Here is a 67,007-nt window from a genome sequence, read left to right on the forward strand (position 1 = left end):
TGTCTTTTTTTTTTCGCTTCACCATAAGCATAATAGACATCAATTCTACACTTTGTATGTATCAAGTACATAAACATTTAAGCTGGTACACTGTATTACCTTAATCTAGAGTGAATTAAAATCCAACACCCCCATCCTGTGTTTGTTTCTGAGACCTGAACAAAGAGCCCTGACCTAAAGATTGCTACTTAATGTGGCTTATTTTTTTTCTCTCTCTGTGTGGAATTAATTCACAAACAACAACTCTCTCAGCTGTTCTGGAATCACAAATGTATCAAATTCAGTGAGTATTTGCTCCTATAGCTTGAATAAACTCATCATTCTTCAATAAGTCACAACCAGCATAAAGATGAAAAAGAAAAAGAAGAAGAAGAAAAAAAATGAACCCTTCAAGCAATTCTGGTCTTGGAAGTTACCATGAAACCATGACCAAAAAAAAAAAAAAAAAAAAAAAAAAGGAGCACAAAAAAAAAAAAAAAAGACAGACAAGCTTTATCACCAAGTCATAAACCTGTATTTGCTGAACATTCTGCGACATTTCTTCTCGTCTTCACAATGATTACATGAAGAGAATAAGCCAATTTTCTCATTTCCATATAAGTAGAGAAGAGAGAATATATAGACAAAAAACATCTTCATTACAATGATGAAACAGCAATCATTACTTTCTGCACACAGGTCAAACTAACACATATATATTTTTTTTTCCATTTTTCATTTTTTTTTTTGTTATCTAAAACAAACATTGTGTAATGTCGTACATGTTCCCAAGTACAATTTCAACTTTCGTCCAACACACTTGAGCTTCGTATTCAATGGATACTGTTATGCTGCGGCAAATTTGAGGAATTGTTTTGAGAGAGAGAGAGAAAAAACAAACTAGAACACACCACTAAAGGAAGTGTTCCATTGTATTTTTTCCCATTTTGGTAGGCATATTTGTATATCATCACAAACCATAGATCGGACTAAGCACTTAGGAAATTGAATTCATACAACAATGTACCTTGCAAATTCCTTCATTATGCTTATGCTGTGTTTGATTGCGCCATTACAACATAATATGTCTATATAAAACACTAAAATCCACATTCCTGGACAGGACCACACGCATAAAGAGCATGAACCAGTACACCATTTGTGCTAATATCAAACTTTTGATTATTTCATATAGCAAACTAACTTTCTGTCTGCAGGAACAATAGCTTGGTCTGGTGTGTATTTGTTGCTTTCTAAACCACACAATAAGTATCTCTGATAATTCTGCTTATTTCCCTCCAGCCTCCACTCTTTGCGTACATTGAATTTTTACAGCTTTTCTGTATTTTTTTTTTTTTTCTCTCAGCTCACCGGAGACGTCTGCCAGCCAGCGGCTCAAATATACATGCCAGCTCTTTCTATTTGAGAGTGTGAGCATGTGTGTGTGGGAATATAATGTATATGTTACCATACACCTACTGCATTAAGTCAATACAACGCAAGCATTCAGTTCATCTTCTTTTTTTTTCTATTATTTTAATAGAATGATTGACAGGATATTCCCAGCCACTCTGTTTTTTTTTCTAAAGACATCAAGCTTATTAAAGAATAACAAAATTTGTAATCTTCCACTTGCACTATCTATTCACAAATATCTTCATGGATAGTTTCACAGCTCTTTCTCTTCATTTACAAGGGGTGGAAGGTGGGGGGTGGAAGGTGGGGGGTGGGGGGGGGAGGAGGGGAACAGTGCATACCAAAAACATTCTGGGAACCATCTTGTGTCAAGATGTGAAGCAAATAAATGCACTTTAGTTTTTGCATTCTTGTGTAACATACGTAAAACGTCACAGTCACCCGATATCTACAATGACAGCATTTATGTTGAAGTGCAGAATCAACAAAACAAAAAAAGTAACTAAAAGTCCTTAAAATATCACATTATTCACAGAAGCTTGATTTCATTAAAAGAATGCAAAAAAAAAAAAAATCAACTGGCACTTATGAGTGTGGAATCGAGTGAAACTGGTGCAAAAAGTTCCAACTGGGGGGCGGTCAAATTCACAGAATCACGTGGCATTTGTAGTCTCGGCTCATCGGAGACGCACACCGGTCACGGCTCAAAGATACACGCCAGATTTGAAAGAAAGCTTTACACAACAAATTCAACACGGGTTGAGTCCCAACTCGCTTGACATCATCTCTCCCCAGTGACACAAAAAAACAATGGAAACGCATACAAAACAGAGAGAGAGAGAGAAGATACAATACTTCCGCATTGACAAAGCTAGACTAGCCGTTTCAATACTAGCGCAATAGAAGCATAGGCGAGAACAGATGGAACAGCTGATTAATGAGACTAAATATATACACAGTCTTTTTTTTTTCTTTTTTTTTTGGCTTTTTTTTTTTTGTCTAAATGTTGCTTTTGCTCTGCCTAACAGGTTTATACGAAGCTCAAAAAAGTTACAATATCTTACACAATATATGTATACATTAAGTTTCAAGTGGATATATCACACAATCATAGACGTCTATTATCTTATGATGACTATAGTGCATGGCGAAGTATCTCTTCCTTGATGTTTTATTATAAATATGTGCTGTTTTGACAACTTGGTTCTCTGAACATCTACCACTAATAATCCACACAACACTCAATAAATTATTTCATTTCTACCGATAAAACCTAAACAAGTGCATTTTAGCCATTTTTTTTTTCCTTGCATGTCTTTATTTTATCTTTCGTGACGTTCTTTTGTGTTTTAAGAGTGAGAATATTAAAATGAAGTGTGCCGATACACAGAAAGGAGGTAAAAATAATGAAGTTGATTAGTAGTATGATAGTGAAACAAGAAACACACAACTGCACTGTAACATGTCCCTTCTATCTGTGCCAGGTTGGATCTGAGGAGCGATCCTGAACCCTCCACCGTTGATTAAGAAGCCTCCTGCCCCTGTTCTTCCAGGTCCTCTACCTCTGGCTCTGCTTTGTCATCCTTATTTGATTCTAGATGCAACACAGAAGGGACAAGGGCAAAGGATTAATTCAGGGATGCCAACCTTGCAAACAGCACTGTAGCATTCCAAGGGTTGAAAAGGCACATTCTCACTGACAACGGTATTTTTACCTTTCTAGCAACAGACATGTGTAGTACTACAATTTGGGGAAAAACAGTATTTTCCATGAAATCTGCAGTATATTCAACAACAACAAAAAAAAAAACCAAAACAAAACAAAACAAAAACAGCATAAAATACTGCAAAAAGTAACAATAAGCACCTCGTTTCGTTTCTTCATTAACTCACAGGGCTGCTGAACATATTATATAAAAGTCAGGACAACTATCCATCTCAGCCAACAAAAACAGGTGACGATGGTTCCATGACATTTGCTCCTGCAACAATTGCTCTCAGGAAATATCTGCACGCAAAGCCAAACATAAATTCTACCCACAAACATAACCTCATTTTAAAAAACCCTAATTCTAGTCCTCACATTAAACTGAACCTAAAGCCCTATCAACACCCTACCCTAACTCTGAAGTACTTGGAGAAAATTAGACACAAGGAAATGTCGCAGGAGCAAATGTCATATCAGCATTGACAACGACTCCAAAATCAGGGTGGTTTCCATTTGCCCTCTTCACAATGAGCAGGAATACTTCATTTTTTAGGTAGCCTCTTACAGAATCAGTGAGGCTTGGTACTAATGGTAGGTCAATATCCAGACACTGGAAAAGGCTCTCATAGTTCTGCCCCTTTCTCTACCACTTTTTTTACTGCATTCCTTACCACTTTCTCTGCCACTTCTGTGTCTCCCTGTGAAACTAATTGGGCGGGCATGTATCCCCATAAAATATATCGACTTGGGTATTGGCAGTATCTCTTCAACTCAAGTACAAGCGGTTCATTCAAAAGTGCAATTCAACTCCACATTCAAATTGGCCCAAATAGGTACAGTAACATCATATTGACAGACTAGTTTACGTTTCTTTAGACTTCTGGGATTTGAAAATTCTACTTGCTTTCACAAAATAGTGATAAGAGTTGCAGTCAGTTGTAAATCAGTTGATGTGATGTCAGTGTCTTCACAATCTTTTTCAGTTAAGAAAATAAATCAACAAATTTCCTTCTTTAAAAAAAAATACCAACTTGAATTTCCTTCATATTAAAATAATGTTGCAATTGCCTAACAATGACAACATTTCAAGCATGATGTAGACTTCTAAATCATCAATGAAGAACATTATTGAAATATTCCTGTGTGTACAATGGGCGAGCTGTGAAGTGCTGACATCATTGTTTTATCTAATCAGCATATATGCAGCTACAACTAACATCACGGCTCCATGAAAGCACAAAATATTTCACATTTCGTAGCAACCTCAGCTCAAGCAAAGACATGAAGAAACAAGGCACATCCACACACTATATAAGCACCCTACACTTGCTAGTTTACTCACGCATATCAGATGTCCACAGCGTCAGATTGTCCCTCAGAAGCTGCATGATTAGCGTAGAGTCCTTGTAGCTATCTTCGCTCAGGTTGTCGAGTTCAGCAATGGCATCATCGAAGGCTGCCTTGGCCAGGCGGCAGGCACGGTCGGGCGAGGACAGGATCTCGTAGTAGAACACGCTGAAGTTCAGTGCCAGGCCCAACCTGAAGGCACATGAACGTGGTCACACAGAAAATATTACAACACCTCATGCAAAGTGATTACTACTCAAGAGGGAAAATATATCTGATTTTACATTATCTGCATAATTTTCAATGCTCAATAAAGGTCTAAATTGTCACTTTTATAATAGGGGACTTAATAATGGTCTACAGTGAATCGCTGGTCACCAACCTCTTATATTCACGAGAACAGTATTGAATATTCATATGAGCCTTCCTTTCTTACTTCTGATTGGTTATTGAAGAAGAAAGGATGAAAATTTAGATGCCACATGAATATGCAATCAGGACTGCTGTAAACAAACTTTTTTGGATAAATAATTGCGCATGCGCATGCCATCATGGCGACTCTACGTAAACTGAGAGAGCACAAGTACGTGTGATACTATGAATGCCTGTAGACTCCATCCCCATCCTTTTCACTTTGACAATCTGCACACCTGATTGGGTGAGTAGGCTGCAGTTCTAATGAAGCGATCTCATTGGCCTTCTTGTATGCACCTAAACTGCTGTCAGAAGCAGTCTTGCGTGCATCAGACTTGGAAAATTCAGCCAAGTAGCGATGGTAGTCTCCCATCCTGCAGAAGGGGTAAAGACAAGAAACAACAGACAAAAACAAAAAGATGGTAAAAAGAAAGACACACACACATTACAGTGGTTGACAAGACAGTTGTAGATTTATTATGCAGTGTGCAGAGTGTGGATATGCTCTGCTGTTGTTTCTTTATTCTTTTTTTTTTTCAGTGATAAATATTCTGCAGCCCAGCCTCACAAACAAGAGCTACAGTCTCTGTTCCAAGAGGATCCTAATGTCGAACGAAACATGCAGTGTGCAGTAATGGAGTGGATCAGTTCAACCTTCTAAACATTCTAAGAATCTGGTCAATGACACCCCACTCTGAACAACCTTCCTCTAGTCAATAAAAAAAGAGACTACACTTGAAAGTCATCCCTTTCAAGCTAATAAAAGATTAAAAAAAAAAAAATCTTTTTAAAGGGACGGTACAGTACTGGTTGAGGTGGGGATTCATGTTTTGAACATTCCTAAAGTGAGATAATGAGAAACCTCTTATGAAATATGAAAGAGCATGTAATTTTAAGAAGGATTCAACGTGACTCAAAAAGGGACAATAATAAAAGGCAACAGGCCACGCCTTTTATTAGGATCTCTTTGTTTCACCTTGTTTTTGGATATCTCAGCCATTCCAAAACCGATTTTCATCAAATAAACTTTTGATACCCCTAAGAATTGCATGCTCTTTGACATCTCATAGAGTGGTTTCTGAATATCTCGCAAAAAGTTAAATGCTAAATCCTCACCTTGACCAGAACTGTACACCCTTTTAAGGGGACTTTGAAACTTAGCTTTTCACTGCTGAATATCTGCAGCCCTTGCAATGACTGAGGTATATTCTTTATGTCTTATTCAATGGTGGGGAGGGATGTCCACAAGTGACTTACTTCTAAGACCCCGTTTACAGTGCGACGCTCGGCCGCGGCCAAGCCCGCCTTCATTTCAGTGTAAACGCGCAAAAGGCCAAATGCGGGGCCAAAATTGGCCCCGCATTCGGCCACGCTCTGGAGGTGGTCTCGGCCGCGGCCGAGCCCGGCCTTTTCTCAGTGTAAATGCACACTGGGCCAAATGCGCGGCCAATTTTAATCTGGCTTCCAAACCCTCTGCTCGTACTAATTCGTTATTCAGGACATAAACCCCCTCAACATCGAAAACTAGTATAGTTTAAGGTGGTTTTGTCGTGCAAAGGATTTTTCCTTCGGCAAAGGCCTTTGCCCGAACGGTGACTTCGTCGCCATGGAATCCAGTTGGCAAAGGGTCTGAAAACCAGACTATACCAAATTGCGTTTGTTTACAAGCAGAGCGCCACTACGACAAAATATTGAAAGGTTTGAATGAAAAGCCAGGGCCGAGCCCTGCACTGTACAAATGGACAGAATTGCGGGGCTCGGCCCCGCAATTGAGGCCGGGCTCGGCCGTGGCTCAGTCCAGCCCCGCACTGTAATGGGGTCTTACATTACCCTGAACTCAAGATTTAATATGAAAACAGTTTATGTAGTACTGGTAAGTGACCCTGCTGACTACATTGTAATGTTCCCTCCATCTACCTTCTGGTCATTCATGCAAACTATTCAAGTAGGACGAACCTCTTTTACCACTCTGGGCATACACTGATAGGGGCAGTGATTTTCCGTTTCAAAAAATTGCCTTTTCCGTTTCACAAAATCATGAATTCCGTTTCAAAATGGTGAAAAAACGGAAATTCCGTTTTCCCATATGAATTGTACATACAAAAAATGCAAATTCCGTTTACATGTATTTGCATGCAAAAATGAACAAAAATTAAAAGATTGCTATTTGAAGTTTGTGTGCCTGTGTAATCGTGTATACATTCATACATGTTATGCATAGTGTATACAAGTGTACCTGATGATTTCCAACCTCTGTACATACCACACACCCATGAAGACAAATGAAATGAAACATCAGTACGACAATTTATTTATTTCGACTGTCAAAACATGCACAGGGCTGTCACTTAACTTTTTTCCTTGGTTGCCAGCCGGGCAACCTATAGAGTTTTTTAGATTGCCAAATGGCGGTTTAACAAATAGGTTGCCACAGTGATAATGTTCGAAGAGTATTGCATAATGTGTAAATCTGCAAGGTTAATTATGGCGATGATAAAGAGGGCTGTTTACACTGCTGTTTACACTGCTGTCTACAAATTAGAAAAAAAAAATATACAAAGTAAAATAAGTCTCTGAGTCTCAGCTAGTGACTTTATGCTAGTCAAGTGTTTTTATTCCTTTGATTAGAAGCTGCAAACAGAATACATGATAATCAGTTTAATAAGCAGTGTTGATAAAAACTTCAGCACTAAAAGAACGATCAATCTACCTGAATCTTTCTTCAGTCAATACATTGTAATCCAGTTAATCATGCCGTGGGACAGTACATATTTGTGTATCACTATCAAAGCCTGGCCTGCAGTATCAACAACTATCATTATGAATGTCCTCTTTCTTGACTTGCTAGTCAAGTGACTTACAGTGTACTACTGTCTAGTCAAGTCTTTATATTCCTTCATAAGGTCTAAACAGATGAAAAATTTCAGCACTAAAGGAACAATCAATTTATCTTTCTTCAGTCAATAATCCAGACAAGAAACTAGCACTCATCTCACTCTGATCTTTCCCCATTCTGGCCTCAGTCCCCGCCCCCCCCCCCCCCCAAAAAAAAACAAAAAAACAAAAAACAAAAAAAAACGAGGAAAACACACACACATTGCAACACAACAAAAACCTCTCCCCTACACCTTCCCGATTTCCGTGTTTCTGTCAGGTGAAACGACATGTTCAAATACAAAAATAAAACAGCAGTAGATATTGATTGAAACTCAACACCCATTCATGCCAGCCAGGCCAGGCTGCCATAAACTTCAAAGCACATTCCGACAGCTGGCTGGTTGGCAGAAGAATTTGCGCGCGCGTGTCAATTTCTTGACTGGAGAGAGGGCCTGGGAACAGCCCCTTTCCCTGTTCATCTCCAACACCCCAGACAGTTCATGACCTCCAAGAATGCGCCAGTACGCGCGGTTTCTTCTGTTGATTGGTCTCTCTCTCTCTCTCCACCCCACCCATGCCAGTCTGGCATGGCACCTTGGCATCGTGGGATTTTTCTTTTTTCTGCGTGAACTTGGAGTTTGATCACTCTTCTCTCCTGAAATTGTGCGCTGTGCTCTACACACGACATAGCAGGCTAGGCTAGGCAGGCATAGCTACATAGCAAGTCACCACTCCACTCACCTGCTGACAGCTTACCGCGAGCAGATAACAGTTAGACAGTTAGACAGTTTCTTCTGTTGCCGCTACTTTTACTGCCAAAATACTGGCTTTATCATCACACATTATTCGGCGAGACACAAGTTGTGTTTTGGAATATAAATGGACTTTCTTCTATGGTTATGATTGTTGGTGTTGGATCAAACTGAGTAAGTGTTCAACAGTTATTGAAATCGTGACATCGCTAGATCTAACGCCGTTAGACATCGCTAGAACTTGCAACTAACACAACTTGGCTTTAGAAACTCAGTTTCCGCAGTCTGTGAATATCGTGGACATGTAATAATGATTAATTCACAGCTTCTGTTGGATTTATTTTTACTTTTATGTGTTTTATTTTGTTAAAAAGTGATTTTCCGTGTGGAATATTTTTTCCGTTTCAAAAGGCCGTTTCCGCGTTTTCCGTCCGTTTTCCGCGATCGCGGAAAATCACTGTCCCTACACTGACCACATGACAATTATTGAGTAATGGACAACCTACATGACTCATCACAGCTTGATGCCTGAATTATTCCTGGAAAGGTGTCAAGTACATCCCGCCAATTCTCTCCCATCCCCCCCCCCCCCCCACCACTTCTCATTTTGTTACGTTGCTGTGGACTGCTGGTATGCTCTACCATTCACCTAATGCTCTTGTGTAATAGTTACATAACAGTCTAAAAAACACTCAAGAGGTAGAATGGAGATTCAGTTCATCGAGTACTTGCTATGCAAAGGTGGGGTCACATAAAGCGCTATGCAGCATAACTTGCTCCGCTTGCTTTTTACTGTTTTTATAAACAAACTTTGCTCCTGAAGATTGCCTAACATATCATACAGGGAATTATTTCCCTTCAAGGCCCTGTCACACCTTTCCAGGCAAGCTTTGCGTGCAACCAAGGAAGTTCAAGAGAATGGAGTCACAACTGTCTTATTTCCTTTGAACTCATGTTTGATGCCGCCACTGGAAAATATTTGAAGCATGTCCCAAACTGGATCTGCCGCGCAGATAGGAATACAAGTCAATTGACAATTGACAATTGCATAATCACCAGCCACTTTCTAAGGAAGATATGTCTTTGTGATGGTAATCACTTTTCGCCATCCCTACTTTACGTAGATAAGTGACATATTATAGTGGTAAAGACACGGGGAGGCGCGAATAGAAATTGCGCAAAAAATGATGAAATAAAAATGAAAATTACTCGACTGGCCATGCCCGTACACTAATCTGATATATTCATCAATAAACAATTATACTTATAAGATTATTCCATTTCAGTTTTATTTGTCAGAATTAAGTGGAAAAATGAAAAAAACTGGCTTTCCGGGAGGGTACAGTTTTAAACATTTTCACATGATACAGCTCTGATTTACACTTTTGCACATATTTCTAGACGGGATTGACTTTTGTTTTATATGCTTTATCATTAAGTGATTTCATTTCATTTAATGAATGAACAAGCAAAATATAGCCAACATTATGTCAACGCTCAAAATGAATCTTCAGATTGCTCAGCGAGACAGCGGCATCAAACCCACGATCAAAGGCACAAACGCACCTGTGGAAATCGTTTGTACATCGAAAGAAAACTGACAACTGTTTGAATAATTACAGCCAGTTGGAACTCCATCTCTTAAACCTCCTTGGTGCAACTTGCGAAGAACAATTTTTGCTACCCTTTAATAGGTCCCCGCAGCTGACCTGCATATATGACAGTACCTAGCACGTATCTCACCCGCAGTTGCCCGGAGTTGCGTTCACAAGTCCTATTTACCCGCAGCCAAGTTTAGGCCCTGTCACACCTTTCTGGGCGAGCTACTCGGGCTTGTTGCATGTAAGGATTTTCCAGCACGCATGACAATTTTTGCAGGCGCACAAGGATTTGGGCGAGTTTCGCATGCATCTTACCTGCTGGACCTGTGCTACTTATGTTCTATTTAACCCATCCCCGTCAGCTCCCACAAAAAACGTGGTTTTTATTATTTATGACCAAAAGAGGGCGTCCTCGGACCTCAGGCTTGGCCAGGAGCTGTAGAATAATTTTAGCCAATCACAGAGATCCTTACTGGGACTCAGAAAAATAATTTATGCAAAGAAACATATTTTAGAATGTCTCTTATTGGCCAAAACACCTGCCAGGGGTTCGAGCCTGCTGAGAAACTAATCAATATTCATGTTTACAGCGCGCATGTATCTTTGTTGCCCCAGCAACTGCAGTGATTTCTTACGCGCGGTATCGTGATATCGATCTATCTCCTCATAGAGTGCTTGACGATATCTCCTTGTGTGTGTACGTGTACTGCTATGCTGGGGCGGGCACGGGGGTGTGTGTGTTGAATTCCATTTACGTTAGTGAGTGTGGGTAACTTCTCTAGGTTTCCCGTCCATTTCTCTCTCTCTTTTCTCTCTTTTGCTTTCGTATCATTCTATATCTTTCATTCTCAGAGTACAATCGTACTTCTGTCACAAATGTATACACTAGTAGTTATGTACATGTATGATGTACTGCATGCATGATTGTTTTAATGTGTATGTACACAGGTTGACCAGATTAATGGAGAACATTCTATGTGGTATAGATATAGTACATACAGGCTGACCAGATAAGTGGAGAATTTTCTAGGTGGTATACAATGTAGCTATACAGTACATGCATGTAACAGGAAATACATTATAGCTCACTCAATCTAGAATGATTTCACCCATTCCAGAAAGTTCTGGGAAGTGCTAACATATTTGGCTGAGTGAGGCACTGTCCCTGTAGCCCAATGTGATTGGTAGTTATTCTTGGCAGTGATGTTTTGTACATAGTTAGGCAGTGAGTCATCCAGGTTTCCTGGAACTTGGACTGGCTAGTAGGTTGGAGAGAGTTATAGAATGTGCTAGAAGGGGGTGAATGGATAGTATATAAGCCAGAGAAATTCTGCAGTAGGCAGAGTACCCAACACCTCTGCTCTGAGAGTTACGTCACTTCTGGCTCTGAAGCGACTTGTTATAGTCAGTCCTGTGTTACCTGCTGACCTGTTATGTTTGTGGAGATAAGGCCTGGGAGACATTTTGCCTGCAGATAATTAATTTGCCTACATTGAAGATAGACTCCATATTTTTATGTCAATGGACATTGCTACGGAAAAGCTGTGACGGGCTGGATTCCTAGCTGGACAATATTAAGTGAATCATCATTCAACGCATCAACTGGACGTGGTCGTCACAACATTTGGACTCTGCACGTTTCGCCGTGGACGTATATCGTGGATTTTACCCCGGATCTATACCGTGGACTATCGTAACCTGTACCTCTGGAGTTACGTCAGAGGAATCATTCATCGGTGCATCGCGGATCATTCGTTTGTGCATCAAGCATCGTATTTGGACATTTCCAGGGATATTGCGTGTAATGCGTACGTAAGTGATTCCATTACTGACTATATTTGTTTCTATTGATCATTATTGTACTGATGTGAAACCGATTACCAGTCTGTACCCACAATATCACTGTTAATAAACCGCCTGAACATCAGTTGATTGTTTCTTTTGTGCGATCATTCTCAGAGTGATTTTGGTCGTAACACTTCTGAGAGTGTTTTGTTCATTTTTTCTAAGTGATTATCTCGTTTGCAACAATTTAGAGGTGAGTTTTTGTCCTAGTGTTTGTTGAGTTTTTTGATTGAACACGATGTAGCTTATCTACGTATGTGCGAAAACATCGTAGCTTGTGTGGTACCCACTCGTTTGTTTTCCGTGTAAGCATTTTTGCCGTAGTGTCTTCATCGTTCGTCTTCCAAGCATCGTGTTTTCACCCTAGTTTTTCTCATCGTAGTTTTTTACCTCGATTTTTTTTTTGGGTGCAAGATGTTCTGTGTATTTTTTTCTACGGTAATATGCCATCGTTGATGATCTTCATGTATTCATTACTAGTTTTTCACCTCCGTTTCATTTTTGTGTACAACTAATGTCTAACGTGGCGTAGTTACAACTATGTTTAGAGCTAGTAGTTAGCTAGGTCTGCGATGTCTGTATCGTTTGCTGATATGTTTTGTGAGCTGAGAGTGACTATGATGGGAGTGATATTCAGGGTTTTGCTGTGGTTGAGGTGATGGCAAGATGTAATTTATTTATTTTGTGTAACCATGTATGACATTGATGATGGCGAGTAAAACTACGACACGAGTAGCCTAGCCTAGGCCAATGACGAGAGTGACACTGAAGAAACGGGGGCTGATGCTCGCTCGTGCACGGGAGTGGTCTAGAGACCTGCATTACAGTTGTGTATTTATATTTTTTTTCCTTTTTCTTATTCACTCGGGTATTGTGCTACCAAAATTCGTGTCTCTGAAGAAACTCAACCAAAAGCTTGACAACAAGTTTGCATCAGGTCTATTCTGTAGTACTAGCACTAGGTTCTAGATCTAAATCATAATGGCGATGCTATTAGTTTTCATTTAGAACTCGATGAAATCCATTTTCTTTGCTCATTTTTCAACTGATAAATTATTTAGAACTGTACTTAAATTCTGATGTACTGCATTCACCATTGTAATAAAAAAGAGCCTGCTGATCAGGTGTTTCATTGTACAGGGGAAACTCGGTATAACGAACACTGCTATAACGAGATATCGGTTATAACGAGGAAATTTTCTCGGTCCCAAATTTCCTTCCACACAGGTCTATGTAAAATGCTACTCTTATAGCGAGATCGGCTATAACGAAATAACTGCTATAACGAGATAAATTTTGTGACTTCCAAACAAAGAAAAACATAGTAAATCAAACCTGCTATAGCGAGGTAAAGCAAAATGCCTTCGGTAAAGCTTTACTTCGCCTGTGCTATCATCTTCCGAGATTGTAAAGCTTGATGCGCCAAAAAGTGTCTTGTACACACATAATCATTTTCTTCAGTGCACTCCAGCTAGCACTGCATGTTGTACGTGTGAAGTGTGTGTGTGCACGCACACTGATACATGCAGAAAATGTGGTGGGACGGCCATATGTATACATGACATCATCATGACGTTTAGCAGGTGTGAGGCAATCTGATGCTGTGATTGGCCTTCCACTTAGGGAATTCCCCGTCTTCACACACACACACACGTAGTCATAATGTACATACAGAATGTGTCACATACACACACACAGCATTGTGCAGACCATATTCAAGCTTTCCACACAACACACACCCATACGATAACCACATACCAATCCACAGACGATCTTGATACAATCGCAAACTATATAAATTTACAAATTCAAACATCTACAATTGATAAGAAACACATTCTTGATATTGGATTTCCTTGGCGAAAAACATCTTCTTACCCATAAAGGTGAGTAATTCCCTCACACACAATATCAAGTTATCAGTATTGATTGAAATATGATGGGTAGTCCCACATGTGCAAATTAATGTCTTTATTTTATTCTTTTTTTACGCCTACTGATATAACGAGATATCGGCTATAACGAGGAAAATTACTCGGTCCCGACCATCTCGTTATATCGAGTTTCCACTGTATCCTTTTCATTTCCTCCCTATCCTTTTGGTTTCCTTCCTGTCACTTTCTTCTTTGACCCTGGACGGAAAAAAAAAAATCCCATCTTGCCATGTAAAGACAGAATACATAACCATCATGAAATATCATGACATTGAAATAATAATAAGAAATATTCAAGTGACCAAAATACTTGTTTGTGAAAATAAATAACAAATGAAAGGTGATTTCTTATGGAGCAGTTCTTTCAAATGTCAAACAGCTTCGATAATGAAGCAAGTGAAATCTGAAAACTATCCTGGCAACAAGTTGAAATTGATAGGGAATTCTGACAAAAACTGTCACACCATTTGATGTTTGAATTTGTCTTTTTATTGGATGAGGTTATAAAACTAAGTGCCGCCGATAAAATAACAATCCTCTCAATTTGAACAAGAGCAGTAGGGTGGTACACGTAGTACGACTCAGTAAACAGCTGATTATTTATGCATCGTATCCATGGGCAACTGCGGGGTAACTGCAAGAAGGCGCAGGAAATTAGACTTGAGTCAAGAGCGACTATTTATCATTATTTTTTTATTCAAACTATTTTTTTTTCTTGGACTGAAAAAAACCCCAAAATATTTCATACTACGCTTCTAAAATATAAAATGAATATATGAAGTCTTTTTATCGTGATTTTATGAAGAATTAGAATTATTAAAAAAACTAGAAATGTCGCTACAGCGACTGGTTATACCCCCGTCAAACATCATTTCATAAGCTTTGGTCAAAACAACATTTGATAAGCTTTGGTCAAAATACTGAGGAAGTAGTTAAATCTGCAAGATCTTTCCTTGATCTTCTGCCATTAATATGCCATTACCATGGCAACGTACTTTCGGGTACTGTCGAAAAATGCGTTTTGCACATCTACAACCAAAGGCACACGTCTGTACCAAGTTTCATGGAAATTGGGCAAAAACTGAGGAAGTAGTTTGCAACACAAAATTTTCCATCATTTTGGCTCATAATATGTGAGCTGTTACCATGGCAACATACTTTTTGTCACTGTCAAGAAATGTGTCATGCTGACCTATATCCTAAGACAAACATTCAATATGAATTCCATGAGAATTGGAAGAACACTGATGAAGCAGTTTTGCCATGAAGCATTTTGCCCTATATTTTACCAATAACATGCCGTTACCATGGCAACGCACTTTTTGTCACTGCGGAAATATGTGTCTTGCACATTAACATATTCAGATGAACATCTGTACCTAATTTCATAAAAATTGATCAAAAACTGTGGGAGGAGTTCGCGACGCAAGATTTGTACCCATTTTTGCCCATAATATGCCGTTACCATGGCAACGTACTTTTGGGTACTGTCAAAAAATACGTCTTGCACATCTACAACCCAAGGCACACATCTGTGCCAAGTTTTATGGGAATCGGTTGAAAACTGAGGAAGTAGTTCGCGACGCAAGATTTGTACCCATTTTTGCCCATAATATGCCGTTACCATGGCAACGTACTTTTGGGTACTGTCAAAAAATACGTCTTGCACATCTACAACCCAAGGCACACATCTGTGCCAAGTTTTATGGGAATCGGTTGAAAACTGAGGAAGTAGTTCGCGACGCAAGATTTGCAACGGACCGACCGCCCGACCGACCGCCCGACCGACCGCCCGACCGCCCGACCGCCCGACCGCCCGACCGCCCGACCGCTGATTCCTATATACCCCCTTCAAACTTCGTTTGGCGGGGGTATAAATATAGATACTAGACGGGCTGAACAAGGAAGTCTAATTTCACCCCAAGAATTTGCAACACACCGCATCTCGGGTGCATTCCTAGCGTTCTTGCCGCACTCTCACGATCACCTAGCTAGGCCATGTGCACAAGCCAGTCACATGTTCACAGTACACACGTTGTTAGCCAGTTCACCGATCTCATTCCTGATCTCGTGCGTGTAGAAAATTCTCTCAAAACTAATCCAGACATGATTTTGGAACATACATTACAATGTCAAGACCTTTTCAGTGGACTTTGAATTCGCTATTTGTCTGTTTTAGCTCTTGAATGTACGACTTCGAACGTCCGATTTGTTTTTTACTACACCACGTGGAGTCCCGGGTTTTCTCAGCCACACGCTTCTCCACACACGTCATTGACACTAGCACTGTGTACCTGTACACACACAAGCCATCGCGATCGAATTTTGAGCGATAGCCATAACATGTGCGGAGCAGACATGCGGATTTCAGCACAGGGTAAATGAGTAGTTGAACGTATCACGATTGTAAAACAAATCTTTTTCTATGTCTCTGCAAATTTGAATTAGGCTATCTCAGCATAGATAGATTATGATACATTACAAAATAGATTAGCCATAGCAAGAACTTGCTTACATGAGAGTTATTAGATAACGTTGCAAAATAAAAACCCCGTCATTGAATGGAATGTTCCAGAGCTATCTCGGGGGCGGGGGGGGGGGGGGGGGGGGGCTCGAGGACATTATGGACACGTCGATTCGCAAGTGGGTAAGATGTGATTACAGATGGCTTGAAATGAAGAGGATTTATCAATGAAATACACAGAAACAATATTTTTTCATAATTCCTGCACAATCTATTATTTTTTTTTCATGAAATTCACATAAACTAGTGCTGTATTGAGTCAACTAAGTGCATATTAGCACGAGTGTACACGCATCATCCCTCCTGCCTAGTGGGAATGACACAGGCAGTTTTTTCAATGACGTATGAATGCTCTTCGCGTGTAGATCGCGCCGTAGGGAAGATCGCGCCCAAGTTCATGGCCAACTTACTAGGCAGGCACGATATTACAGATTACATAGAGGCCCGTACGTGGATGGGTTAAGTGTATTCCGTATAACCTGCGTGTCAGGTGTATGGGTGGCGATTGAGGGCTGACAATTCCGTGAAGGAATTCCTCTGAAGGAATTTGATATGGCAAAAGTCCCAGTGAATGTCATTACCCTGGCCGCAGCCGACTCTCAACTAACCAGCAGAAAGGCAGTATTACTGACCCTCAGCATGCACGCAATTTACTTGCTCCACGCCCGCAGAACTGACCAGCTACACGGATATTAGCAGTATCGACACCGTTTCTTGCCAGTAAAACACCTGTATTATGCTTGTAGAATGCAACCTATAACCTACGTGCTTCAAGCAGGTTAACTGCCTGTGACTTGTGGCACCTACGGGCCTCCTACTGGTGTTCTGCGTGGACCTCGGCGGGCAATCCCCCGACTCACCCGGAAAAAGTTTTGGTTTTGCTCAAAACTTGGCTGTAGGTAAATTAGACTTGCGTGCACACCTCGGAGCAACTATGGGCGAGAAACAGTGTACGTGCTAGGTACTGTCAGGTGCGGGCCAACCGTGGGAAGCAAAAACAATCCTGCTAGGCTTCCCCAGACACAGTGTGACAGGGCCTCGAGCATGCGCAAAACTTGTTCTGGGTGAGTTGCGGGGGTTTGCCCTCAAAGGTACACTCAGAACACCAGTAGGAAGCCCTTAGCGGCAGCACCTCACAGGCAACTCCCCCGAAGGTACTTCGCAGCTGTAAGGTAGGTACTTTGCAGTCCTCTTATGCAGGTCTGCCAACATTCCCACAGCCAAATCAGGGAGATTCCACACAGCAATCAGGGAGATATCTGTGTGTTACAAGCATTTCAATGGGCGAAAATAATTCCCAAATCGGGGAGATTTTAATATTCTCTTATTCAGACATGAACAGATCTTGACCTTTTCCGGGAGACTCCTGCAGAATCAGGGAGTCTTGGCAGCTCTGCTTATGTCGCTTGTAACTGAAAACGGATCGATTTTTAAGTTTTCATGCAGGTCGCACGGAATACACGCAAGTAGCAGGTAAGTAGTACGTGTCTAGCAGGTAAGACGCAAGTGCGAAACTCGCCACCATCCTTGTCCGCCCGCAGAAAATTTTCCTGCGTGCTGGAAACTCCCTACTCGCAACAAGTCCACGTACCGTAGCTTGCCCAGAAAAGTGTTACAGGGCCTTTAATAACAAAATTGAATAGCAATCCCCGTTGGACACACGTTTCAAACAAAATGGTGTACAGTTCTGTTCAAATGAAATTGCTACACAAATGAAATTTTGTATTGCAGTCATATCAAAATGCACAGATATAATATGTCAGTTAAGATTGATACAAAACGTGGGCTACATGATTGGAAACAAACAAGCTGTTCATGTCTAATCAAAAGAGATCAGTGTTTTCGGTCTTTTCTTTTATTGTCCACTTGTCATCATTTAAGTCAGTTGTCACATGACACATCTTAAAATTGTTAATCTCACATATTTCGGACATTGTTAACAATCTTGATAACCCAAATCAACGCATTAGTATACTTATTCTGAACTTAACCAAAAAAACAAAACAAAAACAAACAAACAAACATGGCTAAATACTTTGAGCTATTCAGATTAATCTTTAATCATATCTGGTAAAAAAAAACACTTAAAAAACAAACAGTACATTCACTGATGAATGATATCTTTTAGTTTTGTATCAACAGAGTATCAATCCAGAGAGGTTTTGAGGTACATGTACTCACATTTTGTGGTAGAAAACCCTGGACTCTGGCAGTTTGGCATTGGGAATCAGAAACCTTTCCAGCAGAGATAGGATGTCGTTGCAGATCTCTGTCAGCTCCTGTTCAATCTGGTAGGGTTTAGAGAAGAAATGAAATCTGTGGTGAGACTCTTCACTCCGATCTTGTCTATCCATGAAAACAATCATGCAAAAGTATACATTGACAGATATACAATACATTTATACAGCTGTACATTGTGTACATACTATACTACGTTTGTAGGTGTTACAAAAAACATTTCCCGATTTTGATCCTTAACCCGTTGAGGACGGATTGATTTTGCTAAAACATGCATTTCCCATAGACACTTACCCGAGTATGCTCGGGACTCGTCCTCAACGGGGGAATAGTTTGAATACCTTATATCAGATAACAATGTCATTGATATGAGTTAATAGCCGCATAGTGTACAATTTAGTTGAATATGAAGGCATTTAAATCAGTTTCATTAAATCCATGACTAATGTTACAGATAGGTTCCAGATTTTGGTAAAATCTAAACCCGCTGTACATGATGTGTGTGAGTGTGTGTTTACAATGGCCCCCAACAACAGACATGAATACCACCTTTTCAGAGCTCTGCTGACTAGGCTTCTGGTCCCTTGCTCCAAGGCACATGAATGCTTTATTAATAATTCATAATGGATAGCCCTGGGCCCTGCTAGTCTGAATTCATAGTAATGGGTAAAATGCATACATAGATGTACATGAAAAAGTAAGCACATGTTTCCATGTACTTGCATAAACTACATTTCAGGATGAATAAAGACAAGCTGTGATGGCGGAGTTCCTCATTAAAGCATTTTAAACCCTAGCCATTGTCTGGGTGTTAACCACATATTTCCATGCACACCAAATGACCCCTGTGCAAAGTTAAAGGTTTGTACAGAGAGTCAAAAATAGAGTAAAATCTGAACCCTGATTAAAAAATGAAGCTTGAATTTTAATGAAACTGATTTATGCTTTCATTTCCAAAGTACCTCCAACAAAATTGTATACTATTCAGCTATTGCTCATACAATGTATCAATGCCAGTTTTGCATACCTGATATAGTTTTTGAACTAGTACTACGGATCAAAAGTGGGATTTCTTCTTGTGTGTGTGTGTGTGTGTGTGTGTGTGTGTGTGTGTATAACACCTATTATATTACACCTATTACATTGTATAGACAACAAATACTGGCAGCTACATTGTAGCCTTGACATGAGCGGCTGCCAGATATTTACAACTGTAGGTACAATACATGTATGTTGTACATTGTACCTGTTATGCATAAAATTTCACAGTTCTTGATTTTAACACTACAGGAGAAAATGACATTGATAACAATTTATGGGTTTGCTCTACTATGACTATCAATAATTTTCAGTTCAACAAGAAAAGAAACTGACATAAGAAATAACTGTGACTTTAAAAATATAATCCAAAAATATAATCCATTTAGCACATTTTTCACAAGAATGTGAATGTGGGCACTGCTGAAACAAGTGTATTCATTGTGACAGCTCAGTTCATCTTTGTACTGTAAGCTCCACTACTACACTTGTACATTATGTACATACCTTATACAGTTTGGGTATTAAAGATGACTAATATATTTCTTTCTCCCTTCTGGTCTTATTTCATTTTCTTTCTTTTTTTCAGTAATAAAAAACTTTACAGCAAATCATGGAGAGAGGAAACAAAAAGCAAACTCCTCTTGATATATATTAAGAAACACATGAGAAAGCATTTCCCTACAGAAGAAGTTAATTTCATCCTGCAATGTTTGTCTTCTTCCTTCATGAGACAAATCATCACATACATGATCTGCCTACTTCAGACTTGATCCCTGCAGATGGTTCACATAGTGTGTGTGCAGTAGCTGGGTTTGGGTTCTATACGAAAAAGCCCACTGTTGTTTACACTTGCAGCTTTAACAATATCAAATCATAGGTTTTGGAACTACAGTACTGTAGTTTTGAAAATGCAAAATCAGAAATAATGAAAAAAAAAAACCCACCTAGAAATGTCACTATGGCAACCGGTATACTATTGCATTTTTCTCCAATACAAGGTCCATTGTACATCTTGACAATGGGAGACGACAGTTTCACATGATTAGTGTAAAACTGAAATGACATGTTTGAAAGTTTGATGGCACAACCCCAATGTGTTGAATAGTGTTTATACATGTAGTGTATTGTGTACATTCCTTTAAACAAATTTGGTTTGGAAGGCTGAATTGTTTCAGGAAGCACGTATTTGGGAATTTGAGCATTTTACTTGACCTTTAACTGTTGCCCTAGACTCCATGGCCCACATCTTTTCTTTTTTTTTTCAAATAAACACTTACAGGTAACATCCAACTTTCATGGCAACTGAGCTATCATCAAAAGGTAATAATGATGATAATAGTGGCTACTTGTATAGCGCACAGGTCCACCTTTCGGTGCTCATGGCACTTCAACAAAATGAAAAGATACATGTATGTATAAACACGCAAACAGAGAAGAAAATGGCAAACAACAAACAAACACTCACAGATACCAAATATACAAGTGTTTCGAACATTATAGATTGCATTTATAAGTCTTCAGTGGGGAAGAAACAGATACATTTTAAGTTTGGATTTGAATGTTTCTGTAGAGATAACGGTTGCCGTAACTGAATAGGTAACTGATTCCACATGGGGGAAAATAGTATTTTTACAATATCATGTAAGTAGCACCTGTCTATAAATGTGCCCATTGTGACTATTACATGTACAATGTTGCGCAACATGGACGAGGCGCAAGCCGCATGCATGTTACACCATTGTAAAATGTAAATACATGTAACCTTCAAGTGCGCTGCACCACTTACGCCCTCTCCCCTGTGCATCATTTGTATACTATTGTATGCTCAATCTGCTACAAAGTTGAGCCTGGTGAGTAGCATCTGTCTGGTTGTAAAGTCTCTCTCAATGGACTTGCTTTGTTTGTTTTTACAATTAAGCAGATGCACAAAAAATTATATGGGGAGCACATGGTAAAAAAAAAAAAAAAGGATGCTGTAAAAATTATACTTTCATCCACAAAACCTCTCATGACATCTGAATACCTTCAGATACTTCTGGCTTCGAAAGTTCTGTACCGTATTGTATGTCCCAGAAAAAATTACAACAGGACCCGTCTCACCAATAACTTTTAAAAATAGTGAATCAATCCAAATATACTTTCAGGGTGTGAAAGTATAACTTACTACCCACATTTTAATGGAGTCGAAAGGGGTCCGAGCTTTCCATCTGAGTAGAACCTTCGTCAGAGGCAAACAAAGATTCTGCTAGGATCAAAAGCTTGGGCTCCTTTTGACTCCATTTTACTCCATTGACTCACCACTATTGGATAAGCAGTTTTCAGCAGCATTTTTTTGCTACCCACATTTTACAGAAAACCCCATTCGATAATTTGCTTTACTGGTCAAAGAGAAATGAGGATTTTTGTAGAGCATGTCAGGAATCCCTTCCTTCCAAGTTCTGTCCATTGTGTTCACACATTAACCCATTCACGTAACACCCCACATACAGCGTGGGGTGCATTATTTATGACCAAGAGAGGGCATCCTACGACCACAGACTTGGCCAGGAGCTGTAGAATAATTTTAGGCAATCACAGAGATCCTTACTGGGATTCTGAAAAATAATTTATGCAAAGAAATCTATTTTAGAATGTCTCTTATTGGCTAAAACACCTACCAGGGGTTCGAGCCTGCTGAGAAACTAATCAATATTCATGTTTACAGCGCGTATGTATCTTTGTTGCCCCAGCACCTGCAGTGATTTCTTACGCGCGGTATCGTGATATCGATCTCCTCAGAGAGTGCGTGAAGATATCTGTTTGCCTGTGTGTCGAATTACGTTAGTGAGTGTGGCGTTACTGCTCTAGGTTTCCCGTCTATTTCTCTCTTTTTTCTCCCTTTTGCTTTCGTATCATTCTATCTCTTTCATTCTCAGAGTACAATCGTACTTCTGAGAGTGTTTTGTTCATTTTTTAAAGTGATTATCTCGTTTGTAAAAATTTAGAGGTGAGTTTTTGTTCGAGCGTTTGTTGAGTTTTTTTATTGAACACGATGTAAATTATCTACATGTGTGCGAGAACATCGTACTTTGTATGGTACCCACTCGTTTGTTTCCGTGTAAGCATTTTTACCGTAAAGTGTCTTCATCGTTCATCTTCCAAGCATCGGGTTTTCACCCTAGTTTTCCACATCGTAGTTTTTTACCTCTATTTATTTTTCGGTGCAAGATGTTCTGTGTATTTTTTTCTACGGTAAAATACCATCGTCGATAGTCTTCGTGTATTCATTACTAGTTTTTGACCTCCGTTTCATTTTTGTGTACAACTAATGTCTAGCTGGGTCTGCGATGTCTGTATCGTTTGCTGATGTGTTTTGTGAGAGTGACTATGATGGGAGTGATATTCAGGGTTTTGCTGTGGTTGAGATGATAGTGATGATGATGATAATGATTCTGGTGATGTTGATGTACGAACCCTTATGATGATGCAATTTATTTCGTGTGACCATGATGACGTTGACGATGGCGAGTATGACACGAGTAGCCTAGGCCGATGACGAGAGTGACACTGTCACTGAAACGGGGGCTGATGATGCTCGCTCGTGCACAGGAGTGGTCTAGAGACCTGCATCTTATCATTTTTTTCCTTTAGCTTGTTCGCTCCGGTTTAGTGCTACCAAAATTCGTGTCTCTGAAGAAACTCAACCAAAAGCTTGACAATAAGTTTGCATCAGGTCTATTCTGTAGTAAATATTAGATCTAAATGGCGATGCTAATTTAGTTTTCATTTAGAACTCGATGAAATCCTATTTTCTTTGCTCATTTTTCAACTAATAAATTATTTAGAACTGTACTTAAATTCTGATGTACTGAGTTCACCATCATGTTAAATCAATGAAAAAGAGCCTGCTGAGCAGGTGTTTCATTCTATCCTTTTTGTTTCCTTCCTGTCACTTTCTTCTTTGACCCTGGATGGAAAAAAATCCCATCTTGCCATGTAAAGACAGAACACATACCATCATGAAATATTATGACATTAAACTAATAAAAAAAAAATCTTTAAACAGCTGATTACTTATGCATCGTATCCATGGGCAACTGCAGGGAAACTGCAAGAAGGCGCATGGAATTTAGACTTGAATCAAGAACTATTATTTATTATTACCTTTTTTATTCAAAATATTTTTTTTCTTGGACTGAAAGAAAAAGCCAAAATATTACATATTATGCTTTTAAAATATATAATGAAAATATGAAGTATTTTTATCGTGATTTTATGAAGAATTAGAATTATTATACAAATATAAATACTAGACGGGCTGAACAATGAAGGCTAATTTCGCCCCAAGAATTTGCAGCACACCGTACCTGGCGCATTCCTAGCGTTCTTGCCGCACTCTCACATCCACTAATAGTGCAGTGCATGCATGCAGTCATATATGTTCTATACGATACAGTACACGTTGTACGAGTGTAGCTAGTCCACCAATCTCATTCCTGATCTCGCGCAAGGAAAACCTTCAAAGTGTAGAAAATCCTCTCAAAACTAAGCCAAACATGATTTTGGAACATACAATACTGTACATTACAGTGTCAAGACCTTTTCAGTGGACTTTGATTTCACTATTTGTCTGTTTTAGCTCTTGAATGTACGGCTTCTTACGTCCGATTTTTTGTACCATGCCACGTGCTGCATGTTTTTTTCAGGCCCCATGCTTCCCCACATGTACTACACACAAGCCATCGCGATCGAAGTTTGAGCGATAGCGATAACACGTGCGGAGCAGACATGCGGATTTCAGCACTGCCACAGGGTAAATGAGTAGTTGAACGTATCACGATTGTAAAACAAATCTCTTTCTATGTCTCTGCAAATTTGAATTAGGTTATCTAAGCATAGATAGATTATGATACATTATAAAATAGATTAGCCATAGCAAGAACTTGCTTACAGATAACGTTGCAAAATAAAAACCCCGTCATTGAATGGAATGTCCCAGAGCTACCTCCGGGGGCTCGAGGACGTTATGGACACGTCGATTTGCAAGTGGGTAAGATGTGATTACAGATGGGTTGAAATGAAGAGGATTTATGAATAAAATACACAAAAAAATAATATTTTTTCATAATTCATTCACAGCTCATTATTTCCTTTCATAAAATTCACATAAACTAGTGCTGTATTGAGTCAACTAAGTGCACATTCGCACGAGTGTACACGCATCAACCCTCCTGCCTAGTGGGAATGACACAGGCAGTTTTTCTATGACGTATGAATGCCCTTCGCGTGTAGATCACGCCGTAGGGAAGATCGCGGCCAAGTTACTAGGCAGGCATGAAATTACAGATTACACAGAGGCCCATGCATGGATGGGTTAAGATGCAGTTTCAAGAGCATCCAAGTGCTAAACTTGGAAGAATCAGACCCGTGACTTGCCTTTACAACAATCCACATTTCTCTGTGACCACTTGACGAAATTCAATGGGGTTTTCAGCAAAATATAGCTAAGATGTTATATTTCAAGACCCTGAAACAACATGCAGATAGTTTAATCATATTAGACGTAATCAATGCGAAAATCCGGTTGTAATTTTTTTTTGGGAGACATACTGTACATGTACCATACCAACATCCCCCTGCTGAATGTACCACACACAAACTCACCTTGGCCCGGTACTCTTTGGAAAAATCTTTGCCCTCTCCCTTCTCCTTGCCGTCAGTCTTTGACTCAATACTGCTGACTATACGCCACGATGCACGCCTCGCTCCAATCACATTCTTGTACGCTACTGATAGGAGATTCCTCTCTTCTACAGACAGATCTTCAGTTGATTCTGCTACGTGTTTCATGTTCTCAACCATTTCTGAGAAGAAAAGAAAGGCAAGGGGAACGGTTTACCGGTATGTACAATGTAGGATCGAGTCAAAACTTAACGATCCCAATAAATACATGTAGTGCCTTGTGCCACAAAAGTGAATAAAAATGTATGTTCACTCCCGACAAAAGGTTGCTGCATCATATTAAACTTGGTCCCTCTCTACAATCTCATAACACCTCTCACTCAACCAACTACATAATGTACCTGGTAGAGCAATTAAACTTTGAAGCCTCAACCTTCTTTTAGACTCATTACATTCTGCTATGTACAATTCAAATATTCAGGATTGTGCCTCAACTTTTTTTTTTCTCATAAAAACATTTGACAATCTTTTTGTAGCCACTATGCAAAATTAATACTATCAATGGACTTTTTCCTGCATGACCAAACATGACAACTTTCACATGACAATTTCAACAAGCGTAACAGGACTGCAATTGACAACTAAAACTTGAAAATCCTTTGGTAGGCCATCTCAAAATTTTGGTATCCAAAATGAGTGAACAGTTCACAGATTTTCCAAATACTTTGAAGACAAACTGGCCACTAACCACAACTTGGAATTATATTTAGATGACTAAAAATTTGTTGCTTTTGTCTTTGGACAGTTTAAAATATCAGGTCAAATATCACAGTAAATCTCACTACACTGTATATCAAGTAGTCATACACACTGATACAATTATTAAATCATTATACAATCATACTCATGTGAAAAATCACAAAACCTTCTAGAATTGTCTAAATTCATTGCCTCATATAGTTCAATAGACAGCCTGATCAACATCTTGGGTGTACACTGTACATGTAGTAGACAGAATTAATTTTGTAATAGTATACATGCCAGATCAATTGACCAAGCCATTTGCATTTGAGTGATATGGACTTGAAACTGAATACCAGATATGTACCATCAGTATCACTTCACACATGACCTGTGACTCATCTTTTGTATCAATCATCGTATTAAAGCTTTAATCAAAACATGAGTATACATGTACAAATACACACACACACACACACATACAAAGTGTACATTGTATTTACACGTCCATTCAGACATACTGTACGTGTACAATATATGTACATGTACATTATCCTCAGTCTTCACACGTCGGACAGTACTCAATAATATTAACATGCAGTTTTATCATGCCTAAATAGATGTTTCGCCTATTCTGCAACGGCTAGGCAGTCGAGGGTTCATCTGTATACAAATGGCACCGGTCACACTGAGCATAATGCTCCATGACTCTCATGCATCAGCACACTGGTGAATCCTATGTAGGCAGGAGGCACTTATGCACGCTTTGAAGCCGTCAGTGTATGAATGTATAAATGAATGAATGCCCTGTGGGTGGGTATTACTGTGCAGTACTCTGACATCAGGGGGGAACAATTTTCCAGCACACTTCCTCAATGCAGTTTAGTTTCAATTACAGAGTAAAAATTTCATAGGAGAAGAACAGGTAATCACTGCAACCATCTTTAATCATGAATATTTCAAGTTGATGTTCAGTGTAATACCAATTCTCAAGGGATCAGTACAATGTACCGCATATCAAACTTCTCCTTGGAACCATTTTTATTTCCCAAGAAAATCAAACTTTTGACTGTTTGTTCCAATGAACATGCTTTATAACCAATTTGGCTAATGAATACACATTGTACACTGTAGGTCTTATTATGTTCAATGAATTATATACATTGTATATCTAAAAGTACACTGTTTTTTATACCCTGGTACAGATTATTATTGTACAGTATACAATGTACCTGTACAATATGTTTTAACATTACCAAAAGGAACATTTATGGCCAAAAATGAAACATTTCTTTTGTTTTATATATACACTGTATTAGTATGACATACAAAATGTAACTGCCTTAATTTTCTGTCATGTCTACTACTGCATATTCAAACTTGTTTTTGGTAATTCCTAAGTAAGAAAGTTACTGCAAGGTTTTTCTGGTTTACTAAATCTGTGCGCCTATTAAAACAGTACACAAACGTTTCACCAACATAATAGGAAGCTGTACCAGTATAAATGCTTTTCATGATGTAGACACTCTTGTAATGATGTAGGGTCTACATACATTGTACATACTGTACATGTACTTTGGTCAAAACACAATATACAAGGGGAAAGAATACAAATCTCCCAGGACACAAATGGGGTTGACTTGATAACTGCCTCCTCTCCCCCCAGCTGATGAGCATATTTTCAGAGAACGAGGAAGTGTCAGTTGGAGTGTATATTTTCTACTGCTCAGCACACACTGCAAAAGAGCCCTTGTATGCATACGTAATTGTACTGTACATGTACAATTGTACAGAGACTACAGATGCCTGATGCCTTCCTCGAGTCAATAAGTACTACATGGTAACTGATTTTGGGTTGGAAGACATTTTTGCCCAGCTGCAGTCTCTGCAATTAGTGTCCCACTCTCCCATTCGTAAGCATGAGACGCTGCAATGCCAGTCGACTCACAGTCTACACTCCCACACTTAATATTGTACTTGCACAGATACCAATACAGGACTGGGAGGGAAACATGCTTGGTCCGTTGATTTGCTACCTGAATGCTCAATCACAGCTTGAAAGCTGGCAGAGATAAAACATGTACCGGTACTCTCCTTCTCTCAACACAGTTGGCATACTGTAGAAGTAACTGCTGCTGCCCAGCAGCTGTACAGGGCAAGGTTCTGTGGCAGTAATTTTGTCTAATGGCTGAAGAATGCGGTTTAAGGGATTGATTGGTTTAGAATTTTACTTTCAGTGCATACACGTAACCCCCTGTGAAACAATCTAACAAGACAAGCGACAGTCTCGTGCAAAGAAAAATTTTGACAAAGCAATCTCATTTACACAATTTTGTTTAGAACTGCCCTAAAATCCAGCATTACATTTTGTCTATGAGCATGAATGATGGCAAGTATTGCACTCTTTTGCAGAAATGCCATGAAGCCACCAAAGTTCTACTACAAAACCCAACACAGTACCAAAGAAATGAAGGATTTAAAGAATATTAAAATATATAATTTTTATACTACTTTCAACAGCGTTATTCTTCACTCGGTATTCATCATTTTATCTGTACCCAAGAAGATGTTTTACAATTTGTATTTCCTTTAGTGTGGTCTGCATTGTGGAATTCACTACCAAATTACAATGTATATGGCATTAAAGAGATGTATGCTTTTACACGAAGATCATGGAGACCAATATTCAGATATCAAAAAGTAGAGACAAAACAAACACAAACAGGGAGTCTGACTTTACTTGTAACTTCTAAACCAGCAAGAGCTAAATGCATCTTGCATTAGTTTCAGAAAGAAAAAGAAAAATCATTTGAAGGCAGAATTCTGATTCAATGTGAAAGACGTGCTCCATAATCTGCATGCAGCAGCATCCTCGAAACTGGTGTACTGATGATAGAGCCGGATGCCTTCTCCCAGTTTTCCTCGCTTTTTGTAATCATAATCATGATATCAGAGCAATAAAGAGTCTATTAAGTGGCTTTTCTGTCTGCAGATGTGCAATTTTATCATATTTTGTCTTTTGGATATTGAGTTCTGTACTGCATCTATTACACAAAAATGACCCGAAAAATTTTTGCTTGAAGTCGTGCTCTCACATGCAACATGTAAAAATCCACTTACAATTTGTAAATAAGGGGAAATGCCTGCAAATCACTATCAAATTTGTAAGATTTGTAACACTATACAGAGGTGTTTGGGTTTTTTTTTTGTCAAATACACATACACAACAGTGACAAAAGAACATGTCAGTGAAGATGCATGTGGAAAGAGACCACAACAAAACAAATCAATCATCAATCACATTGATTTTTTCCCCCTTCACCTTGAATGCTTTATAGCATAATGTGCATTTAATTACTGTATATTTTATGAAACCACTAGGCACAACTTTGAGACTGTGAATTAACCTGTTCCTTACGGGAACCTGGTCCTGTGGGAGTAACTATACAGCAACCTGGTATACCAGGTTCCCAAGATAAAGACAAGAGTGCCTGCTTTCGTGGCCTAAATTCATGTTTCTTTGTGTTGTAATGCCAAGAAAAATGAGTTTGATAAAAAGATAAGAGTTGATTCTATAACCATATGTTTTCTTTCTGTTGGAAAAGAGCGGATCACAGTATTATTCGCCTCTTGTTCTGCTATAAAACTCGTACAGCTGTATGGACTACGGACATGTACATACAAACATTGTAGCGATCAAAGCTGAGCTCAGTAGATTTCTGTGTTCGCTGGCCCCAGTCATCCCATTCAGGAGCGTGGTTTTGTGTAGAACAAAAGAGTTTGTGAGCGCATCAGCGCACGGTCTATTCATACCTCGCGCCTGATCGATATTTTCATTGTTTGACAGCACATGTACTGTACAATGTACAATTGTAGTTGGCCGTGGAAAGGGGATACGTGTACAGCTTGACTGCTTTCGCACAGGTGGATTACCAACCTGTACGTTTTCTGTCGGGCAAAAAGAATCTTGTTTGGGGGCATTTTAGGCACTCAAAGAATTGCGGAAGGAACGGGTTAATAGTGGCAACATACATAAAATCAAATGAGGTCTTATGCAAGCAATGCCAAGTCACATGGCCAAAAAACTCTTTATTAGCCCCCCTGGGAGCCACACTCAGACATTCAATGTGCCATACAGCTACATGCTTTTGCATGTCTTGATTTGTCAGATATCACTGAAATTTACTTCATCACTATTTATACAGTACTTCTCTATCATCACTTTCATTTAAATGACTTCCTTTCTATTATGCTTGTTTTTTCACAGCTGTGATGTTTTTTGTTTTTCTTTCACAGCTGTCCATGTTCTTGGTGTCTTGCTTATTCTGTAGAATTCCTACTCAAATACAATGAGTTAAGAGTGCGAAGTAAAGGTTGTGCAATAGTAATTGGTCTACACTTGGACATTTACTGGTAAGCCAGCTCATTCAGCCAATCTCTTTGCTCAATTGCCAACTACATGTACAATCAAATGGAAGATGAGAGCCACTTACACACATTGAGTCAACAGTTTATTACATTCCCATATGGCCCACAGGCACACTGTATGCAGTTAATAACAGACAGTTGACACAATTCATGAAAATTATTGTTAGCAAGTTTAATATCCCATCAGTGCTTCTTTATATTTCCGATCAGAATGTCTAATCAAGTGCCACTTTATACTGTATGCGAAATACATTTGTGTAGATGAGCAAAGTTTAGCTTTTCTATGGTACAGTACCAAGTGTGTAATGCAGTGTACACAGGTTGCACAACCAGTTGCACCTACTGATATTTCAATGGTGTTACAAATGCAGGGGTCGCACTTAACTTTTTTTTTTAACTAGCCAGGCGGACTACTTAGAATCAATTTTGACACTGAAGCAATATTTTGGCTAGCCAGACGGACTAGTTACTTCAGAATTTTATGATTTTTAGCTAGTCCGACATGATTTTGGGTGGCCAATGGCCAGCGGACCATTGCCAATTTCGAACCCTGAAATGTATTTGTCAGTCTGCTCATTACTTGTCACCTGCTTACAATTGTACAGTACATTGCAGGTGGCATCTTCATCAGAACTAATGAATACTATGGTAAAGATTTTGCTGAACAGAGGTGATTGAGCAAACTGAAGAGGTCAAAGGTGCAACTAAAAAAAAACATTCATATTACAGGCTGAAGTCAAGCTTTTGCTTTCTCAAATAATATAAGATTGTACATATTGTATATCAAAGTGTACAAATGTTTCTGTACATTGTAAACTGTGTGGGAAAATAGCCTCATATGCATTTTCAGGGACTATATTCACACAAATTGTACTGATCAATCAAAATTGTATTCCTGACTGCAAACCTTCAATGAGACTTCCTACAGGCAAAAAGCTAAAGTTGCACAAACAAGCACAAACAAGCACATAAAGCATACATTGTATGTACTTGTATGTATGTACAACGCGTACATGTACCGCATAGTCCACTATATGAAAAATGTTCCTCGTACAATGTACCTTCACTTCCCAGGCACATAGAGAAAGCAAATACCACACCCTCTAATTTCAGTCGGAATAATACAATAACATCTCATACTAACGCTGGCAACAGGACTGCTCATTAAAAATTACAGTCAGTGAAGCCATACAATGCGTTACTAATCCCTAATTTGCAAAACAACAGACACAATATGTAAGAAAACCGTGTACAATCTGCAATTAAGATGTGGTCTCGTATAGGGATGAATCATTACATCACCACGTGGACATCTTTTCTCTCATACACAACCTATATGTACAATGTATGTTCCACACAGAGATGAAACGCTTCCCATGGCTGCAGGAAATATCCCAAATACTCAGTACACGTATGTTACAATTGTAGCCAGTTGGGGACAGGCTGACTTTGCTAGAACACTCATTTCCCATAGACACCTGTCCGAGTATACTCAGGACTACTGGTAATTTGCAATGGCCAATGGGTTAATAGAAAAGAGGAACAATGTACAAACCACAGTTCTTTACATACAGTGTACAAGGTGTATGAAAGCTAAAATCATACTTTCAATTTCTGATTTTATAATTATTCTGATGAAATTATCCTGACATGGGTCATGTAGAAAATATTCAGTGGGGCAGGAATAGGCACTGCACTTACAGTATACAACATTTGTGTGATGCTGAGGGGAGTCATGAATAAACCATTTAAAAGTGAGATGGCTTGCTCCTCTAATATAACTCTTAGAACTAGCACCACTAACCTCTGCAGATAAAAACAAAACAAAACAAAACAAAACATATTGATGCACATTAAAAAGGAAATGACTGAGCAGATTCACCAAGATCGGCATTAAAGTACAATACAATTGCAGTGAATGGTCACGAGCGCAATGGTGAAAGATTTTGCACGAGGTGAAAGATACTGTACACGTAGAGGCGCTCTATTCGATCAACTGGGCGAAGTCAATTGAATAGTGCTCCATATCTTTCACTGAGTGTGAAATCTTGTTCCATTGCAAGAGTAAACACCGTACACTATTTGTTTTATACAACACCTCAGACATCAACTGATACAGTGTATGATCCACACAGATTCTTGAATTTAGCAAAGAAATGGCAACCATTTTCTGTGAAAGGTGAATGAGTAGCAGCACGGTCATCGTCAGCCCTATGTGTGTACTACATTGCGAAACTGATCGGTTGAAGTTATTTTAACAATGAGTGACAAAATATGCGCTTGTAAGCACACTTGTACAATTGTAATTGTTGAGTGCACTTGTTGGCAAATGTTTGTTCACATGATATCAGAGCCCTGCAATAGAACAAAATCTTCTTTGAGTCGATCATGTGTTTAACCAGGAGTTAATGGAAACTGGTAATGTCAGCAGTAGGATATCCATTTTTTTACTCAGTTGCACAGTTGACAGTGACAGTGTGCAGTGGCACTTTTAATTGAATGTCACGTGATGAGCAATCAACCTATCGGAAAGCTACATTCTCTTTAGATGATGTATCAAGTACTGTAAAAGTGGAAATTTTCGCGGTGTTCAAATTTTCGCGCATTTCGCGCAACCAGAAACTAGCGCGAAAATAAAAGCACGCGAATATTTTTGCTTGCCATATGTGCCTGTGCGTGATGTCTTGATTCCGCGGAATTAAAAACACGCGAAACTCTTCCAACCCGGCCAAGCGCGAAAAATTAGTCACGCTAAAATATCCACTTTTACAGTATTTTATACATTGTAGGCATGCCCCCATATTTAAGCAGACATATTTCAAATATACTTCTAATAGTTGGGACACTATCCACGCAGATATGAGACATCCACATGACTATCAAAATGTTATTCACAAGCTCCGAAGAAGTTGATTGTGACAAAATGAACTTCTATCCAGTATTACGGTACCTGTAATTTCCATTTTGGTACAAATCAGCTCTGTGCACCTTGTACATGTACTTTCCTTTACTTGTAGGTCTGAGCGTATACAACAATGTGTATGTCTATACTGCATGTGGGTAGGGAGAGCAGATACAGATACACTATGGAGTCTACAGCTGTACACGTGTTGTTCAGTGTAAATGCTCTACGTATAGTGTTACCTGCAACTCTATATCTGTTTTGTTTTGTTTTGTTTTATTCTTCAGCTTCTGCTGCCCCACCTCTTCATCATCTTGGTCATTTCTGTAGCATTAAAAAAATCTCTAAATTGTATGTGGATTATGCATTCAGATGCACTTCTTAGCGGGGAAAAAATCAGTGCATACATTTTGTACAGTACATACTTTTTCAGACACACCTGTTGTAATGCCAAGGAATAGTTCTGTTTATCATCCCACGCAAAAATTAATTCTTACAATGTACATGTAATTGGTATGATCAAAGGTAATGGTGCAGGTACAAATGGTGTACACCATGGTATAAATTACACACAAACCCACTTTTCCCTTGTCACACATCATTACAGTACCTACACGTAATTGCCTCTAAGCACAGCAAGCGAAACCTACAAAATGTACTTCAAGTTGTAGATTATTTAACCTCATGGGCTTTTCTAGATTCATGGCCAAAGAGTGTAGCATTTACAATATACCATACAAACGTACATTTGTACTTCTGATCTTTTCATAAATGTACATGTACATGATGATGTACATGTACAATTGTATGTCTGTCAAACTGTGATCCTACAATGTAGTATTCACCCAGACGTATGGTAACAATGGACAATTCAGTCTAGATGAGTTCATTTGCATGAGTAAATCCATAAAGGTTTTGAGCAAAGTATTTCAACAGTAAATCTGCACTGATACTGATTCATAATGGTTCGATACATGCATCATTTCTTTCATTTTCATCTCCATTTACGGAATAGCTTATTGTCTGATAAAACGTATGTATAATACCTACCAAAAGAGAATTTTTGAAGAAATTTGTAACTGCCATGAACCTCCATTCACAATTGAGAAAAATCCAACGACAGCTTGTAATAATATTATCACTGAGTGATGGAGTCAAAAGTACCTGTGACAATCAGATATTTCTCTACAATTCATATAAAACAAGAACAAAAATCAAAAGGCAGTTATACCTTGTACAAGTTCAAAAGGAAAAACAAAACAAACACAAGCAAACACAATTGTACATGTGTAGTTTTGATAGCATTTGACATCACAGCAAATGGAAACTTGATGTCAGAGTGAAGTCTGGTACAGGCCAGAGTTAATGTCATAACTCCTCGGATGTCATTATAGCCGACTGTCAACTAGTACAAGAGCATTACTCCTTTATTACTAGTGTTCCTTGCTTTGTACTTCTCATCTGCATTATACAGGAATTAACATAAGGCAGTCACAGAAAAATATTGACATCCTCAGTCAACAACGGCAAGTGCACCTTGAAAGAACATTTTATGATAAAAGTGTACATGTTGATGTAATGTCTCCCATGCTTGTACATTGTACCTGTACCTTGAGCAGAGTTCAGGAAAAGCTTTGTTTGGTGAAAGTGTGAAATGCATTTGACATACAAAATAACTGGCGATTAATTCAAGTATGTATATTAATACTGAGGTTGCAAAATAAATCAATTTTTCCTACAAGCAACCTCCAACTTCTAGTAGCACCAGTGTGTATGCTTCTATCAACCCTGTACAAATGTTACTGTATATCGCCGGATACCCTAACATTCATGCTGAGTACAGTATTACATCATTTGGGTTTGAAATCAATCTGGTACAACATCTAAACTATCACACAGCTATGCTCAAGTAAGTCTTAGTACAACGCATTTACAAGTAATACACAAGTAGGCAAAGATCCGTTCACAATCATGTGAGCGAGTCCATATTTCATGCAGTTCTCTTCTTTTTAAACAGGTACAATGTGAAAGGTTGATATCTGTAGTGCTGACTACTGTATATAGTAGCCCTACTACATATCCACCACCATCTTTTAAACCGACCGCGTATAATTCGCGCACTGAACACTTAGTACGCACTTCTCTGCGCGCAAAGCACATAAAAATGGATTGGCTTTGAATGCTAGCTGAGGATGGTGTGGGAAAATGCGATAATTCACTGTTCATTAATGGTTTTAATCAAGGACAAAATTTCGAATGAATATTTTCACCGAATCGTAATGAGGGCACAATGTAATGTCTATGGAAGTTTCTAAAAGGCTTCTAAAAAGCTTCGTACAACACGGTGTTCAATGCAACTCGGTTTGCGTGCATTGTCAATGCAAAAACAGCGGTCGATCCTAATAACGCGATTTACCGCGGGGAGCTGAAACGAGGCAACGCAAGTTCGTCGGCGATATTTTTGCACTGAAACTTCGAATCGAAAAGGGAACAACGGCATTTGATAGAGCTGGATTTTCTCAATCACGTAGGTCAAGTTTTTTACGTGAATTTCAGTGTTAAATATTCTTATCAAGCAAATAAACATTAGGCGGTCCATGAGTAGTAGGTCCAACCCTACTAGTCACCTAGAATGAACCATGGAGATCAGTAGCTCCATGAATGAACCATGAGGGGTATGTAGGCAGTACTTGCCCATTGTGCATGTGTGAGGACAGACCACAGCATCAGGTTTGCATCTTCTGAGAGAAGTGACATGGAATCTTTTTAAAGTGAGGCAGTCCTCACGAATTTGAAAAAAAAAAAATACATGTTGTTGTTGGTACCTCTAATGAACTTCTTTCACCAAAAACAAACTTTCAAATCACAGAACAAGCTTGTAAATTTTGATTGAAAAAGTGTGAATCTGCATGGTGAATATGCTAATGAGCAAGTCTTGGCGGAGAGTCAGATGTTACCGAGGCACAACAAAACCTCTTTCTTCCCAGCTGCATTCTGCTCGTTATGCGTGAGCTCACTAGTTACCCGGATGCATGAAAAAGGCGATGGCTACTGTGTGTGTGTGTGTGTGTGTATGCAATTGTGTACTGTATATTCGTCTAGTACACGTGTGGACGGTACTACAGTTGTACTAGACACACAAAGCGCTACATGGAAAAAAGATGTCGCACTAAGCGCTTTGAGAATAGTGCAATTCCTGGGCTCACAAGGCTGTTGAATTCTAAATTAATGTAAATTATTTGGAATTGTTATCCCGGGTTAAGATTACTGACAAGTGTCTGTGTGGTGAATGATGACACGCCCCTCATACTCATTCCTTACAGTTTTTTTTCTCTCTCCTTCAGCCTTTTACTTCTTTTTCTCCTTTTAACCTCCTTCTTTCTTGTTCATAAAAGGTCATCAAAGTCACAACTTTTATATCATTACCCGATTACATAATAAAAATGAGTTTTATTATGTTATTTTCTTAATGGACTACTTTCCCAATCACGTCACTATTGGACTTCTGAGTAAGGTTGTACATGCATCTATGGCTGTGTTTGTATATGTATACCTATTTGTGTATACACACATTCACATATTCTTTTCTTTATCTCTCCTTCTCCCTCTCTATCTTTACTAGACCCCTCATTTACAGTACCCATTCTACCCTGGTCTTTCCATCTGTTCTACCATCAGGTGAAAGCCTTCATTGACTCTGTTATCATTTTGATGGGGCCACCTTCCCTTTCATGTTGTTGTATTTCTTTATCTTTGCAATTTTAAAATGTGCGGTCCATGATATGTATGTATGCATATATTACTGTGAAAGCTAAATAGGATATATGTGTCATTTTTCCATTCTGCATCCCTATACAAACGTCTCCATTTATGTACATGCATATGACTGTGTATGTATGTACAGCTGTATATGATTATACCTATATATGCATGTATTATATAAACATCCAAATATTTATTAGACCATTTTTATCCAGTTTGCCTCGTCCTTCCCATCTGCTCTGGCAGGCGAAATTTTTCACTGATAATGTTATTATTTTGATGGGGCTACTTTTCTGATTATGTTGCTGTTCATTGCCGAGTGTTTTTCTATTTTTTTTCAATATCTATTAAAAATATGTGTGGTTTATGATATTTGTTTTACTGAGAAAGCTATGCAGGACATAAATATGTTATTTTTTTAACTCTGCCCCCCCCCCCCCCATAGAAAGGTTCATTTATTTGTGTGTACATGCCAATGACTGTGCATTTGTGTGTATTGTGTACACCTGTATATGTATTGTATACACATATCTACTTATTCCTATCTTTATCTCTCCTTCTCCCCTATCTCTCTCGTATCTCTACTCCACATCTCTTCCGTATTGATACTTACGTTGAGAATAACTCTAACGTTATTTTTCCCCATATTTCTGCAAATTCTGAATAGAGAAATATGAAATTTTTATCCATATTTTTGGACAGTTAGACGAATTTTTCTGTGAATGTGATGTTGTTATTTTGATGATGTTTAAAGAAGAATGTGGGTCACGGGGCTTTGTAGGGGTCGGTTGAGAGTGCTAGGGTGTATAAGTCACATGTGATAATTCAGCCATCAGAATGAAATTTTGTTATGAAATGTAAAAACAGTGATTTTATTGGGGGTTGTGCAATCACATTTCTAAATACCTTTTATTTATCAGTCATGTAAACCTGATGTTTTGAGTATGTTTTGTAGTTTTATTGGAGTATCTAGAGGCAAATCAGTCGTCACAGTATTTTTTGTGTAGTTCTGTTTGTTTTGACAAATGCGGAATATGTTCTTATCTTGCATAATGCTCAACTTATTGATTTGTGCAATTATGATATTTTCCACTCATTTCTATCACACGTGTAAATGCTTTATTCTGTAACTGTCTGAATGTTTGAATTTGTATGTACATATTTTATGTTATATTATACGCAATTTAGCCCTTGGGCTACAAGATGTGATATGAATAAATAAACCTTTCAATAAAAATAAATAGATCTACGGTAGATACCGCGGCTAGCCTTGCCCTTCGCGCACTTCCAGTCTATCATCACAGTGCAGCTACAGCCCTGTCGCGCATGCCGTGCATGCAGTTAGCTTTATATATTAGCTGTTTATGCTCTACGTACGTAGAAACGGTTCTAACGTTACACATTTATTTACACTACAGGGGCGACCGAATGAAGCTTCGTCTGGTCGCGCTATCTTTTATCATGCCGATGTGTCAAGCAGTATTTTGCTTGAATTGTAGAGAAAATTGCCCAGGAAAATCAGGGTTTTTTTTCCATCCCAGACCCAAAAAAGGATCGTGAAAGGTGCGCTGTATGGCTGAGAAATCTCGGTACAACGAAGCTGAACATAAAAACCTACCAGCATTCTCGATATCGTGTTGTAGGCCTATGCGAGGAACATTTTGAGAAGCATTGTTTTGACGTGGACAGGCAAGCTGTGGCCCTCGGTTATAAACCGTGAAAACTCCTGAAGCCAGATGTAATCCTGACCATATTTGCTCATGAGTTATAAAGCAGAAACATCTCGAGCATCAACTTCGAAGAGAACAGGGGAGAGGAATTGTAGAGAGGTAAGGAAAGTGCCTAGCTATGTTTCATTTACAATGCATGGGGCTGCAGCCGGGGTTGGACTGCAGTACCACTGCCAGTGCCGACTGGAACTGCACGGCAAAGTGGAGCGAAATCATATCCCTGTAGCCCCCTGTTTTTACCCTGCCTGGCAGAAGTCATATTCGTTTGATATGTGAGTACTTACAGAAATATCGAGATAGAAACAATATTTTCTTTGAAGAATTCAAGTCTCTTATGCCCAGGTAATCTTTGGTTTGAACGCCGAACTCAGCTAGATGGAGTATGATAAGTATGCGTGCGAGAGTGGTTTGTACACAAAGTAGTATGCAACAGGGACGGAAGCTCAAAAAGGACCGTGCCTACACAATGTACATGTATTTGTTGGTATATTCGGCTTTGAAATATTTATAAATTCATATTTACAATTCTATTTCATACTATATGTAAATAAGCTTGAAATATTTTCCATCTCATTATCATTGTGAATATTATGGATATAGCCATGCTCACGTGTGTACTTGGCTAATTGATGTGAAAACAGAGAACAAAGGTGTGTGGCAGCGCACGCTCTGACAGCCTACTTTATAATGACATAGAGTTTCTAATCCTCTTTCATATGGAAGAGTTCATAATTAGCTTTTCAAGGAATTTCAAAAGTTAGAAAAATACTCCAAACACCCACCCTACTCGTGGTTTCTAACTGTGTCACATAACTTGCGTTCTAAATCGCAATATCCATAGAGTGAGTGTCCCGGTTTGCGGTGGCATAAGGGTTTTTCCAGTCTAAAACGCAAACTTGCAAATTGCTTTAACCCAGGTTATATCACAGAGGTTGACCACTTGCCAATTCACATTATTGTCACCATCCAAGACCAATGCCCATCGCGATAGTAACAAAAACCACGGCCGCGACCCGGTACAGCGTTTGCCGGTTCGCGACAATGATAGCTCGGTTCACGGCCTGATGTACAATTCCTATGCGATACGCGCATACTTCGCGATCTTCTGCTGAACACCTTCATTTGGCTCGCAAACGTTGGCATAAGCAACAAGTCCCATTGCGAAAGCACGTGAAAAGGGCTGGCGCGCGTGCACTGACTGTGAACAGGGATTGCAGTTGTGGCGGTGTTACTGTTGTCTTTCTCATGTTTTTTGTATGTTTTTCGATGATTACATCCACTTCTGGCAAAAAATGGCAGCCCACGGCGGCTCGCGAAAGTTCTATTTCTATGCGAGGACATATATTCAAAATCCATGAACATCAGGAAAATGAAAAAAAAAAAACACTTTCTTAGACCCTTGTTCCTTAATTGTGATGTTCAGAAGTAACGAAAATGAAATTTTGGATGCGAGATGTCATTTTAATAGGTAGGAATATTTCACTTTGGTTGGAGATTTTGCCCATGTCATTGGTTGATTTTTGTAGATTAGCAGTGTGTTAGTGAATGTGTGGTATACATGTACAGAATGCGTCGTTGTGTTCAGCATTATATTACCAAATATGCCGCAATGGCCAGCAAACAGGCGCCCGCAAAACTGGGACATTTACTCTCACCAGCATGTATAGTGAGGTGCCTGCACCTCGCCAGGGGCCCGAATACCGCCACCCTGTTTAATTTTGTTACAAGCGCACTGAATCAAAATTTATGCCCGGGACTGTGTTCAGTATCCCTTTAAAAACTTGAAACTTGCAGGGTTACCACAAACAAGCAAACTGTGGTGAAAAAACAAGCAGTATTTTCGCACAAATTTGAAATTTACATGTATATTAGGAATATGTGTTATGTGCTTGTCTATGGGGAGCCATCACGGTCACCCGCACACATCTTTTACATGCTTTGTCTATGGGAGGGCGAGTGGCAAGTTGCAGGCCCCTTCCTTAGCGCGCAACTATTACGCATCGCCGTTCGCGTTTGAGGACGATAGCTGCAAATTTCCGGTTACGAACAGTGAACTTGTGGTTCCATTGGAATCTTCAGCATTTTTCCTGTATGTGAGTGGGATTTCATGGAATTTCAGTGACGAAATCTGATTCAAATATGCATAACAGGCTAAACATTAACTATGGCGAGGTGCGGGTCACCCAATGTATACATCATCAAGGTTATTTGATTCAGCGCCGTGTCATGCTCACTCACTTAGGGACTAATGTAAAGACTAAGAGACAAAAATTATCTCAAGGGTCACAGTGATGGTGATCCCCCGGCCCAAAGGCCAAACCCTTAAGTCACTGTGCTCGTGAACAACCCAGAACAATGCACATGCTTGATGCACGATGTTGGTTACTCACATCCACCCACCACTCACTGTATACACTGTCCTATATGACTATGTATGCTACACTGGATGCTAAAGCAGAGTGAAAAAAGTGTCTGCAGTAATATGGCACTTTTCAAAACATTAAGACATCTATTGATGTACAGGTATTGTATATGTGTTATCCAATGATAGAAATTGAAAGGTAAGTGAAAAACAGCAGCGAAGTACGAAATGGGCGTAGTCTCTCCCTCTCTTTCCCGTCCGAGCTACGAGTCTGCATGTCAGTTGTCACACACATACACACTCTACTCGTGCATGCTCCACTACACTGTAGTCTATGTAAGTAGCCAACAATGCTATGTCCAAATGACGCGGTCTCAGGTGAGCGCTCATCTGTATTAGTAATATGTTGGCCAGAAGTCTAGTAGACATACAAATTTAGAGTGTAACGTAACAGCATTTTAAATATTATACACAAACAGTCAACAACTGAACGGAATAGCATGCAGGCTTGCATTTAATCCATATATGAAAACATTATTCAGGTATCGACGAGATTATAACCGGACTGCATCCATAGCGCACGCATATCATTCGTTCTTGCACAGCACAGTGCATAGTGTTCAGAATTCACCGCTTGCCCGAGCTGCCATTATGGAGCGTTTACGTACCTTGGAGATGAATACAGCTTTGGTTCATAAGCGTACAATGGGATTAAATAACAGTTAATATTTACCATCGTATCTCTCTGCTTGTTCGGCTAGTTTAGCCATGTATACGTGTTCATCCCTTGTAGTTGCCATGGTAGATGTAATTATTATAACACAGATTCAGCACGATTTTAGTTCAAGATAAAATTTCACCGTAGTTCACAAAATGGCTGCACACTCACAACACCCGCGCTATCGTGCGATCGTAATCGTTATCGGAAATGTAGTTCCGGTTATCGATATTTATTTTCTCGAGTCCTCTTTTCTGTTTATTTCCAATTTCTCCGCATTTGACATTGCTTTTTATGACAAGTCTCAACACTACATAGTACACACAAGCATACATGTTTATATAAAAGAGTACAAACTCATCCAATGTCAATGAAATAATATAGTAGGTTATGATATAATTATGATCGTTTGCTTCTTACATAGCGGATAGCAATTCAAAAGACCTCCCTTATAAGCCCCGATACCAATTACCATACATTTGGGGGCTCGTTTTCTTCATAGTTTCTCAGGCAGCTGCCTTAAAAATATATATTTAAAAAAAGATTGACTTAGAGTATCACAGCAATTAGGACAAATTACTGCAGTAAAAATAACAATGAATTCTTGTCCGATACGTGTAGACTATAAAATGGATAGGAATACAAAATTTGCGCTGTGCATAGTCTTCATTGGGTGATGTTCGTTAAAATGAACTACATTTACACGCGTACTGTTTGTACTAGTACAAAAGTTCGCTATTCCGATGAATCCAAAATATCAAACAAACCGAAAAAAAAAAAACAACAGTGCGTATAAAGAGCCATCGGAATCATGCACGAACTTCATTTCGCGGATTTGGTAGCCATAATATAGGCCTATATAGGCATTATGTTCACATTATCAACCTTTTGAACAAACGAACTGTAACCATTACCTTTCGTCTTGTTCGTTGGATAGAAATAAAGTAGGCCTACTACTGTAATATGTATTTGTTACTGAATTGATTGAACTGAATTTATATTCCTCGAAAATATGTAATTGTTCGACATATTCATGACTTCCTTGGTGACTGCCACTCGACTTCCTCTACGTATGGTACAGGGAAGAGTGGGGAGAACTGGGACGTGGGACACCTTGATCTCATATCTCAAAAAGTTTTAAACTAATCTGATTTCAAGTCTTTTCGCCGATTAGGCACTTGGCACTCAGAGTCGCAAGCACATAGGTAACTGCTCTGCAACAACTCTGTTGGAAAGTTTAATTTTGAATTATTTTTTTTCGGACGCTTTTTTGTACTTTTTTTTGCATTCAGTATGAAGTCCTTTCTGATCGTAAGTTCCAATAATTTGCATTAAAAGATTTTGAAAAAAATAACTCAATATTGTCAGTATTGTGATGTTAGTGATTGTGAGATATATAGGTATACATATATATATATATATATTATAATTAATCTAATAAAAAATTTTGAAGGCTTCACATTTTTCTAAGGACATTGATAATGTCGGCCACAGGAAGTCGCACTATGTAGTATGAGAATTACATATAAAAATTATGCGCAGTACACCCCCAATTCTATTACAGATCAGGGGCGGATCCAGGGAGGACCGCAACCGGCGCACGCCCCCGCCCCCTTTATTTTTTGTTGAAACAAAAGAAATAAAAAGAAAAGAATGGGGGAGGGATGCGTGCGCCCCCTTTAATTTTGTTAACGCGCCCCCTCTTTACGGAATTCCTGGATCCGCCCCTGCAGATTGTGACAAAGTTAAAGGGATGCTACAGTTTTGGTTGAGATGGTGCTTCAACGGTTTCCAACGTTGTTTAATTTTTTTTTTTTAATGGTTGTTTGAGATCAAGCGAAATCTTTTATGAAGTATGATAGAGGATATAATTCTAAGTGGAATTCAAAGCTATACTACTTCATGAAAATAATGGTTTTGAAATGGCTGAGATATCCAAAACAAAGCGATATTAATAAAAGTCAGTGGGACCTACCTTTTTATTAGGATTGCTTTGTTTAACTCTGTGTTTGGATATCTTAGCAATTTCAAAACCGATTTTCATCAACTAAATTTTGAATTCCTGTTAGAATATCAGTATGCTCTTTAACGTTGTGGTTTCTACGTATCTTACAAAAAGTTATAAGCTGAATCCTCACCTCAACCAATGTACCATCCCTTTAATGTCTCTTTTCAAGAAGAATTTCAGCATCATGAGCAATGAACTATCTATAGCAATGGTGAATTTGTAAAATGGAGGGGATATAGTCGCTGAATTTTTGCCAAAAAAAAAAAATATGTGTTTACTGTATCTGTGATATCTATACATGCCTTGGGCAAAGTTGCAAGATGATCTATTTGATTATGTCCTTATCGTAGAACATGCAGGTTAAAAAAATAATTCTATTCCCACCCATATTTCATTTCGACTTTGATGAAAACTCAACCTTTTTTAAAGTAATTCTAACATGGAGCGTCACAGGCGATGTAGACCAAGTTGTTTGTACATATAGGCCCCTATCTTTCTGAGCACTGTAGTCAACAATAACAACAACAACAACAGACTTTGAGATGCCAAAGACTGTTTGATAGAAGTATATAAGATAGCACTATATCCTCACTGCCATGTATTTCATCAATCTACAGCTTTCACAGTTTCACAAAAAAAAAAAATCGTCCCTATCTCTCTAAACAAAATCGAGTGAAAATATTCACTCTTAAGGGAGTAAATACAAAAAAGAGTGAATTCATAGTGAAATTGCAGTGAATTTTGAGTGAAAATGTCCATTTTCACTCAGGGATCACTCCAAAATCTTCGAGTGATCCTTGAGGTCACTCCAAAACGAGTGAAAATGAACATTTTCACTCAAAATTCACTCCAATTTCACTCTAAATTCACTCTTTTTTTGTATTCACTCCTGTAAGAGTGAATAGTTTCACTCGATTTTTTTAGAGAGTATGTATTATGTATATAGGCCTACTGAGGATATAGTTTATACACACGACCCATCATGATGTGCCCCCTCCGATAACCCCCTCCCCCCCAAAAAAAAGAACAAAAAAGAACAAGAAAACACACATTGAACTTATACCAAATGCGAAATCTGTTCTTTTGACGTCTCGTTATAAAAGCCACCGTGAGCATATTTCTTTTAAAGGGATGGTATCGGTGACGATGCGATTGGGCTTTTAACTTCTTCTTTTTTTTTGCGAGATATACCCAGAAAGTACTTATGAAATATATAGGATTGAGCATATACCATTTCAAGAGGAATTCAAAGTTTATTATTATGAAAATCGGTTTTAGAATCTCAGCCATTTCAAAAACAATTTTCATCAAATATTAATGTTGAGTTCCTCTTGGAATTACATACTCTTTCACATTTCATATTAGGTTTCTCATTATCTCATCTAAAAAAATAATAATAATAATGTTAGAAACCTGAAGTTATAGGTGTCAGCCAAAACTATACGATCCCTTTAAAGACCGAGCCCCTCCACCTCTAGACCTCCCCACACATTATAAATGCAACACGTTCGTACCATACACGGTGACAGTATAGGATAATAACAATAATAATAATAGCTGGTTTTTATATGTTTCACACTTGTACGGGTTGAGGTGAGGATTCAGGTTTATAACATTTTTGGTGAGATAATGAGAAACCTGCAATGGAATATGAAAGAGCATGTAATTTCAAGAAGGATTCAATGTTTATTAATGACGAAAATTGGCCTTGAAATGGCAGAAAATATCCAAAAAAAAAAACGATCCTAATAAAATTGACAGGTCATTAGCACGACTTTTATTATGATTTCTTTGTTTTGCACCGTTTTTAGATATCTCAGTCATTTCAAAACCGATTTTTATCAAATAAACTTTCCCTTAGAATCACAAGCTCTTTAACATTTTATAGAGCGGTTTTTCGTTTCTAAATATCTCTCAAAACGTTGCAAGCTGAGGCCTCACCTCAGCCAGTATACACTGTACAGTCCCTTTAAGTATCTCAATGCGTATACGCATATACGGTGTATTGGTTTTTACGAGCAGTTGCACTTTCTTCGAATCGCGGCGACACTTTATATTAGGGGAAAAAAGAAGAAGAAGAAGAAGAAGAAAACAACAACGGACAAGTGGGTATAGAATTGGTTTGGAGACAAGGCTGCGACCTGGTCAATGGCGACTCGCAGTGGTCTCGCTGGACGCGGCGATAGAGACGTCTCCGTGACGTCTCCACGGCGTCTCCTGATTGAGACGTCGTCCTGGAGTCACATTCGTGGTGAGAGAGCAAGAGAGAGCTTTTTTTTTTTTTTTTTTTTTTTTTTGTCTTCCGAATCGCGACGATGTCTCCTCCCAATATTGCTTGGATGGATGATGACATTTAATGTGTTGTCTTTCTATACATTGACGTGATTGTCGTAGTATTAATTAGGCCTAAGTAACAGTTTAGTTGTCATATGGTATAGTTTTACCGAAAAAAAAAATCATTAATGATTACTGACTCATCCTTTGCCGGTGAAAACATGTCATATTCCAACCAAATTACCTGTTAGCGTTGATCTCTAAGATGACTCAGTGAATAGCAGTCAGGATACACGTTCATCATAATTACGGCGATCCATGTGTGTGTGTGTGCATGTGTGTGTACACTTACCCATGGTGTAAAACGAGGACACACATAATAGTATTACGAACTTTACATTTAAACCGAGGTAACAAACAGAGAACCGAGGACGTCCTCGGTATACGCAGACCATTCCAAACGGTCTGCTTTTGCATGATTTTGCATGTAGGGGTATAATTTGTAGGTCCTCAATTAGCATTATTGTAATAAGTCCTCGGTTGGATGGTAATATACGAATGAGTCCTCGAGAGTGACAAGAGTCCTACTGAAACACAGGTCCTTTGTTATATACGTGGTAAAATTCTTATGGGTAAAACAGGTCCTCGGTTTCCACCATAGATGCGTATGTGTGTGTGTGTGTGTGCATTATAATGGCGATGCATGTCCGTGTGTGTTTATACATACACAAAACACACATCTACATTGCCTTTGCATACGGTGTGTTATCATGTACATTCTTCTTTTATACGCATACATAGTATCATGATGATTGTGATAATATTACGCACATCCCTTGCACACGGAAGTATACTAGATAGCCTACCAAAGCAGCTACTGTTGATGATCCTGCTGTTCATCGACGGTGTCAATCTGCATAAGATTGTACAGGCCACGATAGAAACCCGGTATGGGGATACTTGGTATATAATAGGAAGGCTATCCCGGCGAATTCAATCCTAAATAAACTCCCTTAAAAAATCGAGTGAAAATATTCACTCTTGAAGGAGTGAATACAAAAAAGAGTGAATTTAGAGTGAAATTGGAGTGAATTTTGAGTGAAAATGTTCATTTTCACTCTTTTTAGAGTGACCTCAGGGATCACTCCAAATCAGAACTAGTGATCCCTGAGGTCTCTCCAAAATTAGTGAAAATGAACATTTTCACTGAAAATTCACTCCAATTTCACTCTAAATTCACTCTTTTTTGTATTCACTCCTTCAAGAGTGAATATTTTCACTCGATTTTTTTTTTAGAGAGTACATGAAGGCGATCATGGTGACCGCCTGTATGAGGCGACCACGGCGATCTGTGAAAAAAAAATAAATCACAAACATGACAAATCGTAACATAATCGCCCTCCATCTCCATTTTTGGCCTGTAAGGCGATTACACTAGGTTTCTCTACGCTCAACCTGCAATAAAGGCAACAGTGCACGATGATAGTACGACTCTGCCACGTTTTTGTCGCTTTTCCAGGTCGACGAGATGCCCTGGCTTCTGCGATCTGATCGATCGTAGTAAAATGATGCGATGTTCGTACGCTTATCAAGACCTCGCTACAGCGTTGATGCGATCGGAGCCACTGTGTTACGTTAAAGGAAACCAAAACCCAAATAGAAATGCGGATTGAGTGCAAAGCAACAACATTAGTAGAACATATCAGTGAAAGTTTGAGGAAAATCGGGCAGTCGATGCAAAAGTTATGAATTTTTAAAGTTTTGGTGATGGAACCGCTGGATGAGGATCCACATTGGGTTTGGGTTTCCTTTCAGAGCACCGGGCTCGTGCCTTAGTGTACGATCTGGAAAGCGATCGGGGCATTGGGCTACACGATTGAGTTTCTTCAGTCAGTGCTGTCAGTGTCAAACCAACATGGATGTGCAAAATGGTTTCACTCCTACATCTTATAGCATTCTAGAACACGCACCTGTTTAGAACCCGGTGTGAAATTGATCGGTTAGTTAAGTTATCCATTCAATTAAAAGGGTAAATTGTATACACCTGTAGAACAGGCATAGAGTAAACTATACACAAGTCATAATATCAGACAACGAGTCAATTTGATATTTGTAATGATTGCATTTTGAACTAATTGCATTGAGTCAAAAGTAATTTTAAAACGAACAATTTGATAAACAAAGAAGAGTCATGCGCGTGTACGTCTATAGAAAGGAATTTTATACGTGTTTCTCTCTGCATTTCCCTGGTTTGGTGCATTTTTCACGGTCGGTTCCTGTTACGTAATACTGTACTTTTAGTGGAAGTTTTCATGGGCGATGGGAAACACTTTCAATGCGCTTAAAGTTACCACGTTAGAGCTATGAATATGCCGCTTATATTGACCTATTAAAGGCCTATCATACGCTCGTGTGGCGGTACGCTCTAAAACGGGTCTAGGGCAATTACCCCCTGTGCAATTACCCCGGACCCTTACCCTGGCCTTAATCCTAATCCTGATCCTGAACCTAATCCTAACCCTAACCCAAACTCCTAACCCTAAACCTAACCTTAACCCTAATCTTTACTCTAACCTTACCACTAACCAGTATATTTAGTCGGGGGGTAATTGCCCTCTGTATGGGGGTAATTGCCCGGATACGTCTAAAACCACTGCGCTCTCTCTACGGAAGTTTTGGACATTCATGTTCAAAACTTGGCGGCGACGATAGAGGCGACCCTCCGCTCAAGCCACGATATGCCGCGCTTTGTCGATTTGAGGATCGTAGCGGAATCGCCGTCTACATGAGATAGAGGTGCAACAAATCGTGAACAGCTTATACACACAGCCGATGGGCGTAGGCTCTACGCTTCGATGTATACAGTCGCTCGACCGGCGCATTCTTAATAAAGGACAAGTTCACCTTCAAAGAGTCATGAGGGTTGAGTGAATGCAGCAATATTAGTAGAACACATCAATGAGAGTTTGAGGAAAATCGGACAATCCGTTCAAAAGTTATGAATTTTTTAAGTTTCTGCTCAGTCACGGCTGTATGAGAAGACTACTATAGCTTGTGATGTCATAATGAGTACAACTATCAATTATAAAGAAAGTATAAAGAAAATTCAAGATATACTCACTTTTCTCACATAATAAAAGAACACTCGACTTCTCTCTTTCAGAAGTCAGGGGGAATAATTTTACCCCTAACATAAGTCAGTAACAAGTCGATGGAATGTGCACTTTATTCAAAAAGTCCAGTTTTGTTAAATTCTCTTTTCATTTTCCTTATATCGTTGTACGCATGATATTGTGACATCATACACTGTAGTAGTCTTCTCCTCCAGTAGTCTTCTCCTCCAGCAGTAATTGCACAGATATTTTTAAAATTCATAACTTTTGAACGGATAGTCGGATTTTCCCCTAACTTTCACTGATGTGTTCTACTATCATTGTTGCCTTCACTCAATCCACACGTATATGAAGGTGAACTTGGTAAACTTGAACTTGGTTTTGGTCGAATGTACCATTACCTCGCCGATGGGCAGCGAACACCTGGCGAATGAATTGGGCCATCCATGGATCCCCCGCACGCAATATCGGGTCTTAAAATAATAATTGTGAACTTATATATTGCCTAGTTTTTATAAAGCATAATATTATATACTCAACTGCGCATAACAAAATGATATAATCAAAAGAAAAAACAACAACAAATAGATTGATAAGAAAATAACACAATCTAACTCTTAACTGAAGATCATACAATAGAAATTATGAAATTAAAGGACTAATAGTTACATAATTACTCATAAAGGGTATCTGATATCATTTAAAGGCAATAGCACATTGTAAATGGTAGTAGAAGTAATAATAATAACAATAATTATAATGATAATAATAATGATGATAATAAAAATAACAATAATACATGAAAATCTGATGAGCTAACCAAGAACGAGAATCGGTGTGTGAACGTTTTCTCGTGCTGTATTATAACAATGAGGAACACACGTTAATGCATTAAAATGAAACCCAAACCGAGTTTTATGTGGATTGAGTGGATTGAGTCTTTATCAGGCCAATTGTTGTTCACACATGACGTCATAACCTCTAGTAGTCTCCTCATCCAGTGCACATGGTTCCAATGCCAAAAACTTTAAAAATTCATAACTTTTGCATCGATTGTCCGATTTTCCTCAAACTTTCACTGATCTGTTCTACTAACGTTGCTGCTTCCACGCAGTCCACATTAAATACTCTTTAGATTTTGGTTTCCTTTAACCTGCAGGAAATGATTGATCAATCTTAATACTTGGATATCATGAGGATTTTTTTTCTCATCTATCACAAAATTAATGACAACGGATGTCAATAATTTACACTATTTTCACTTATAATGATCATTGTATATTCCCTCATTTAATTGGGTCTCTGATTAGATTACTATAAATGTTATGGACATTGATTTCTTTCTTTTCTTCTTTTCGACACATTTTTATTGTCTTTCTCTCTCCACCCCTTGCTTCTTGATGAAGAGACATATTTTCTAATGGTAATGGTACTAACTAAGTCTCGTTCAGTGTTCATCTCAAGTTAAAACAAAACAGAACAGGAATGGTGCGGACACACACACACACATAATACACAAATCAGGTGTTAAAATAGAAATTATTTCAACTGGAAAATATAAAATCAAAAACAACAAACAAACCAAGCAAACAAAATATGGAGGATGCCATATTATATCTAGACATGCCCACAAGCCCTTATCAGTACACACACACACACACACACACAAATAAAGGTGAATAATTCTCATATCCGTCTATTAAATAAAATACTGAAAATACACAGCCAATCAATGTAATCCTAAAATACGTCGAGTTATTACTAAAATCTGTGACTAATAAATGATAATTATGTTTGACCACTACAAAATGTCTTCAAAGGCAAGTATACCTCCTGTTGTTCCTATTAAAGTTACTAACTCGCCATTTATAGGGCTACATTACTTTATTTTACACCTACCGTCGTATTGCTCCGTCATCTCTGCCATTTTGGCTCTCTGGACCCAGGACCAGCGATCATTGTCCGTGTAATAAAGTTTGTCAAAGTCGCACAATTTGCAAAATTCTTCCTCCGTGACGCCGTCATGTAGAGGAAAAGTCATAGTGCTCGCCATCGCAAAAAATGTTAATATAGGCCAAGCTTCTCCTTATAATTGACTGCAAAGTGGGTACCCGAGTATTCCGAACTTTTGTGGTCTTGCTTTGAACTGTTAATGCTTTCAATCGAGAGCCGAGTCGCTTCTCTGGTAGCACAGGCTGCGAGTGGTACGACACTATATATCAAATTGGCCAGCCACGCCTGCTATAGTGAATGCCAGCGTACTTTAAAACGTACACTAACTGTGCGTGAATAGTCAGCGTTCAATCATTATGATCAGATTCTGGTCTTGCACAGAAACGTGAGAGTTCAGTGATGTATATCAAAGCCGGATACATCGTATTTTTTCCCCGCGTCCTTTTTCTTTGCTTGCTTTTTCGCCTTTTTTTTTAATTACATATCCATGCAGTTCCATTCATTGGTTGTGCCCTTCACTCGAACTCCCTCTACAACTCCAACATCCCTGTGTGAACAGCCTTAGAAAATCAACAGAGCGAAGCTTGTATCAATAATCCCACTCATATTCATTTTGCATTATGAGGTTCCGTACATAAAACAGTGATATGTGTGGTACATGGCCTTTGTAGATATTCGCGACGATTTCAAACACGGGGTGATGGAAATAATACATTTGTGTTCAATGGGCTCATCCAAACAGGTATGTAAGGTCGAGGTCTAGAACATTTGCCTCCTTGCGTTAGTTCATGTAAAAACAGCAGGAGACACATTCAAATGGAGCATTATATTGTCCTATCCATATATTATGCTGAAAATATAGATTTGATATAATTGATTTGGTTTGATTCGATTCGATTAGTCTAAGTTATACACTGGGTCAGAGTAGATATGATTTGATTTGACTTGAATTCTGTAGGCCCTTTTACTGTTTTAGGTAAATATAGGTAAATCAGAATCTTACATTTAGTTTCACACATTATTAGTTTGCAAACAATGTCATATGCAGTACGAGTTACTTTTAACACGGGCGCGATCAACAAGGTTTTTAGAACACCTGTCGTAAGTAATGTGCTTCCTACACTGCAAAAAGTCCGGTGTTAAATAGTGAACACCGAGCTGATGTTAAATTTTCGGTGCTCATTTATGGTGTTGAATTAACACCTCCGGGTGTCATTTCCAAATTCTAAACTGTTTTTTGAAGAGTTTCTTAGTAACTGCACTTCTTGTTGATTTTTAATTTAAACAAGACGATCAAGAATTTTACATTAAAATACTAGATTTTTGAAAAAATGTGAAAATAAATTTACACCAAAGTAACACCAGCTGGTGTGGTCTCTTATTGAAGCTGGACGGGTGTTAAACCATTGATATTAACACCAACAAATATCAAGTCAACACCATGTGGTGTCACTTTTGAATTAACACCAGTACAGTGTCAAAATAACACCAGGTACAGTGTCAAATTAACACCACGAAGTGTCAGGTGAACACTTTTCAACACCATCACAGTGCATTTTCAACACCTGTGGGTGTGGTCCTTTATTGAAGTTTGATCGGTGTTAGATTTAACACCCGTGGTGTTAAATCTAACACCGATGTTTTTACAGTGTAATCGAAAACAAAATCTGCCTCTCATGCTTGTGACAAATATAATGATTATCATGATTATTATCAACAATGTGCACTGTCTTATAGTATTGTTGGCAAGATATTTTCCCCCCGATACAATAATATTCGCCACTAATGCCAATCACAGACTTTCCTGGACTCAAACTTTATAGGGAGGGGGTCGTTTTATATACTCTTCCACTTTAAAATAGTCAGCTTACAAGCAGAAGGGTACTATATCGTATGATGAGAGTATACAGTACATTAAACGAAACAACTATTGTTCTGGTGAAACAAAAGGTTTATTTGATCAAAAGTGGACAAATTTATAAGCATTGTTCCAAATATAGGGTAAAACACCCCTCGTAGTTTTAATCTTTAACATTTTGCTTAAAATGAAAATGATTCAAAAATTTACACGATTATGTAGAGGAATATAATAGAGATCTTATCACAATATGATCCCAATAGCTCAAAGCCCTTCTGGTTCTCAGCTGACATTAGGGAGTTTTCGCAAGCACGACGCGGACGGATTTGAGCGTGCCGTGTGCAAAATTTGCTTCTACGCATGATCAAATCCGAGAAACGTCCCGTCCTGGGGAAAACGAGTACGGTATTCAGCCAAAATAGCGTTCGGTCCCGATGCTGGGCAGGAGTGAGCCAGTGAGCCAGCCAGCCAATCAGCGATCTTGTCCCCACGCCTCCGTCCTGTACAGGAAAGCCAAACTGCTTAGTTATGGGAACGGTAGTCCGAGTACGGGACTGTCACAGGTGATTGCTTCCACGTATTCTCGGTCTTCCCGTCGTGTAGCGAAAACTCCCTAATATCGCAAGAATTTGTTGTGTATGTATAGAAGAAGAAGGATTCAAGGCTGAGATATCATTTTTCGTGGCAAATTATACCTCCCTTTCTTCCCTCTTTCGTCTTCCTCTCCTTTCTTATTTTCTTTTCATTGTCATGATCTTCAAATCATTATTATCATCATCATCATCATTATCAACACAGCCACCACCATCACCACCACCTTCACCATCATCACCACCACCACCACCACCACCTCCATCACCACCATCACCATCATCACCACCAACACCATCATCACGGTGGCACCACCAACACCGCCATCACCACCATCACCATCACCACCGTCACCATCACCATCACCATCACCACCACCACCACCATCATCACCATCACCACCATCATCACCATCACTACCATCACCCCCATCACCACAATCATTACCATCACCACCATCATTACCATCACCACCACCACAACCACCGCTGTGACCACCACCACCATCACCATCACCACCACCACCACCACTATCGTCACCATCACTACCACCACCACCACCATCATTACCATCACCACCATCATTACCATCACCACCACTACCACCATACCCATCACCACCACCACCACCATCACCACCACCATCACCATCACCACCACCACCACCATACCCATCACCACCACCACCACCATCACCACCATCACCACCATCATCACCACCATCATCACCATCACAATCATCACCACCACCACCATCATCACCACCACCACCATCACCACCATCATCACCATCATCGCCATCATCATCATCGTCATCATCATCATCATCATCATCATCAATATCTTCACTACACATAGGGATTATACCATCAGTCGTCTGCTCTTTTAACATCCTCTTCTTCACCGCTAAGTACTCCACTTTTGAAGTACATGTATATGTCATATGATTTGGGAGCAAGGACGCCTGGCTGTTATCATGTGCATATCATAAACGTAATGCATACCGGGGATTTTATTGTTTCTGCTGCAAAATTTTGCGTTCATACTTCCGCGATTGAATTGAATGGGAACTCTTTGAGACCTTTTGTCAGTCCTCAAGAAGTTGTAGTTTCGCTTTTCAATTGATTCATTATGCAGTCCTTCACAGATATCACGGCTCGAAAGTGTAGGCATAACAATAGGTTGCGAATAGGTACAAAACCTCTTAAAGTGAGTGGTTCTACCAAGGTGGTCTATGGACGAGGGTTCGCTTAGTAGGTATAGGCCTACCTTCTTAGTTCTATTTCATTCAACGTTTGGCATATTGTGTCACGGACCTAGACGGTAAGAAGTATTGTGTGTGGGAGGGGGGGGGGGGGACGGGGGCTGTTTTTTTTTTCGGAGTTATACTGTTATAACTGTTACCGTTATATAGTTATACTGCTGATCTCATACATGAATCATAATGAGATATTCAATTCACTAAAAATAGGGATCGAATCTCTGGCGCCAAATTCAATTTATCATAGATGCGAACGGGTCAAACAAAACAAAATAAAAAATTAAACGAAAATGGATGACCTTGAATAAAATGCAATTATGTGTGACTTTGAGTGTCCATCCTGGCATATAGAGGGTGTGGGGAGGGGTGTTGGGAGTGGTGTGGATAAGGGTTTTGAGAACTAGGGGTGGTGTGGATGGGATGGGTTAGGAGGCAGGGAGGGATGCATGCTGAAGAGCTCATTTTTCAACGAGAGATATCATTCCATATATATTATATATTCACTCGATGGACTTTGATAAATATACCTAGAGGGAAATCAAACATTACTATCGCAGAAAGAAGGTTTCATGAAAATGGGACAAAGACGAAAAGAAGTCATAGAATTTTTGGGATTCATGCGTTCTTAACAAAACAATGACATCGCACACATGCACTACACATCATTATGCAACTTATTTCATATCCCGGAGTCACACGGTGCTTCAAGTCTCGCATTTGTTTCCACGCTTGCAAGTCAAGCCATTGTGAAACATGCAGACAACAGTTAAATTTATTTATGGAATGTGCCGATAATCTTTCCGAAAACTCAGAAAAGATTGTTAACCCTTAGTCGAAAGGCAGCATCAAATCAGATCAACAACGTGACCGATGAATTCAGCAAGGATTGAATTTTGTGCGATAATACTTTTCATATTAGCAATGTAATTCGCAAAAGTGCCAAACGTAATGGACCTTTGATTGGATTTATGCAAACGTGTTTACCTATAAGTTTGTTTGCCTGCTTGTTTGTTTTTTTTTTAATGATTTTGATTTTTTAGTTCGTCTTGTTTTTACTCCCTGGCAGGCCAAATTCACGAAAATACAGACTACTATAGTACATCGAGTATACATCTGACTATCAAGACTAATTTCATTTGTGTGTGTGTGTGTGTGTGTGTGTGTGTGTGTGTGTGTGTGTGTGTGTGTGTGTGTGTGTGTGTGTGTGAGCCCAATATTGTCCATTAGCATTGATTCTTATACTGCCTCTTTAATTTTTATTAATTTAAGAGCTTACTTTTACCGACTTTATCTGCACGTCTATACACTATATTTCCGTCTAAGAAAACAATAGTGTGAGATGAAATGACCAAATGAAAAACTCCAAAATATTGAAATTTTGAACTATAACTCGTTTCATCGCATATACACTAATGGCATAGGCCTATCTATGTCTCTTGCATTAACTCTCCAAAACGATGAAGACAATTTCTTTTTATTGGGTTTTCATTTCCAACCTCAAATTCCATTCAACTGTGACATCTGCAAAATGGTTTCAACCATGGAGTCCAAGGATTACAAAAAGCATTAGAATGAAAAAAAAAGATAAGTTTAGACTTTATTCTTCACTAGATCCATATACCAATATGATGTTCTACTGTAATATGATAATATCATGATTTAATGTAATATAATACTATGATATAATATAATATAATATAATATAATATAATATAATATAATATGATATAATATGATATAATATAATGTAATATGGTATATAATACAACATGATACGATACAAAAATACAGTGTATTATAGTATTTAAGTCTACATGTATATTTACATACATAGGCCTAAATATACATACATAATTCTATCAACATACTGTATACACTATTTAAATGTGTAAAAAAGTATTTCATTTCTGTCTTTTCTTTCTATAATACATACACTCACACATACACACGCATGCATACACTGACAAAAAACATACACCAGCACATTAAAGGGATCCTACAGTTTTGGTTGAGACCTAATTTCAGGTTTCTAACATTTTTTTTTGGTGAGATAATGAGAAACCTCTTATGAAATATGAAAGAGCATGTAATTCTATGAGATATTTAATGTTTATCTGATGAAAATTGGTTTTGAAATGGCTGAGATATCCAAAAATGAGTGATTCTAATAAAGTGTGGGACCCACACTTTATTACGATTACTTTGTTTTACTTTGTTTTACTTTGTTTTTGGATGTTTCAGTCATTCCAAACCCGATTTCCATCAAATAAACTTTGAATTCCTCTTAAAATGGTATGCTCTGTACTACATCATAAGTGTTTTCTTGGTATCTCGCAAAAAGTTAAAAGCCCAATTCTCATCTCCACCAATACTGTATTATCCCTTTAACAATACACAAGATGCCATTATCACAAACACACCCCTAACATGCTAATCTCTGAAAAATTCTGAAAATGATATTAATAACTTCCAGAATACCTTTCAAGTAAAAAACGCTTGAAAACTTTTTTAAAACTTGTCACGGTTTTCTTACATTTCACATCAGAGTGGATGGAATTCCAGATTTGAGGGCCTTGAAAAAATATTGACTTTTTGTAAGAGGATGTTCGAATCTGAGACAAGTAAAAATTTCTACAATTTCTTGTGCCATAATTATGATTACCTCTGTTTAGTTTAAAATAACCAAGTAATGATACAGGTAAAATACCATCATAACATAAGAACATAATCAACTGCACTCTATGTAATAAATATATATCATACATCGTAATACTAGTAGCCATAATATATTTGAATGTATCAGTAAATCGTGCATGGCTGATAGTGAATTTGATCTATAGTGAGAATGAGAGCTAAGAAGTCCAGAGACTGTGATGATCGTCCATAAATGTTGTACAGAAAGGAGACTTAATTGAGCGTGTATATAGAATAAATAGCGTTTAAAGGACAATAACATTGCGTAGTGCACATGAGCCCTGTTGGCAATTTGTTATGTGGATTCCATGAATATGCTACATTCTTCCTAGTGAAAAAAGAGTGCGGTATTATGATATTCACATGTCCTGTCCATAATGGACTTACTTTATTCTCATATCTGCAACGGATGAGTATAGGGCCTACATGGACAATTACCATTAGTTTCGCTTCCGATCGAGCATTTCCTGTATTCTGTAACTGTAATACAGGATGACTATACTGATAGCATGCTATACTCCCCAAAAGCCCCCCCCCCCCCTCCAACACACACACACACACACACACATTTTATCCCTCCACTCTCAATTCAACTGTATTATGTCGTGGTCAGGATATAGACCCTGTTGGTATGTATTCAAATTCTATGCATGTTTTGTCCACAAAAGTAAAATCCAGATATAAATGTGGATTTCACACATCAGTGAAAGTAACTTATATTGAAGAAAATCGGACAATCGATTTAAAAGTTATCGATTTTATAGTTTATAGGGCGCCGCCATCGCTGGATAAGAAGACTAAGCCTACTAACTAGGCCTACTACAGTTCATGACAACATTATGGACATCACTGTATAAAGAAAATATTTAGGAGCCTATAAGAATATTCCACAAAATTTCATTTTTCATGAGAAGTACACATTCCATCGACATCCCCCCCCCCCTGCTTTCTGGAAGAGGTGATTCAATTAATGCTCTTTCATTATGCCATACAAGTGATAATAACATTATGTTGATTTTTCTTTATATTTTCTTCATATTGATTTGTTGTCCAAATAATGACGTTATAAACTGCGTATTGTCCTTATCGATGACTTAACCGAAACTTAAGAAATTCATAACTTTTGAAACAATTGTCCGATTTTCCTCAAACTATCAATGATGTGTTCTATATACTAATATTGCTGCTTTCACTCAATCCACATTTAGGCTGAGATGTTGGGTTGAAGCTTGCCGGAGACTTGCCCTACCAAGCAACAATTAAGTGAATTCCTGCCTACATCATAATGGAACTTATTGGAGGGATTAGGTGAAATATTTTTCTACTATCCAAAAATGTAGTCTGTAGGCCAAAAGACAATATGAATTGTAATTTCTATAAACGGTCTATCATAAGGCGCGCTTGTTCGAGTGAGAGCGTGCATACCGGTATGAGGATCTGAGGAACATTCATACCCGCCACGCAGCTAGGCGACAATTCCATCACACTGTATTAAATTCCATTTAGACAGCTGGTGATCTTAACTATCATTCATGTACTTCAACACACCACAGGAGCGCTAGCAAGCTAATGCAATGGTCCGTCGATCAGTGTACAACGATTCAAGACCTCTTTCAGGAAGTGATTTTCAGGTTGATATATTGGTTTTGTCTCAGTCTACTCATTTTGACTCAGACCGTAGGCTCCTATGTCTCTTGAATTACTTGCAAACGCTGGCATAATTGACTCGTTATCTTTCTGATACCGTATCCTATCCAGTCATTGTCCTTTGATACCGATCTTGTCTAAAGGAAGCCGTGGGCGGTGCCTTTTTCGGTTTTCACCTCTTTTCCCGTAAACAAGTGTTGCTGTCTAATCTGCACCGGTGTATGAGGACTACGCATTTTACGGTCAACTCTAAGCAGTCCTGTAATTCCCGCGCTTGAACAGTCATCGTACACGGTCGTATGAGTGTAGCGTAACAAGGCCTTGGTCCATTGACAGGTAACAATCGACCACAACCGCTCGCTCCGCCGCGCGATGCATAAGCACACCGTGTAGATTAGATGCTCCCCCTTTAGTGGTGACGTCGTAGCGGTTGCTTAGTAACAAGGTGAGTCATTACGAAAGAAAAAGGAAGAGAAAAAAGAAGACTGGCAAGCAGTAGCCTGGACTCAAGGCGTGTGCTTGTTTATATGTGCATGTGTGACTGCCGCGATGCCTTGTAAGTGGGCATGCATGCTGTATGGCCTACCATTATGTGCACCCATGTAAGCTGGCCTCCGACCTGTTACGTGCATATTCTGTATGTAATGTACGTTTGTATTTTATTGTCTGCAAGTATGTATGTACTCATGTCTGTTACAGGTTGTATATGATAATCTCTGGACATGTCTATGCACACACATGCACACACACACACACACACATATATATCAAATATGATATATATATATATATATAAATATATATATATATATATATATATATATATATATATAATATATATATATATATATATATATATATATTTATATGATACTTTTTATTCGATATATTATATAGATATGTATATATATATCATATATATATATATATATATATATGGCGTATTTGAGACTCGTTCTTCTTATATATGTATATACACACACACACATATTATATACATATATATATACATCAAATAAACATTACTGAAGAACATTTCCACCCTAGCTTTTTATATCTCATTATTCAGTTCGACAATATATATATCATATTAATATTTCAATACTGCGACATCTATTATGGAAATGACATGTCGGTGTGTGTGTGTGTGTGTGTGTGCGTGTGTGTGTGTGTTTTAACAGAGGGCAAACAAACAAACTCAATCAGCTTTTGAATAGCCAAAGTCTGCATAATTGCGTCTTTTTTTCTGCTTTTTTTTTACTTTGTTAATTGCTATGATGAGAAGATTTCCCTGGCGTATTGTGTATGTTTTTTTTTCCTCCGAAAATCTCCGAAGGTTCCGGATCCGATGTCAAAGTCACGGGTAAAAGGTAGAAGAGGGCGCCATCTACGAATCAACTCCATCCAGATTTATCTTTTGGTTGCCCGATCGGTCAACAAAGATTCCAATTGAATTGTTTCTTTTACTTTTATTTTGGGGCACAAAATTATCTTTTTCGGGAGACCAAAACTTGAGATTGAAAGATTTTAGTGGCCCGAACGAGTCAACAGCAACAAAAATAAATAAAAACAAATAGTGTCGAGATCTATTAAAGTGAAGAGCTTAATCGCAGAACGAGTTGAACTCAATTCGTGTTAATTTGAGATTGCGATTATATCATATATTTGAAAGTTGTTTAAAAAAGGAAAATCAAAGGAAAAGATCTTAACCTGCTCTAATGATGGACTTACATGAAATACTTAAAAGAGGCATTTAACTCGTGTTGCGATCAAGTTCCTCATAATATTATATAGCTGCAATCGCACACAAAACCTGCAAATGTATCAATTTTCTTTTCCAATCTTCTGGGATCTTCTGCGAAACTCCGTTTCCCCCCCCCCTTTTTTTTCTTTTCTCTTTTGAACATAATCAATTTTCATTCTAGATTGCAATGATTGCAGTAGCCGTACCAAATGCAAAACGGTCGTGATTTGATAAACCAAGGGTTTAGATGAATGTACCTGTATAGCCTTTTTAGCTTGACTCCGATGTGCGTCAGTATTCTGCGTTGATCGGTCCGTCCTTCAAACCATTTATTTTGACGCGAGATACGCGATCGATTGATTTACTACGTATCTGTTTGCGTTCCATATGTATCGACATTTTGTCTCAGGCGTAACCATCAGTTGACTAAATCAGTGAGATCAGAGCCGAAGTGGACTCGATGAGCAGCTTAGGAGCTTACGCCAGGACGCCCTCTCTTGCTAGCTGTGCTCAAGTATTTCCTCTGTCTGTCTGTGTGTGTCTGTGTGTTTTTGTGCAGAACAGTTACCACATAACTATCTTCACTCGACCAATTCCACTTGGAATCTTCGTTTGGTAAGTTTTGACATTAGTGATGAAAGAGGTTTAAAAAGTATACATTTTTGCAAGTAAAGAGTCCCTAAAGAGAAAGAACAAAAAAAAAAAAAAAAAAGAGGAATGCAAGAAGGATGATGGAAACTAGTGAGAATGGATTCCGCCGCCCCCCCCCCCCCCCCCCCCCCCCGAGATCTCGGCCATCGGTGGTGTGATCGCGATGAAATTTTGCATGCGTGAGACCCGCGTCATAATTTACAAGACTGTGTCATAAGATTTTTTGAAACAATCAATTTCTAATTTTAATCTATTAATTATGCAAATTAAGCTCAAGATGATATTTTAGCCTAATTAAAAGCAATGAGAGTCTAATTTTTGATCTGCAAATCTGTTTTAGCATATTCAACAATTGTACATCACAAAAACTTCCAAAACTCATTTCAATTCTCATGTATTTTATTGTTTTCAGAATTTCTTATGTATTTCTTTGTTTTTCAACTTTTTTTTCTTTGTTTTTTCATTGGAAATTGTCACTGACCACTTTTCTACCATAATTAGCACAAAATTAATCAATGAAAGTGATTAATTGTAAAAATAATCAGGTTTTTATGACTTTCATGACAGAGCACTGTTTTCCATAGGAAATGTACACGAAATCACAAAATTGTACCCGTTTGGGGCGACATTCCGTTACAAAAATGGGCGTGGCTTCGCAAAAGTATGCACGGACGTTGCAAATTTGGTCTCAAAAGTTGCGCGGGACTTGAATGAAGAAAGTCAAGAAGTCTCGCGACGAGGCCTTCTCGCGTTACAGAATTATAGCGAGAAACGTCGAGGGGGGGCGGATTCCCCCCCCCCGGCCCTTTTAGGGTTAAAGGACAAGTTCACCTTCATAAACATAAGGATTGAGAAAATGCAACAATATTAGTAGAACACATCAGTGAAAGTTTGAGGAAAATTGGACAATCGATGCAAAAGTTATGAATTTTTTTAATTTTTGTGTTGGAACCGCTGGATGAGGAGACTACTACAGCTTGTGAGTCATATGCGTACAACAGCATAAAGAAAATATAAAAGAAAATTCAACATATTTTCACTTTTTTCGCATAATAAAAGAGCAATTGACTTGCCTCTTTCTAAAGGCAGGGGGAATAATATTACCCATAACATTTATCGGTAACGAGTCAGGGGAATGTGTACTTTTTTCAAAAGATGGAATTTTGTGAAATTCTCTTTATATTTTCCTTATATTGTTGTACGCATGTGACATCTAAGTTATTCATACACTGCAGTAGTCTTCTCATCCAGCGGGTACTGCACAAAAACTTCAAAAATTCATAACTTTTGAACGGATTGTCTGATTTTCCTCAAACTTTCAATGATGTGTTCTACTAATATTGCTACATTCTCTCAATCCTTATGTTTATGAAGGTGAACTTGTCCTTTAAAGACAGCCAATCCCTTTTGCATGCAAAATTTTTGAAAAATTGGTGAGAACACTTCATACTGAAAGTATTGAAGAAAACACTATTTGGAAACCTCCTGTAAATTTTGAACTCAAGAGGGTCTTTATTTGTTTAATTAAATTGACCGTTAAGATTTGAATAATTTTTTCGTACTACGGAAAAAATTACAAATCTAAACTACTAGTCTAGTTTTACACATCTGTGTGATGCACTTAGTTGCACATGTAGTTCATGGAAGTGGTGTGTTGTTATTTGCCATCGATAACAAAGTAATAGAAGCTAGTGAATTCTTCCTTTCTGACAGCTTTAACATGCATATCTTTTGTTCGAAGTATAAGTATCATATTACAACCATAGGAGGATTAATGTACGCAGCTGTGCCTAGTACACAGAATACGCTACGGTGAGCATTTGGTGCATTATTTGAATTTTAAAGGCTAACAACCTTCAAATATCACAGAAATGTTATAGCTTCACAATAGTCTTGTCATTCTGGTGGAATATACCATGTTCTGTGCTATTTGGGAAGGAATGCAAAAGGGAAGGCCCATCTTTAAAAATCATTTGTCAATCATCTTTCTGATCACATAATACAGTGCACTCCCGTTACAACGAACACGGTTATAACGAAATTTTGTTATAACGAAGTAAATCTTCTGGTCCCAAAATTATCACCATTAAAGTCTATGGTGCAAAATTCGTTTATTACGAACACGGTTATAGCGAAATTTCTGTTATAACGATGTCTTTTCCGAGCGCCACAGACAAAGAAAAACAAAAGAAATGTGCTCCGTTATAACGAAATGCGAATTGCTTTCGAAAATACGTAGCAGAACAAGCATTTATAGCGTCTCTGCATGGGTGAACGCTTCACACCACTGTGTGTTCACTCCTTGTGTCACGCACAGTTTCTGAAGGGAACTTGCATTCATTATTGTAAAATGTAATACAGTTATCCCATCACATTTCACATAGCTTTCCAGTGTAAGATGAGTATTCAGCAAACAGAATATGATATATATATACGTGGTTTCCTTGTTCTCGTTATATATAGTATCTTGTTCGGTTATAACGAAAGAAAACTGCCGGTCCCAAGCATTTCGTTATAACGGGAGTGCACTGTAGGCCTACAAAGAGGCTTGCAAAATGTATGAAAAAATTGCACAATGGTACAATTTGGTGAATTTTTTTGTTTCACTATCCTTGCTTTAAATAAACTGCAGGTTACGTAAAAACAAGAGTAATAACACACAATTGCCTGCATGGCAGAATTCATCAGTCAACCTCTTACGCAAAAGACTAAAAATGCCTCTTCTTCTGGGCTTGTCTACTTCCAGAAATGTTCCTTTCTGTCGTGAGTTCAGCTGTGAATGGTGCATTATGGGAATGCCTGTTCTCACTTGCCTTGAGACATGTTTGAGTCATCGCGAGGTGTCACTAGAGTATTGATAAGAACATTATACCCCATCCACACACACACACACACACACACACACGCACACACACACAAACATACCTGGCTGTAAAAGCTATTGAGCTAGTACACTGCAAACACCATATCGTCGCTGGGGTGACAAGACCTTGTATCTGTAATTTTGGTGAAAATGACTTTTTAGGATTAATAATCAAATAATGGGTTAAGTTATGTCCAGTCCAAATCCCAACTGTCTTATTCCAAAAATGAACCCACCACGGTATGTTAAAGGAAAGGCTATCCCATTCGCCACAGTGCTTTGGCTGCCATGTTTTTTGGCTCTCCTGAACATTTGACATTTTGTAGATATGAGGTCTTGTCGCCCCAGCGACGATATAATAAGCAAGTCTAATTTTCGCAAATCGGGACTTCCTGACAGAATCACAAGTGGTTACAATTTGCGATCATGGAATGCTGTACTGAACGGAGAAATGTATGCATGCACGTCACATTTAAGTCAGGATCAGAGTCAATTTTTTAGCATGTCTTTAATGTAGCAAACAGCACCTGACTCGTGGAATATTTTGGGTATACAGAAATTGATAGGGGCAAACACACAGCACACACCTGCAGACTTACTTTTTCTTGAAAAAGAATAAAGACACATAGTAAATAAAAAAACAAAACAGGACAGTAAAGAAATCTTTGTCTTTAAAACACTTATCCTCTTTTTTTTTTAATGCACGTTTCAATATTTCACATTGACACTTTTTGTCTATAGAATATTCTCTCTCTCATATGTCCTCATATTTTCATGGTTTTTTTTTCATCAAATTTGAATGCATGATAAGATGTCACAAAATGGAAGCAATTCATTCACTATTTCATAATTATTTTTGTTTTTTTCTAAACGACCTACATGGAATGAATGTCATTTTCAACAGCTTGCAAATGTCTTTGCTGTAATTTCTCTAACACTTCCAACTCATCACTCATTTGAAGCCATTCAAACTGCATATACCGACTACAACCCAAATACTCGCAAATACACATGGAATATCAATCGCAAGAACTTGATTTCACATCTTGTGCAGCAGACAAAATTACAGTCTTCCCTTTCATATTTTTCTTTTTGTAGTCTTCATTTTTTTTTTCCCCATCACAGAGTGGCTACTACAAAGCAAGACTTTTTTTGTGAGTGAAATGGCTCACAAAAGTACATCCACTTTGAGAGTTTCATTCACAATAATTGAACATGATTTTTATCACCACAAATGTCGGCTGGCGCGCTTTCTTTTTTTGTCACCTTCCTCCCTGAATCGGACGGCATGGAGTTGACTAATAAAAAGGAACAGTAATACATTTGTTGGCGGAAAAGCATCGCTGAGTACTATAGTTATACCCTGGGCTTGGAGATGAAATTCAGCAAGCTGCATTAACAAAGGCAAACAAAAAATCATATTCCCTGTATAAGCACTCATTGCTAACACATTGAAATACTTCATTATGAGAAATGACACTCGAGTAAAATCTTGTATTCAAGCTTTGTTAATTCCAAGTAGGACAGCTTTATGAAGAAAAGCCCATTAGATTAAACGGTTTAGAACTAAAATGCATTATAAGTTAGACCCACACCCTAGGCTAATAAAACTTGCGAATATGCAAACAGAAGTGGAAAATTTATCCGCATGATTTCTTTCTTTTCATCCTTTCTTTCTTTGGCTTTAAAGCACACATCTACATGCTCAGGCAATATGACATGCACTTTATGAGAGCAATACATCATCATCATCACCATCATCATTAGTATCGTTTTCATTTAAAGTATCTTTATTTGGCCATATCCATGACTTTCCCATCCCTCGCAAAAGTCAAGATGTAATCTGGATGACGCCCATTAAAGATATGATGCAACAGGCTGTGCTTTGGTATTCAGCTAGTCGCAGTTAGTCCTTGGGGGTTTCTCTTGCATGATGTGTCCGCAGGGATGAAGCATCCGACAGATGAATGCCGACAAACACACACACACACACACCATAGCTTGGTCCATGTGACACCCCCCTACCCCACAAAACTGTCAAATGCTGCTGGGGTTTGGATCACATACAAATCGCCTATACCAATACATTTCATGACATCACTATAGTCATAGCTGACTGAGCTTGCGAATTATTGCCATCACAACACATGCTTGATTGTCACATGTAGTCATCATACAGTGTCTGGATTTAGTCTGTCAGGCCACTTAACGTTACAATAGGGTATGTCAAAATAATAAGTTACAAGTAAGTGACAAGTCCATTACGTTACTTCTACCATCCCTCTTTGTATTATTCAGCTGCAGATGGGAGTTACTATAGCAACAGATTTATGCCTTCAATCTTCTGGTTACACTGCCTTATCTTGCACT

General features: G+C 38.5%; 1 protein-coding gene across 2 annotated transcripts; it reads right to left on the minus strand.

Moving 5' to 3' along the window:
* Positions 1-2,807: 2,807 nt before the first annotated feature.
* LOC139742654 (uncharacterized) lies at positions 2,808-51,666 on the minus strand. 2 transcript variants are annotated; one of them, XM_071653181.1, is made up of 6 exons: positions 51,275-51,666; positions 25,320-25,519; positions 18,579-18,685; positions 5,101-5,238; positions 4,446-4,642; positions 2,808-2,989 (listed from the first exon to the last, which is right to left on the minus strand). In XM_071653181.1, the coding sequence occupies exons 1-6, from the start codon at positions 51,426-51,428 to the stop codon at positions 2,919-2,921; spliced, it is 867 nt and encodes a 288-aa protein (XP_071509282.1). In that variant the 5' UTR covers positions 51,429-51,666; the 3' UTR covers positions 2,808-2,918. The 2 variants fall into 2 exon arrangements, with proteins under 2 accessions (XP_071509282.1, XP_071509283.1); XM_071653182.1 differs by lacking the exon at positions 51,275-51,666 and adding an exon at positions 41,996-42,162.
* Positions 51,667-67,007: the final 15,341 nt, after the last annotated feature.

Source organism: Diadema antillarum, unplaced genomic scaffold (genome assembly GCF_040938485.1).
Source record: "Diadema antillarum isolate AM-2024a unplaced genomic scaffold, OU_Dant_1.0 seq00001012_RagTag, whole genome shotgun sequence".
In the NCBI taxonomy this organism is placed as follows: Eukaryota; Metazoa; Echinodermata; class Echinoidea; order Diadematoida; family Diadematidae; genus Diadema; species Diadema antillarum.

What these genes read in the sequence shown, in the direction of transcription:
- LOC139742654 (XM_071653181.1), bottom strand. Translation starts at nt 51,428, where the DNA reads ATGGCGAGCACTATGACTTTTCCTCTACATGACGGCGTCACGGAGGAA. An exon ending in GATGACGGAGCAATACGACG is followed by an intron (nt 25,520 to 51,274) that starts GTAGGTGTAAAA and finishes TTTTCTTCTCAG; the next exon opens with AAATGGTTGAGAACATGAAA. An exon ending in CCAAAGAGTACCGGGCCAAG is followed by an intron (nt 18,686 to 25,319) that starts GTGAGTTTGTGT and finishes AAACCCTACCAG; the next exon opens with ATTGAACAGGAGCTGACAGA.